General features: G+C 37.4%; 4 protein-coding genes, 1 long non-coding RNA gene, 1 other non-coding gene and 2 pseudogenes across 9 annotated transcripts; 6 read left to right on the top strand and 2 right to left on the bottom strand.

The window, feature by feature from the left end:
- The first annotated feature begins 13879 nt into the window (after positions 1 to 13879).
- LOC133723221 (uncharacterized) lies at positions 13880 to 16463 on the top strand. The gene is made up of 4 exons (XM_062150039.1): positions 13880 to 14489; positions 14716 to 15265; positions 15673 to 15772; positions 15858 to 16463. The coding sequence occupies exons 1-4, from the start codon at positions 13880 to 13882 to the stop codon at positions 16461 to 16463; spliced, it is 1866 nt and encodes a 621-aa protein (XP_062006023.1).
- On the top strand, positions 15656 to 20281 carry LOC133721963 (uncharacterized). Of its 2 annotated transcripts, XM_062148742.1 has the most exons (9): positions 15656 to 16806; positions 16893 to 17149; positions 17194 to 17400; positions 17478 to 17567; positions 17657 to 17743; positions 17856 to 18158; positions 18282 to 18419; positions 19943 to 20000; positions 20033 to 20281. In XM_062148742.1, the coding sequence occupies exons 1-8, from the start codon at positions 16677 to 16679 to the stop codon at positions 19997 to 19999; spliced, it is 1269 nt and encodes a 422-aa protein (XP_062004726.1). In that variant the 5' UTR covers positions 15656 to 16676; the 3' UTR covers position 20000; positions 20033 to 20281. The 2 variants fall into 2 exon arrangements, with proteins under 2 accessions (XP_062004726.1, XP_062004725.1); XM_062148741.1 differs by lacking the exon at positions 19943 to 20000 and having other exon boundaries at positions 15657 to 16806.
- A 5815-nt stretch (positions 20282 to 26096) lies between these two features.
- Positions 26097 to 27383, bottom strand: LOC133723220 (uncharacterized). The gene is made up of 4 exons (XM_062150038.1): positions 27268 to 27383; positions 27033 to 27183; positions 26848 to 26972; positions 26097 to 26643 (listed from the first exon to the last, which is right to left on the bottom strand). The coding sequence occupies exons 1-4, from the start codon at positions 27381 to 27383 to the stop codon at positions 26097 to 26099; spliced, it is 939 nt and encodes a 312-aa protein (XP_062006022.1).
- LOC133724057 (small nucleolar RNA R71) lies at positions 27229 to 27335 on the top strand. The gene has a single exon (XR_009853470.1). It is a non-coding gene; the product is annotated as a small nucleolar RNA R71 (small nucleolar RNA).
- An 8437-nt stretch (positions 27384 to 35820) lies between the features above and the next one.
- On the top strand, positions 35821 to 37982 carry LOC133719997 (uncharacterized). Its single transcript, XR_009851619.1, has 3 exons — positions 35821 to 36142; positions 36667 to 36727; positions 37771 to 37982. It is a non-coding gene; the product is annotated as an uncharacterized LOC133719997 (long non-coding RNA).
- Positions 37983 to 45592: 7610 nt separating this feature from the next.
- On the top strand, positions 45593 to 51617 carry LOC133721151 (DNA replication licensing factor MCM7-like; annotated as a pseudogene).
- On the bottom strand, positions 51244 to 52503 carry LOC133721153 (transcription initiation factor IIB-like; annotated as a pseudogene).
- Positions 52504 to 52650: 147 nt separating this feature from the next.
- On the top strand, positions 52651 to 55502 carry LOC133721154 (ADP-ribosylation factor-like protein 2). 3 transcript variants are annotated; one of them, XM_062147686.1, is made up of 7 exons: positions 52651 to 52830; positions 52956 to 52986; positions 53845 to 53952; positions 54051 to 54161; positions 54260 to 54422; positions 54652 to 54732; positions 55064 to 55502. In XM_062147686.1, the coding sequence occupies exons 3-7, from the start codon at positions 53888 to 53890 to the stop codon at positions 55199 to 55201; spliced, it is 558 nt and encodes a 185-aa protein (XP_062003670.1). In that variant the 5' UTR covers positions 52651 to 52830; positions 52956 to 52986; positions 53845 to 53887; the 3' UTR covers positions 55202 to 55502. The 3 variants fall into 3 exon arrangements, with proteins under 3 accessions (XP_062003670.1, XP_062003669.1, XP_062003668.1); XM_062147685.1 differs by having other exon boundaries at positions 52652 to 52830; positions 52936 to 52986; XM_062147684.1 differs by having other exon boundaries at positions 52652 to 52835; positions 52936 to 52986.
- The last annotated feature ends 9902 nt before the right edge of the window (positions 55503 to 65404 follow it).

Below are 65404 nucleotides of genomic sequence, written 5' to 3'. Positions count from 1 at the left end.
TTCATGTTCTTAAATTGTAGCACCATTCATACAAAAACCCTAAGTGTTTGCAACCACATAAGATTAAAATACAAAAGATATCTATAAAGCAAATTTAATTAACCAAACTCACATAAGCAACTTTCGAAGAACAATAATATGAATCTGAAAATTTCATTCAATCATAAAAAATTCCAGAAATTAATATTCATTCAAACATATATGTCAACTAGAGCAAAACCAACGAAATCAAAGCAAAGGTTACAAAGGAGAATCAAATTACAACGTGAGATGGAGATGGTGATGAACAATTGATGTGGTGGTCTCTTGAATCTCGAAAGCAAGCTTCAAGGATGGTGGTGGATGATGATGCTCACGGCAATTCTTCTTCTCCCTTGGCCTTGCTTGAACTCGTGGCTTGCTCTAGAGGATGGAAGAACTCACGGCTATTCTAGAGAACTTTTCTGATTTTTTCTAAAGTGTAAATTGTATGGAAGAGAGGACCCTAGACGTTGAGAAAGAGGGAGCATATATAGGGGACGGCAAGCCTTGGTCTCCAAGCCGTGTAAACCTCTAATAAATCCATGGAATTAATCTGAAAATTCCACATAGTTTCCTCCAATGCTAGCTTGCCACATAAGCCCTATGAGGTGGTCTAACCAAGCACAAAATTCCATTTAATTCCCTAATAATCTTGGCCGAAATACCTTGAGAGAATTTCTGATTTTATCTTTAAATTCGGCCAAAACTCCTTTAGGGAATATAGGAATGTATCTAGACTTCTTTTGAGCTTTTCTTGGTCTCCACCTTTTTCTCTTTCCTTAAAACTCTCCCTTGAATCTCTCTTGGCGTCATCTTCTTAGGGTTTCACGTTGCTTCCCTTGTTTCTCTCTTTACTTTGGACGGCAAACTCTCTAGGTAAGTCTCCAAGTATATTTTCTTTCCATAAAAATTACCCTAGAAAATCTCAACCGAAATCTTTTATTTTCTTCTTGATTTTCACGCCAACTTTCTCTCCTCCTCTTGGTATTTCACGGCAAACATCTCTAGGGTTGCTTCATTGCGTCACAAACCCTAATTCCATGGGCTTTCATGGGCCTTGATCCATTTTGCCGAAAATCCACTTCAACTTGTAGGGTTCTTGGGCCTTGTTGCTTCACTTTCAAGCCTTTATACATCCCAACGCCATAACACTTCATTTTTCCATTTCTTTTTCATGGTTGCGTTGGAAACTTTCTTGGTAAGCACTCCTCCCTTTCGCAGGGTTTCCTGGTTGAAGCAGGAAAACTTCTTTTCTTCATTTCTGCTCATTTCTGTGGTCCATTGTTTCTCATTTTTGCTCCCCTTGACTTTCGCAAGCTCCTCTTTCCATTTGTGAGTTCATTTCCACTTTTTAGCTCGGAGGTCCTGAAAATAGAAACTAGTAAGAAAAATAGAAACTTTCCTAAAATGAAAAATGGCAACTTTCCTAAACTGAAAATGGGAAACTTTCTAAAAATGAAAAATAGAAACTACTGAAAAATGGAAACTTACTAAAAATGATAAATAGAAACTACAAAAATAGAAACTTTCTACAAATAGGAACTTTCCCAATCAAAGAATGGAAACTTTCCTAAACAGAGTTTTATTAAGGAAATAACGCAAGAAATGCTGGGAAAGGCAAGTAAAACGTCGCATTAAAATGCTCCTATCAGGCAGTACATTGAACTCCCTCAGCAACAAAATTTGCACCAAAATCACAAATCCTCACCAAAATGTCAACTGAAGTTCTCTTAAACTCAGCTAAAGACCTAAACATCAACCTCATATCTAAATCAGAATCGAGAGCACAAGAAGGGTAATCTGGAAGGGAATACTTTAACTCAAACAAGCCTGACTTCAAACCCTTAAACCGCATGCAAATTTCATTGAAAAAATCGGTGAACCTTGTCGTACCATCAATGAAGACCATCACAGTTTCTGACGTGTAAGTGCACCTAGCAACCACCTCTGAATACATATTTCCTAGCACAAATGCACTACAAAAAGTAAGAATAACACATATAATTGCATATATTTACCAAACCTTCTGAACGTCAATAACATTAAGCACTTAACCAGCCCTCCACCTAATCTGCTGAGTGAAACTAACCGAAATGAAACATTTACGAGTAGTTGAACACAAACCTAACCAGATTCATCGAAGAACAAAGCTATTAACAACTAAATCAAAACGTGCAAAATAATAATAATAATCAAATACAATGTAAACAAATTGAAACTGATCAAATAGGGGTAAAGCTATGGTATGTTAACATTTCTCATACATCAACTATTTTTACCACTTTAAGGACTCATGTTACCACTTTGAGGACTAATATTACTATTTTGAGGACTCATATGGTAAACTAAGAAAATTTACCACTTTAAGGACTCATGTTACCATTTTGAGGACTAATATTACTATTTTGAGAACTCATGTGGTAACTAAGAAAATTTACCACTTTAAGAACTCATATTACCACTTTGAGGACTAATATTACTATTTTGAGGACTCATTTTACCACTTTTAAGGCAATTGTATGCATGTCATACGTTAACACACTGTAGAATTTTTCATCAAATAGAAGGAAACTCATCAAATTCACTATATAAAACTAATTGAAGCAAATGCAAAACACGAATCGAAAAAGAGGGAAGCATTACACTAAATCAACAAGATAGAAATTCACAATTAAGCTAGAACCTGAGCTTGTGTTTGGATTCAACTTCTCCATGATGAACGGAGGCTTCGATTACATTCAGACGCACAGAGCACTCAGATCTCCACCAGAATCAGAGCTCCGATGTACTCTGGCGTCTTCAATGACGCAGAGGTTGAACCAGCTTTGAAAATCACGATAGCTTTGTGGTCTGAAGCCTTCATATATGTTTAGAAGTTAGTTGAGGTTATTTTGGTAATTTTCTCATTAACAGAACAATTCAAAAAATGGAAGGAAAATGGCCGCATGGGCTTGGACTTTGCTATTGGTTCAGCTACAGTACCGCAAGGGAATTGGCAAAAAACAGGCCTGCTATTGGTAATAAATGGGCTGAGATTGTAGGTATTGGTAACTTACTATTAAATTAAACCAAAATATATAGGTATCGAGTGTATAACATCCGAACTTGATAGTTAAGACTTAAGACAACCTTATTTCCCCATAATTTTGTGCTCCTACTTTCCTCCATTAAACATTTCCATCAAAGATTTTATTTGCACAATTTTCCAGAAGGATCTCAGTAGTAGAATGAACAATTTATCAGGATTGACGATAATTTTGTGCTCCTGCTTTCCTCCATTGAACATTTCCATCAGAGATTTTGTTTGCATAATTTTGATTGACCTAGAGAGCACTGATTCAGTATCTTCAAGAATCATTTCCATCAAAGATTTTGTTTGCACAATTTTCCAAAAGGGTCTCAGTAGTAGAATGAACAATTTATTAGGATTGATGATAATTTTGTGCTCCTTCTTTCCTCCATTGAACATTGCCATCAAAGATTTTTTTTGTTTGCACAATTTTCCATCAAAGATTTTGTTTGCACAATTTTCCAGAAGGGTCTCAACAGTTGATACATGCAAAAGCAAAATCCAATTTAACCCTGAAAAGATGTAGTTGTTAGTATAGAATAAGCAGGGATCGTTCAAGCCGGGGATTGAGGGTACAAACATGTGAAACGAAATCAAAGAAGAAGAATATACAATTCACACGAAAATATTAAACATAACATACAAGTTCACACAAAGATTACAAAACAACAAAGAGTTAGACAGAGAACACATACATGTAACACGAAATTAGAGAGCAAAGAATAAGAGAACAACGAAAATATAACATATATATACACACATTGCCGAAATTAGAGAGAAAGACAAGTTAGAATGAGTTTTGGAAATCTTAATCCTACTTAAATACATTTTACAAGTCATAGTCACATTAGGAAATCCATATACAACAAAGATTAGTAATTCTACACTAATTAGGAGTCCATATACAAGTAGGAAACAAAATCCCTAAAAAACACCAAGAGAATCCCTATTTTTTAGCAATCCCTAAAAAACACAAAACAAACTCCTAAAAAACACCAAAACAATTCCTAGAAAACACCTAAGGTATATTTCGGCCAAGATTAATTCCTAAACTATTATTTTCGATTTATTTACATTATTTTCAGATTATACTAAGTATTATTTACGGTTTTCATGCTACCTAAAGACCTAATTCGATTTACACATGTACAAGAACAAGAAAACATTAAAGAAAAGGGGGTTTTGAAGATCAAAATATAAATTTTCAGAAAACAAATAAAGATTAAAAACAATGAAAATGTTTTATTTACAAAGGTGGGAAAAGAAGAACTTTTGGAAAACAATTTATCAAGAACAATTCAAGATCAATTCATTCATGCAATCTTTTATCTTATTAGTTACCATGGAACGTTATCAACCAAGAAACAAAGATCAAAGCAACCAATGTCCCTTATTTTACTTTCCTTTACACAGTTGATCAAGCAACGCACCTAATCCAACATATTTCGAAGACAAGTATCACACAATCAACGCAATTCGTAATCTCATGCATTCGAATCATTAAGAGCAAGTGAAAGTTTAGTCAATAAACATGCAAATCCAAGTACTCAACGCAAGTCAATTAAATGCACACATAATCTGATTTCGACCTTTGTACAAAGCCTTTACTACCACAATGAATTAGGGTTACAACGCATAAACCTAATTACTAGCTCCAATTACATGCAATCATCCTAAGTTTGCAACCAAAGAACAAGAACATGTAAAAGTTTTCTATAAAACAAAATCAGATTATCATTCCATTAATTCGGCACTTAAAAGGAATCAAGATCACATATACAAGTCAAACATTGAAAAGAACATCAAAATTGAATCCAAAAATCAGTTTACATACTCATGGTTTCGGTTTTACACAAAGAAAATCAAAAGCAGAAAATCTATCTAAAAGAACACTAAACCGTGAAGTAGACATATGGAAGGTGGTATGAACAACCCTTAGTCATGTCCCAAAGATCCAACGCAGTTCCAAGGTGGTGGCACAAGGTAGAATTCACGGCAAAGATGGAGGATGGCACGGCTAGGAACTTGAAGATGTGAAAACCTGAAAACTCAAGAGCACAGGTGAGAAATCGAAATTGCGGAGAAATAATGTGTCACCTTGAGGCGTCAAATACACTAGGTATATATAGGGAGACGTCCCAAAGATTCTCCCAATTCGTTCCTACTTGGTTCTCCTAAGTTTTGTTGATTTAGGACTTTGTTGACACAAAACAGTTTTCCTGCAGACTTGACCTCTGTGCACTAAATCAGCCATAACTTCTTCTAGAAAATAGATATCGACGAGCTGTAAAGATTTCTGGAAACTAGACATCCGTAGATTTCCAACCATATAAAGATCATAATTTTATGAGCTCTGAGCTGTTTTTGACACTCTGTTGAAGTTGATTGATCTGCACAGGCAGATTTCCGAATCTGTAATGGATTTGACTTTCAAAGCACAACTCATGTCCATTTAGGATTTCCTTGCCATCACATGCCTTGCACATGTCTTCCACGCCATTCTAGATGCTTCATGAATATTTCATGGCTCCTCCTAGCTTCCACAGGTCTCCTAGTGCAAGTAGAACTCCATATGCAATCAGGTTTCTTAGTCAAATACTAACTTCTTTTCCAAGATGCTTCTACACTCTTCTGGAACCTTCTTGAGTAATCTTTATCCAACAGGGACTCCTTGTCACACTAAGATTCCTTATCTGAGTAGAATTGAGTTTCCTTGTTCAAATAGGACTCCTAGTCCAAATCAGCTTCAGACTCCTACTCCAATTGGGATTCCTTTTCCTAGTCAAACTGGGAGAACTTTCATTTCTTCATTTCTTTCCATTTCTGTGCCACTTGTGCCTTCCTTAGTCACTTTAGGACTTTGAGACTCTATTTTACCTGTAAAACACTAACTCAGTTAAATTGATCAAGATAAAGGAAATAACTTAGCAAAATATAGGGTTTAGATACTTATAACGTCACATTTCATGCACCTATCAAATTCCCCCACACTTAGCTTTTGCTAGTCCCTTAGCAAAATCAACATAACAAAAACAAAAACCAAAAAACTAAAACAAACAAAACCAACGGAAAAGACTAAGTATGGAAAACGAAAACACAAAGAACAAAGAAAACGAAAAACAAAAACTCAAAGACAGACTCTAAAACGTTGACACCACAAAAAGACTTCTAAGCCCTTTAACATATTGTCTCAGAAATCTCATATTTTCAAGTCACCAAGATTAGCACTTAACCAAGAATCACATTTTCAAGAGCTAATTACAGAACATAATTCACATATAAACATGTAAGACTTGGGGGTAAACAATGGTGATGGGTGGAGCTCAACATATTTCAAACAAGTCACGATTCAAACCTCACATGGATATATCACTATTTCTTCTCTCAGATTCAAGGTTCATGCTTAAAAGCTTATTCACTCAAGTATATGTGAAAGATTAGCTAGTGTATCACATATGTAAGAAACGAAAGCACATATATATTTTTTTTTCAAAAGATCTCATGAAAGATATCAATCACATGCACAAATGGACCCAAGCCATAAGTTCAACAGTTATAACTCATCTCCACAGATCAAAGGCTGTCCTATCTTAAGGATCAAAGAGGTCTTATAATTAAGGTTGTAATGGGGCCAAGGCTTAAAGTTAAAAGAAACGAAGGGATAGGAAAATCACAAAGTATCCTAAAAACCTAGTAGAGCACTTGTTGATGTAGAGAGACCAAATTTTCGAATTCTCCAAGCATAGCAAACGTCATGTCCTCCATATGAACTTTTAAAAGGGCCAAATGTCATCATGTTGGGCCCAAGCTTCATTTTAACCTTCTCTTGAACAAGTGTGAATTGGACAAATACCAAATTTCTTCAACAATAGGCCTTCACTTCTAATTAAACTCCAAATCCACTAAGTATAGAGGACTAAAATCCATAGAACATAACTTTTTTTCTTCATTTTATTTTGCTGTACACTTATATATATATATATATATATATATATATATATATATATATATATATATATACATATATATATATATACATATATACATATATATATATATACATATATACATATATATATATACATATATATATATATATTTTACGATTTCAATATTTTTTCTTTCTTTTCTCACGGCAAAACATACATTTTTTTTTTCATGGACAAGTCTACCCCCACACTTGAACTACTTCATGTCTTCAAAAATCTTCATTGACGCCAAAATTCCAAGCAAAGTCTAAAAAATATGCTCCACTAAGTCTTTAGAACAAAGGGTAAGGATATAACTATACTAAGGTTAAGGGTTAATGAATTTTGAGGGTGATGAAAGAAAAGGTTTAATGTAGGCTCAAAATAGTTAAACTAGGGGGGTCCCACGACGAGTACAAATAGGGACACAAGCTATATTTGTCTTTGGTGGTAAAATCCTAAGTTGCCTTTATCCTTTCCAAAATCAGGGACATGTATTGATAAAAGTTTCAACAAGCACAAAAGTGAATTCTAGCATTCTCTAGTCCATTAAAGAGCTATGGCAAGTAATCAATCAAGATGAAAGAATAATGAGATCAACAAAATCATCGTCAAGAAAATAAGAGTATAATTCATTTTTTTCATTAATCACTCAACAAAGAAAGGGCACATGGCTCAAATTCTCACAAGGGTTTATTATGAATCATAACTTATCTTCCACATGTTCATATTCTGTACCAAGGTTACACATGCACCATATTTACTACACATTCATATGTTTTTCATAAATCATAATTAACCAAAGAATATCATCAAATATTATCCCAATCTTGTGATCCTCTTTTAGCCTTAATTTCAGAGATATAAGCTCATCCTAGACAGTTAAAAGGGCATCCTAAAACTCAAAACAAAAACAAAAATAAAACAAACACATAAGTGACGCAACAAACAAGCAAAAACGTTTTGGACTTAGGGATATTTTTCTTCTCCTTTTGGTAACTCATTTGGAACATGACCAGGTGAAGAGGGGACCGATTTTGGCGGAGCTACTTCCACATAGTGGTTTAGGCTCACTTGTAAAGCACTTCTCGGATCCAAACTAGACCTTAGACATCACATCCCATTGGATGCGCCTACGATGAAGAATATATTTACCCAAAATTCATTTTGACTCTTACATTAACAAACAAACAAATTGAAACACAAGACAAAAGCAAAACCTAAAACGAAAACCTAAAACAAAAGTTAACGAAATTTTTTTAATTTTTTTGATTTTTCGATTTTGTATTTGTTTTTCTTTTTATAACCACAAAACTAGTTTCTATAAACAAAGTGAAACGTTAAACCCTTCCCCCACACTTAAATCATGCATTGTCCTCAATGTATAACAAGTAGAAAGCATGCAAAGCACAAAACAAGCATAGAAGAATAGTTAACGCAAGAAATCCTAAAATAAAAACAAAGGGAACGAAAATAAAAGAGAAAGGGAAGAGTGCAAGAAAGCAAATCTGCGTTGATGGCTCCTCCACAGCTACAGTTGAAATGGGTTGCCTCCCATGCAGCGCTTAATGTTTAAAGTTTTTCAGCCTAGACTTGCACCTTCAGCTATACCTCTGGTTGTGGCGCCTCCTGGAGGGGTACATCCTCCACATTGTGCTCCACAAACGCCTCGTAGTAAGGCTTAAGTTGATGTCCATTCACCTTGAAATCACTCCCAGTTGCTGGACTCCTAATCTGTATAGCACCATGAGGAAAAATATTAGTAACAAGAAAAGGACCAACCCATCTAGAACGCAACTTACCAGGAAAAAGTCTTAATCTAGAATGAAATAAAAGAACTTTTTGACCAACTACAAAGGTCTTTTCACGAATCATCTTATCATGAAACGCCTTTGTCTTTTCCTTGTAAATCCGTGCACTATCATAGGCATCATTTCGAATTTCCTCAATCTCATTGAGTTGCAACTTCCTATGAAGTCCAGCTTCATCCAAGTCCATGTTGAACTGCTTCACCGCCCACCAAGCTTTGTGCTCCAACTCCACAGGCAAGTGACAAGGCTTACCATACACCAAACGAAATGGAGACATCCCAATTGGTGTCTTGTAGGCCGTCCTATATGCCCAAAGAGCATCCTTTATACGTTGGCTCCAATCCTTCCTTGAAGGTCCCACGGTTTTCTCAAGTATCCTCTTGATCTCCCTATTCGAAACTTCTGCTTGTCCACTCGTTTGAGGATGATAAGGCGTTGAAACCTTATGAGTGACATGATACTTCTTAAGCAAAGCTTCAATGGTCTTGTTGCAAAAGTGAGAACCTCCATCACTAATGATAGCTCTAGGCATCCCAAACCTATTAAAGATGTTAGATTTTATAAACTCTGCAACAACCTTAGAGTCATTAGTCCTGGTGGCTTTCGCTTCCACCCATTTAGAAACATAATCAACAGCCAAGAGTATATAGAGAAAACCATTAGATGAAGGAAAATGTCCCATAAAATCAATACCCCAAATATCAAAAATTTCGACAACTATAATAGAGTTCAAAGGCATTTGATCTTTAGGTCCTAAATTACCGGTTCTTTGGCATCTATCACATGTCATACAAAATTCATATGCATCTTTAAACAAAGTAGGCCAATAAAAACCAGATTCCAACACCTTCCTAGCAGTTCTATCAGAGCCAAAGTGACCACCACATTGTTTAGAATGACAAAACTCAAGTATAGCTCTATGTTCATTATTAGGCACACATCTCCTTATCAATTGATCAGAACCATATTTCACTACTAAAAAGAATTGCAATTGCTTCGGTTTTTTACTTCGGCAACAGTTGCCGTCGCAATAGAGACCCTATTGCTACGGAAAATGTTCCGTCGCGATTAAGCCTAGTTATTTGTGACGGAAAATATTTGCCGTAGTAACTTTGTAATCAATTGCGACGGATTTTTATCTTGCCGTCGTAAAATACATTTGTATGTTTACTTTACCAAAAAAAAAAAAAAAAAAAAAAAAAAAAAAGAGGAAAGAAGACTTGGCAACACATAAACGTCACCGTATTACTCTTGGTGCTAATCCAAATAATCTTCCCTCTTTTTTTTTGGGCAAAATTTCCTACTAACAAAACAGCCCTAATTCTTTTTCCCAAAGTCCCAAACACAACCGCTCTCGATCTCTCTCTCTCTTGCCCAGTACCTCACCACTCTCTCTCTCGCCCAAAGTCCCAAACTGGAAATTTCTCAGCTCTGGAACCTCACCATTCCCGCCGTTATGACCATTCTGATGGCCCAATCTTCTTCTCGCCGTCAGCTTACAGGTGACTCTTTGATTTTCAGCTTTCTGTGTAATTTGGCTCTTGGTTGTATTCATGTTCTGATTTTGGGTCTGTATGGGATAGAACAAAAACTTGAGGAGGTAGCTTGAGGAGGGAGGAGCCCCCAAAAAGATTCTAACTTTGAAAGCGGAGGACTCCCAAACAAGGGCGGATCCAAGTACACCCTTGGGAGGACTCAAGCCCACCCGAAGTCCCAGACAACAAAACTTGAGAACCCCCGAGTCCCCGACGAAGACTCTCACACTCCCTCTCAGTCTCTCACGTACTATACTGCTTTAAGAGATCAAACCTTAGATGTTAGATCCATAGTTTTGTCTTCTACTCTTCTTCTTCAATTTGGGGCAATCAATCAATTCAATGTAAGTATGATTTCAATTTTGTTCAATTTAATCCATTCAATTTGGTGCAAATTTTAGGGTTAAAGATTGATGTCGAATTCAATTTCATGGGTTTTGATTTAGCAGTGGATTGAGGATTGTTCTGTGTGCCATCGATGTGAGAGGAATGATGACGGTAGAGTTATTTGCGGTGGAACTTGCTTACGAAAATGGTATGGATTGTTTGACAAATCTGGGTTATTTGTTTGTGATTCCTTAGTTTAATGAATCTGGGTTGTTTAGTGAATCTGAGTTATGGAATGTTGGATTGGTTTGTTAGTTACTTAGTTTAGAACTTTAGTTGGACTAGTTGCCTGACTTGCCGCCGTAATTGGAATGATCTGGATGTACATGTAGGATTGGATACGTGTCTTGATGATTACTCTTTCTGTAGCAATTTTCTTTATTGCATTGAAACAGAGGAAACATGATGCTTAACCTCCAAGATTATTAGCGTGGAAAATAGCACTCAGAGTGATTGATATATCTCCTAATACAATCAAAATGATGTGTATGGTTTTGGAGTTGTTATGCTCGAATTCATGTTTGGAAAACCAATTCTCAGCAAGTATTAACTTGTTTCGATCATGCTATACTTATGGAGTTCCAGCCAATTTGAGAAGAATACATTATTCAAACAAAACTTTTTGTACCTGGCTTTATATACCGCTGCACTTTTTCCCCCTTTTCTTTTTCTTTGTTTTCTGCCACAATATAATCAAGATCCTAACAGATTTTTCAAGGAACTTGAGGCAAAGCATGGGAGAATCCATATAGATCTTGGCTGATTGTTAGCTTAGAGTATGAAGTTTGATTGTTTCTATATATGATCAATGCTTCATTGTTTAACATTTCAATTTGAATCCATATAGATCTTGCATTTGATACACGCAATTAAAAAAAAAAAGATGAAGAGAAAAAAGAAAAATAGTAAAATATAAAGGAAAAGAAAGTGTCAGGGATTACTCTTCATTTTTGTTTACTGAATTATACCTGAATACTCATATGGGTTGCTCCACAGGTTGATTTGTGCTGATCTTATTTCATTTGAGGCTTTCAAGTTTGAAGCGACTTAGCTTCTGAGGTGTATACCTCTTCATAGGTTTCTGTAATTTGTATCAGTTTGCTTTTTTTCTTCAAATCTTTTTTTTTTTTTTTGGTGTCAAATGGAGTATTCACTATTAGACACAAGTAAATGGAACGCAGGACAGGGCTTTCTCTGGAATACTTCCATTTCATGTATAACATAAAACTATTCATTTAGTTGTTTAGTTTTGGATGTCTCATGTGTAATCTTTTCACAAACCAACAAAACAACTGCCACATTTCGTTGTAATGCGACTTTTATCATTTGATTCAATTAGTTACATTTCATTTGATTCAATAGTCTTATGTTGTACCTGACATTCAGTTCTTGTGGTTCAATGTTGATAGGCACGCAGCAGCAGCGTTTCTAGTTTGAAATCGGTTTGTTTTTCCATTACTGGGAATCGCTTCCCATCTCTAACTTCAAGACCTGGACCCTTTCAAGTTTCCTATTCGGTAGGTTATATCATTGTAATACTACTGTGACTCCTTCTTTGTTATGTTTGCCTCAACAATCTCATAGATAAATTTTTACATTATTGGATTTTAATCAATAGGTCCAGTTTAATTGTATGGGCAGTAGCTTTTTGTTCATTGTGCTTCTCTAATCACAAGAAACACTCATATTTTAGTTTCTGCTGCAGAGAACACCATCCATTATTTGAAAAGGCTGCTCATCTTCAAGTCAGCAGTGACGGATTTGGAGTTAATTTTGGAAATCCAAAGCCAAGAGCTTGATATTACCGGGTTAGTACTTCTTCCCCATTTTTATATTTCTGTTGTTTTCATTTATTATGGAAGAAGTACTAAGTTTGTCTGTGGCAATGTTATGGCTGTGATTTTTTTTTATTTTTGATGTACATTAGTCTTTTAGAGTCTCCACTTGTTTATTTTAAATAAAATAACATTATATAATTTACGTAAAATATAACTTGCACAAGACATACATATTCTGATGTAGCTTAATGAAACCAAGACAAACTTCTAACAAATGGAAAACTCAATTAATACAAACATGTAGCTTTGATAAACCTTTAGTGTTTGACATACATAATCTTGACTCAATGTTTTGTTTGATTGATCTAGAAAACTTGCATCTCACAATGGGTAAGAGTTGGATAAACTTGGGCAACACATGGTCAAAGAGGGTTATTGATGGTTATGAAGACTTTTTGAAGTTTGCATACACCAATAAGAATGAAAGTGAACTAATAAGCTGTCCATGTAGAAAATGTTGCAATCGGCCCATTTATTTACCCAAAGAAACTGTGCGAAAACATCTGAAAGATAATGGGTTCTTGAGAAAATATACGAATTGGATTTACCATGGAGAACCTCCAGTTGCTACTAACCATGCCAACTCTGAAATTGAAACTGAAGTTGATTTAAATGTCCAAGATGATATGTTTGAAATGCTGCATGAAGCTATGGGCATTCCAAATATGGGTGAAACTGATGATCCTCCATCAGTTTATCCCCAAGTTGGGCCAAATCAAACTACTTCTCACTTTTTAAAGCTGTTGGAAGGTGCACAACTTCCACTATATCCGGGCTGTAAACGCTTTACTGCATTATCATTCATTGTTCGAATGATGCATAATAAAGTTTTACATGGGTGGTCAGATAAATCATTCACGAGGTTACTCAAGGACTTGGCTAGTGCTTTCCCGGAGGACGTGTTACTTCCCAAGTCCTACTATGAGGCTAGAAAAATAACAAAAGATTTAGGTTTCACGTACGAAACTTGGGATGCGTGTAGGAACAACTGCATGTTGTTCCGAAATGATGACATAAACCTTGATGAATGTAAAGTATGCAAGAAGTCTAGATGGGAAGACAACAAAGACTCTACAGCTGATGTTGGAACTAGCAAATTAAAAAAAAAAAAGCAGTCAAACAAGTTAGATACTTTCCTTTGAAGCCAAGGTTGAAAAGGCTGTTTATGTCATCAAAAACAGCAAAATTGATGAGATGGCATGCAGAAGAGAGAAAAAATGATGGTGTTTTTAGGCATCCTGCCGACTCTATGGCTTGGAAAGACTTTGATGCTAACAATTCTAACTTTTCTGATGAGATTCGAAATGTGAGGCTTGGGTTAGCATCTGATGGGTTCAACCCATTTAGGACAATGAATATAGTCCATAGCACTTGGCCAGTGATTGTGTTTCCCTATAACTTACCTCCTTCATTATGCATGAAGCAGCCATTTCTTTTTTTGTCACTGCTGATTGATGGTCCTAAAGGACCAGGTGACAAGATTGATGTTTATATGCAACCATTGATAGAAGAGTTGCTGGAATTATGGGAGAAAGGTGTAGAAACATGGGATGCATCAAGCAATGAAATGTTTACATTGCACGCTTCCTTATTGTGGACTACTAATGATTTCCCGGCTTATGCAAATCTGTCCGGGTGGAGTACGAAGGGTCAGTATGCTTGTCCATGTTGCAACTCAGAAACTGACTCTTGTTGGTTAAGTAATGGTAAGAAGCATTCTTATGGGGGTCATCGTCGGTGGCTGCCTAATGGCCATAGGTTTCGAAAGGATGGGAAGAATTTTAATGCTAAACTTGAATTTAGAGCAAAACCTAACACATTGTCTGGAGTTGATTTGTTGAGACAAATAGAGTCTGAAGGTATTGTCACCGAATACAAAAGGGAGGATCTCCTAACAAGGAAAAGAAAACCAGCAGCTGTAGAAGTAGATGCTCATGGAAAAAAAAAAACGAAAACCACATAATTGGAAGAAAAAAAGCATCTTCTTTGAGTTGCCTTATTGGAAGCACAATTTGATACGTCACAATCTTGATGTAATGCATATAGAGAAGAATGTTTGTGACAATGTTTTGTGGACCATATTAGGAGATGCAAAAAGTAAGGACAGCTTGAATTCTCGACGAGATCTTGAAGAAATGAATATTAAAAATCATTTGCACTTGAAGATTGATGAATCTGGTAAACCAAAGGCACCTGATGCAGAGTTTGAGATGAAAAACAATGGCAAAGACTTATTCCTAAATGTAATTCATGAGTATAGAGCACCAGATGGGCATGCCTCTAACATTTTGCATCGTGTGCATTTGCAAGATAGAACCTTGGGAGGTTTAAAGAGCCATGATTGTCACATTCTTATTCAAGAGTTGATCCCATTAGCTATAAGAAAATCGTTGCCCAAAAATGTGGTTGAAGTATTGATTGATTTGGGCAGATTTTTTAAACAATTGTGCTCAAAAACAAACTGTGCAGCAGACTTAGAAAAAGCACAAGAGGGAATTGTGTTAACAATTTGTAAGCTGGAAAAGATATTTCCACCCTCGTTCTTTGATATAATGGAGCATTTACCTATCCATTTGGCGGAGGAAGCACTTATTGGTGGTGCTGTTCAGTTTCGGTGGATGTACCCTATTGAAAGGTACCTCTTTACTTTGACAGAATATGTGCGTAACCGAGCTCATCTAGAAGCTTCAATTGCTGAAGGCTACTTGATGGCAGAGTGTATGCATTTCTGTTCTCTTTATCTAAATGATGTGGAAACCAAGTCAAATTGACCAAAGAGGAACAAAGATGGTGATGGGGAGAGACATGGGATTAAATTCAAGCTTACAGACATTGAATGGGTACAGCCTCATAGATGGATCTTGTTCCATACGGATGTTGTCACACCTTACTTAAGGTATGTGGTCCAACTCACTTGACAACAAAATATCCCTTTGCTTAGAAATATTGTTTACTTATGCTTACATCTGATTCTAACTTGCTAGTTTCTAACTTACTTATGCCTACATCTTATTCTAACTTGCTAGTTTCTAACTTAAACAGAAAATATATTGCTGTCCTTAGAAGCCACAACCGTCAAGCTGATGACCATCAAATTCAACGTATCCATTTTGACAACTTCCATACATGGCTTGGCGATCATGTATGTTAAAAGTTTTCTTAAATACTTATGAGTTCAGACTTGCATTCTTATTTTTATTTATTAAATAGTATTGTTCGTGAAACAGGTCAAAAACTTGGAAAACATAAGTGCTACAGCTGTGCCTTTAGAAATCAGTGTTTTAGCAAAAGGACCTAGTGATCAAGCAGTGAAGTTTAATTCATATAAAGTGAACGGATACAACTTTCGTGTTAAAAAGCTTGATGATAAAAAGGAAACACAGAATAGTGGTGTAACTTTGAAGGCAGATACCATGAGTGTTGCTAGTCGGAATGACAAGCATCCTTCTGTTGATCCTTTGGCTTACTATGGGCAATTGATTGATATTGTCAAAATCAATTACTCAGAAGAATTAAAATTTGACTTGTTTAAGTGTGATTGGATTGATACTGCATCAGGGACAAAACAAGACTGTTTTGAGTACACTTTGGTCAACTTTAAGCATTTGTTGTACAAACATGATCGAGTGGGTAATGAACCTTTCATTTTGGCATCCCAAGCACATCAAGTTTATTATGTTCCTGATCCATTGGAGAAAGATTGGTTAAGTGTTATCATATCCCCTGCAATAGAGTTATGTGATGCTGATAGTTACCCTGAAGCTGACCCCTATATGTTGCTGGAAGTTGATGAGAATTCAGCAGCTTTGGATGATACAGAAATGATCGAATGAGATCATTTCTTTTTTCTTTGCTTTTGTGTAAATGAATGGAAAACAATTTGCCACTTTTGATGTAATATAATATCCACTAATTAATATTAACATGGTCTATTTATACATCTTTTGTGCATTATCAGACTGATAGGTGCTAGTTTATGTTCTATAGCTAGTTTATATTACTTTTATGTTTATGGTTTGTTTCATGTCTAAGTACAGGTTATTACCATGAAGAGAACAAGACAAGCCGGTCGACCTCGTACCATGGCTCAACTGTTGGAAGTAACTTCATCACGTTCTGGAAGCACAGGTCGCAGCGCAAACGAATCAGCACAGCTGCCTCTTCCAGTACCAGCAGGTATACCCTAAGGTTCTTGTTAAATTAACCAAAAATTAATGTGCTTCCTCCTCATAACATTATAATTTATTAATGTAATATTTCAGTAGTAGAAGAGCAAGCCAATACGCCAACAAGTAAAGTCGCACGAGGACATAGTAAAGGCATTCCGGAATGGAATACAGGTGTTAAAGTACATGTTCAATTTAATGGAATCAATTTCCAGCCGGTGGGGGAAAGGGCAGGTCAGCTTAAGTCACAATTGGGTCAAATAGTACGAAATGGCCATAGGGTACCGCTAAATATTCTTGACTGGAAGAAAGTTGGTAATGATGTGAAGGAAGAAATTTGGGAAGAGGTTAAGGTAGGTGAAAATCAATACTAATACTAATGTTATGTTAATTGTAGAAAAACTTGGTGGAAGTCCCAGAAGGTTATAAATCAGTATGCTTGAAAAATTGTAATTTGCTTTGGAAGGACCATAAGAGCAAAACAAAATCATTTCACTATGTGCCCAACAAGGACGATCCTGAACTTGGTTCTAAAAATCCTCCTCATATTGTTGCAGAGCAATGGTCTGAGCTTGTTGCATATTGGAGTAGTGAGGATGCAAAGGTAAAGTACACAACTAAGTACATATGTATAGTGAGCTTCACAAGTTACTTTAACACCTTGAATTTGAAAACTTGTAGATGATAGCAGAAAAAAATTCAATTAATCGGGAGCTGCGTGGCCCATGTCACAAGACCGGTCGAAAACATTTTTCCCAAGTGCAATATGAGGTACTAATTTTAGATATTTGGATCATTGTTTCTTTAATCTCATACATTGCTTTCTATAATTGAAACATGACTATAATTTTATTCAACAGATGGAAAAAGCTGGAGAACCAGTTGATAAGTTTAGTGTTTGGAAGAAAACACGTGACTTAAATGATCACCTTGTGCAAGAGTTCATTGTAAACTACAGTTTTTGAGGCTATATGTATATATATATCAGATTCATTTGTGATTATTATTAGTTTTAGTTTGTCAGTTCAGTTCAGTTACTTATATTCAAATGTAATGCAGAAATCATATGAAAAGAAACTTAGAAAGGAGTCGGAGGAGGATCAAAACTTGACAAGTGTTAAAGACCGAATTTTCCACTCTTTGATGGGAGATGATGGTCATGGGTATTGTCGTACTTTTGGAGCTGGTGTACCTCGTAGTCTAGTATATCCAAAGGAGTCAAATATATCTCAAAGCACAAATGATCTCGTACAAAGAATCACTGAACAAGTGCGTCAAGAGTTTCAAGTGCAGCTTCAGCAACTGCATGCTCGAATTGATTTTCTGCAGAATAAGGACACTAGTACAGAGTCTCCTAGACAGGTTGAGTACAAACTTCATATGCAAACATATGGTTTATAAATTGGACTTTTGTTAATTGTATGTATTACTACTTAACACTAACTTAAGTTTATTATGTGTAAATATGGATTATATATTTCCTAGATTGCTGATGCAACTAGTGGGCATGAAATTTTGAGGGAGTCTATAGGAGATGAAGTAACTCCAAATGCAAATCATGAACAGCCCTCATTGGAGCAGAATTCTCCAGTAATATCCCCTTCACAAAATGGATCTCAAAGGGTAACTCTCCTATAATTTTAGGCAGCAACAATCTTCTTATATTAATTGTTCATATTGCTCTTACATGTTGTATTTGTAGTTGATGCTTGACATTTTCATAACCATGGAGTTATAATTGGCTTGCTTGCAAATAGTTGTGTTGCTTAAGGCTAGTTATCGAGGTCTATACTTATGATTTTTTATGTTCTTTTACATGGAATTTGTTTGTGACTTTGCGCTTTGTGTTGCAAATGTTTGATTATTGATGATGTATTTGTGACTTTGCACTTTGTGATTTGTTCTGGTTTTAATTGAAGGATATTGATGAACTTGTATTTGCCGTAAGGTTTTAACAATTGCATTTTGTAGTTTTTGACCCAGTTGCCTTCTTACTAAAATCTGTACATTTTGGCTGGGTATTTGAACTTGGTGTCTTCATTAAATTTTCAGTAGCCATCTAGAAGATCATGTCAAAATTGAAATCTCATGAAAAGGAGTTTTCTAGAGTAAGTTATGATTTTTCGAAGTTGAGGGTCTGCATCAGGAAATTCTTCAATTGATACTATGTTTCTGTTTGTACCCAGGGAAATTGGGACTTCGTGTTTCTATGTTTTGTTCATGTATTGATGCATATTGTGTAAGGTGTTTACTGACTAAGCCTTTCAAAAAGTTTATTGTATGAATTAGTCGAACCTTGTTCAATTGCCTAGGCCTTTTGGCTGGTAAATAACAGTTGAATTTGTAAATGGAAAACCGGTTAAACTTTCTGCTTTAGATATTTGTGTTGAAAGCTTATACTTTAGGCCTAATATCTATATAGTTTCATATAGTTTCATTTAAGATTCAGTGGTTAATTTCGAGGCTAAATGACAGAAGTCTGCATTTTGTAGTTTTTGACCCAGTTGCCTTCTTACTAAAAACTGTACATTTTGGCTGGGTATTTGAACTTGGTGTCTTCATGAAATTTTCAGTAGCCATCTAGAAGATCATGTCAAAATTGAAATCTCATGAAAAGGAGTTTTCTAGTGTAAGTTATGATTTTTCGAAGTTGAGGGTCTGCATCAGGAAATTCTTCAATTGATACTATGTTTCTGTTTGTTTCATTTGATTTTAATAATTTCCCTTATTCAGACTTGTTCACGAACTGAACATAAACATTCTTAACTTCCCAACAAAAGTATACCAATATTTCAGACTTTATTTTCAGATAGTTGTGTCATATCGGTTAGTTATCGAGGTCTATACGTATGATTTTTTATGTTCTTTTACATGGAATTTGGTTATCTGTGTGTTGCAAATGTTTGATTATGTATTTGTTTGTGACTTTGCGCTTTGTGATTTGTTCTAGTTTTAATTGAAGGATATTGATGAACTTGTATTTGCCGTAAGGTTTTGACAATTGCACTAATGGCTTTCAAACAAAGATAGAGCTCCAGCCATTAATTACACTAACAATTCCAAAATTTTTATTGGAAATTAGTATGTATTGTTACTATTGATTGAGGTCCATCAATGCCTTAATGTTTTTTGTTTTGTTTGTATAGACACCATCACGAAAGAATATGTGCATTTTGTTGTCTATCTTGCTTACTGGACATTAAGGTAACATTGGTTTTTCTATGTTTATATTACAGGTTCTCATGGCAAAAAGAGCAAAGCAAATGAAAGCAAGTGCAAAGCTCACAAAATGACAAAGTAAAATGGTGCACTTGTGATTGTTGTTTTATTTCAAGTGTGGTTATAATTTTCAATACTTGAAAATGAAAACACATTTATTTTCATTTTAGTGTTTGTATTTGAATATGGTATGATGACTCAATAGATATGTTTAACTATATTTTTCATGAATTAATGTTAATTTCTGAAGATATTTAATTGCTTAACTATTATTATTATTATTTATTTGTTTAATTTTTTGGAAATAGGAAAAAATAATAATAATAATAATAATAAAACAAAATTAGCGTTTGCGACGGCCATTTCAGCGTCGCAATTGGTATAAAATTATATAGTTTTATTTATTTATCAAAATATTTTAATAAAAATTTATAAATATATTTGCGACGGCAAACTAACCGTAGCATCAATTTTGGCGGCAAGGTTTGGCGGTTCAATTTTGGCGGCAAGGTTTGGCGGTTATTTTGAAAATATTACACATTGCGACGGCAACATAGCCGTAGCAAATACCTCCACCTGGGCTACCCTAATGGATATTTTGCGACGGAAGCCTGCGTAGCAAATAGCCGTCGCAAAACAATAACTGATGCGACGGCAAGAGAATACCGTCGCAATTATCTTTTGCGACCGCATTTTACAGTCGCAAATGGATTTTGTGACGCCACCTATTGCAACGCCAATATTTCCGTCGCAAAAGGCTCATTTTTCCGTCGCGAAAAGTTTTTTCTGTCGCAAAAGCAATTTTTTTTAGTAGTGTTTCCACAAGTAAGGATCATCCTAAACATATTGCCTAGCCAAATACTTAAGTCTATTACGTTGAGCATGCATCATATCTTTAGGAAACGTTTTAGCCACTAAATAATTCACAATATCAGCATACCAAGGTTCACTTACCTGGATTCCGAAGAGTTGTTCATCCGGAAACATCTCCACTAAGGGTATGGCGTCCTCCTCACTCACTAGCTAGCCTACTCAAGTGGTCGGCCACTACATTGTCCGAGCCCTTCTTGTCCTTAATCTCAACGTCAAATTCTTGTAGCAACAAGATCCAGCGTATTAGCCTAGGTTTTGCCTCCTTCTTTAACATCAGGTACTTCAAAGCTGCATGATCAGAATAAATAATAACTTTAGTACCCAACAAATAAGATCGAAATTTTTCTAAGGCAAAAACAACAGCTAAAAGTTCTTTTTCGATTGTAGAGTAATTGAGTTGAGCATCATTGAGGGTCCTTGACGCATAGTAGATGGCATAGGGATTTTTGTCCTTCCTTTGGCCTAGCACAACCCCAACGGCATAATCAGAAGCATCACACATGATCTCAAAGGGAAGAGACCAATCTGGGGGAAGCATAATTGGAGCAGACGTTAGAAGCTCCTTCAAGGTGTTGAATGCCTTCTTGCAATCCTCATCAAACTCAAATGCCACCTCTTTTTGAAGTAGACGACATAAGGGCCTAGAAATTTTGGAGAAGTCCTTGATAAAGCGCCTGTAGAAACCTGCATGTCCAAGAAAAGAACGGACCTCCCTCACACTTGTGGGGTATGGTAAGTATCTAACAAGATCTACTTTAGCTTTATCTACTTCAATTCCACGTTTAGAAACAATATGCCCTAAAACTATCCCTTGTTTAACCATAAAGTGACATTTTTCCCAATTTAAAACAAGGTTAGTTTCTTCACAACGTTTAAGTATCAATTCTAAGTTGCTTAAGCAATTTTCGAAGTCTTTACCAAAAACAGAAAAATCATCCATAAAAACTTCAATAATTTTTTCAATAAAATTAGAAAAGATACTTACCATGCACCTTTGAAACGTACATGGGGCGTTGCATAGTCCAAATGGCATTCTTCTGTAGGCAAACATTCCAAAAGGACAAGTGAAGGTCGTTTTCTCTTGATCCTCATGAGCTATGGCAATTTGATTGTAACCAGAATACCCATCCAAGAAGCAATAAAACTCATGGCCAGCTAACCTCTCAAGCATTTGATCAATGAATGGTAAAGGGAAGTGATCCTTCCTAGTAGTGGCGTTGAGCTTCCTATTATCTATGCAAACTCGATGTCTAGTTACAGTCCTCTGAGGCACCAACTCATTCTCCGCATTCTTCACAACAGTTATCCTAGACTTCTTTGGCACAACTTGAACTGGTGAAACCCATTTGGAGTCTGAGATAGTATATGACGCCACAATCAAGGAGTTTGATGACCTCCTTCTTCACAACCTCCATCATTGGTGGATTAAGACGTCTTTGAGCCTCCCTAGTTGGCTTGGCTCCCTCCTCAAGCAAAATCCGATGAACACAAGTGGTAGGGCTTATTCCCTTGATGTCTGCTACCGTCCAACCAATAGCAGTCTTGTGTTTCTTAAGCATGTCCACGAGTTGACCCACTTGAGTAGATGTCAATGATGAAGATATGATCACAGGTAATGTCTCTTTGTCTCCCAAGTAAACATACTTCAAATGATCTGGCAATGGCTTTAATTCTAGGGTAGGTGCCTGAATCTGTAATACCCCGGAAATTTGTTATTAATTCCTAAATATTTCCTGGAATTAATAAAGTGTTTGTTTGTACGAGTTCGTGGTTCGAGGGTGGAGTGGAATTATTTTTGGGCGAATAATTATTCGAAATGCACATTTTAGGGGGGTTAAGAAGTTGACTTTTTATACATACGGATTTTGTGGAAACTTCCTTCATAAAGTTGTAGAGCGTGTCGATACGAGTTCGTGGACATGCGGAACGCGGAAATCGGAGTTCGTATGAAGAAGCTATGAGCGATTGAAATTATGGGATTTTTCTATAAATATAGAAAAATCTGAGATATTTTCATAAATCTCAAAAATATCAGAAATTATATTTTCCTCCCCATTTCGCTCCGTTCTCTCTCCTCAATATGCGCGACCCGACGCTGACCCGACCCGAGTTTTCCGGCGCCGTCGCACGTCCTCCGGCCGCAGACCTGGACCAGATCGGCTCGTCTTGACCTTCTCATCCTCCTTGTGGTGTCGGATAGCTGCGCCGTTCCACCCAGTCGGAGATCGCACTGCTCAGTCACACGATCGGGGACCCGACCGGTTCTCCAATCTCCAGCGACTTCCCGGCCAACTTATTCCCGGTTTTGGAATACTCTCTTCCTCCTGAGCATCCCCATATAAGCCTTACATCACGATTTTGAGTGTGGAGCGAAAGATCAAGGTTTGAATTTTTAGACGTCCCTGATTCGATCTAGGATCTGATCAAACGCACGAGATAAATCCAACTTTCAAGCTTGATCTAGGGCGATCTAGACCTCTTCTCGCTTAGCTCCAGGTATGAAAGTTGATCACCTCTTTATTTTGAACAAGTTTAGAGTTGATGACTTTAGCATCGGAGGTGGTTGACCCGGCGTTGACCGCCGTGGTTGACCACAATCTGACCCACCGCTTGTGGCGGCGCGTGGTAGCGCGTCAGACATCCAAATTGTGTTCTGTTTTCAATTTACTTATCTACGCATGGATACGGTCGTTTTGATATATTATAAGGTTATTTTGGAGATCGCATGATTTAGTTATGAATATTAAAGTTTTAGGGTTTTTCGGTTCAATCGATGCTTGATCCGTGAAGATTCGGTCGTCCGATTGACTTGTAGTTTTGGTATGTTGATCGTATAATTATTCCGGAGACCTCGAGTGGTCTCGGATGAAGTTTTGTCTCAATCGGGATTACTTTCAGAATTTTAGGGCAAATGGAGTTCGAAATATAATCGTTTTCGATTCGTGGACTAAGTTAGGATCGTGTTTGATTAGGTGATTGACGGATCGATAGGTGGACGATTACGGATCGTTGTTTTTGGGCTGTTGAGAAGACGCAGCTGGATTAGAGGTGAGTAAATCTCACGTGGTTCATTTACGAACCGAGTTATTTAATTGTCGGAATTGATTGATAATTGTAAATCGTTTTCGAAAATAAAGATTTGTTTGAAATAATATGAACTCGATCGACTACGGTTCATAGGGCTATGGCTCACAGGTAAAAAAATGAATTTAAGTATAAAATGAATTTCTTGGTTTTAAATGTGTGAGCTATAGTTGGTATTAGTGGTCATTCCTGCGTGAATGACTACGTATATATATATTTACGTGGAATATATATATCTGGATGGTGTGGCATTGTGATATGTATATAATTGATGATTATATTGTTGAAATAGTGATTTGAAGTTGTGATGTGACATTTGTGAGTCGTATGAGATTTCCTTAAATGTCTTGTTCTGAGGGCCAAGTGGTCTGAAGTCCGAAGGTTACAATGGTAACCTGGGTTTTGTTCTGAGGGCCGAAAGGTCTGAAGTCCGAAGGTTACAGTGGTAAACCTGGGTTTTGTTCTAAGGGCCGAAGGGTCCGAAGTCCGAAGGTTACAATGGTAACCTGGGTGCATTGATATCGTAAGGCTGAACCTCGGCCGAGGCGACAGGTTACGATTCAGTTGGTGCAAAGATGTCGTAAGGCTGAACCTCGAAGGAGGTGACATGTTACGATTCAGTTGAGCTCGAGTCTGTCGTAGTTCAGGGAAGGTTTTTGGAGTTTTTCGTTTGTGTTTACGTGAGAGTGGGATTTCTATGAATTCTATTGTTTTCTTTAATTGTAATCTCCTGAACTAAAATTCGACGCAGGGATTACTATAATTTGAATTGGGTGACTTTAGTGATCTCCTGAACTAAACTTTTGATGCAGGGATTACTAATTGTTACCTAGTGTGATTGTATGTTTGATTGTGTTTTGCGGAGTTAAATGTTATTGCTTTAATTATCTCATGAGCTGAGAAATTATAAGCATGCGTGACGTGAGTCACTTTAATTGAGTTTACTCATACGGGCTTTAAAAAGCTTACCGGGTTTGTTTTGTTCAACCCGGTGCACTATTCTATGGTGTAGGGTTTATTGTGCAGGTTACAATATCGATTAATCGTCGTCGAAGCTGAGGGGTACGTTCGGTAGCGTGGACGTCGAATGGTACTCTTAGTTTTAAGTCTTCCGCTGTGTAGTGAGTTGTGGTGGGTGTGTTTACTTATTGAATTGTCATTCAGTTTAATTTGTAAACTATCTATAATGTAATATGTGACTCTAAAGAACGAGTCGGTATTGACATTGTGAGCTCTGTTTGTTTAGTTGCTTAATTTAATTGAAAATTTTACTATGTGTTTTTCTTGTTATTGTTATGTTTTCGCGTTTCGGATTCGAATATCTTTATTCGAAATTCGGGGCGTGACCACTGAAGGTAGAGGTTTATTAGTAGAGATGGGTAGTGAAAAAGAAGGACTTGACTTACCTACATAGGACGTTGCCTCAAGAGAAGCAACGTTTTCTATGTGGACGGATTCATAAGAATCCGTGAGCTCTTCCTTAGGCATGGTGGCGCCATTCTCAAGAATACCAACACCATTTGCAATGGTTGAAGCCATGGCATCCTCCTCCATAATCTCCATGAATTTCTGCGCAAGATCATCAAGTATATCAATAGAAAAACATGATTGAAAATCAACTAAGGGATACCTCATAGCCTCAAAGATGTTGAAGCCAACAACTTCTCTATCAAATTCCATTGTCAATGTGCCTGAGTACACATCAATTTTAGTCATAGCCGTCCTCATGAAGGGATGACCTAGCAAAAGTGGCGTTGAATTGGGAGAGGGCTCCTCCATCTCAAGAACATAGAAATCAGCTGGGAAGATTAGCTCACCAACCTACACAAGTACATCCTCAACTAACCCCTTAGGGTATGCATTAGATCGATCTGCCAATTGAATAATAACATTATCATGCTTAAGCTCACCTAGACCTAGAGTTTCATAAATAGAATAAGGCATGACATTTATAGAAGCCCCTAAGTCTAGCATGGCATTTTCGAATCTAGTAGTTCCAATAACACAAGGGATAGAAAAACTCCCTGGATCCTTACACTTTTCAGGCATTCTGCGTTGAAGCACAGTTGAGACATTCTCACTTACCTTCACCACTTCCTTCTCATGGTTTTGTCTCCTTGTGGTTCAAAGCTCCTTCAAGAATTTGGCATATTTAGGAATTTGCTTTATGGCCTCAAGGAGAGGGATGTTGATTTGCACTTTCTTAAAAGTTTCCAAGATAGCTTTCTCAGCTTCATCCTTCTTAGATTTAGCAAATCTGCTTGGGAAAGGCAAAGGAGAGGGAGAGTGATTAGCAATAACCGAATTTGACAAGTTAGGAACATTACCTTGAGTTTCCGGTTTTGCAAAAGAAGGTGGAGACGTCACTTGAGCCTTAGACGTAGCAGGGCCATCCTCCTCCTCTAAAAGTGACGTTGAGCCCTTCTTGGGAGGCTTTGGAGGATCTACAAGGGTCTTACCACTCCTTGTAGTTACGGCTTTGGCTTGCTCAAAGTGAGGATTAGGGATAGTTCCACTTGGAAGCTTCCCTTGCTCATGAAACTTACCCATGAAGTCCACAACTTGGCTCATTTGCTTCTTCATCTCTGCTACATCCGTGGATATGGCATTGATTTGATTCCCATGATGAGTTTGACTTGCAATCAAAGCTTGAGTAGATTTAGTTAGAGTTCTGATCAATTCATCATTAGAAGAAGAAGAAGCATTTGAATTAAAATTTGAATTGAAAGGAGTAGGGTTAGGAGGTTGAGGCTTTTGATAAAAGTCGTGAGGTGCACTTTGAACGTTCTCATTGTCCTTCCAACGAAAATTAGGGTGGTCCCTCCATCCAGGGTTGTAGGTGTTTGAGTATGGATCATTCCTAGGACGTTGGTACCCTTGTTGAAAGCCCATGGTGTTGACACCTTCAAGTCCTCCACTTTCCATGAGTTGAGGGCATTGGTCAGACACATGCCCTTGCATAGAACATACTCCACACACCATGACTTGTCCATGAGTTCCCTGAGACACAAGAGAAGTAAGTTTGTTAATTTTATCTTCCAATTGAGCTAAAGTACTTACCTCATGGACCTTTTCACGTGTGGCTTTGGGCCTAGAGCTCCCATATTGTTGTTGATTCAAGGCCCTATTCTCGATTAAGACCATTCCAGCTGCAGGTTCCTTGTCAACAAACGATCCACCAGAAGCTGCATCTAGCATGTCTCTTTCCAAGCTTGTGAGACCATCATAAAAACAAGTGAGCAAGGTCTCATCCTTCATGCCATGTTGAGGGCATTGAGTGACAAGAGACTTGAACCTTTCATAGTACTCTGCACAGGACTCATCTTGCCCTTGTTGGATACCACTTATCTTCTTCCTAAGCATGATGATGCGAGATGTAGGAAAATACTTCTCAAGAAACGCCTTCATCATGTGTAATAACCCGAAAATTAGTGTCAACTATAGAACACTATATTATTGGTTATATTCGAAAAATATTACTTTGTTATTGAGCTCAAGACTCTCATCTATATTATTTTTGTGATGCATGTCATTTTAGTACTAATTATTGCTATTTTTACCTTAAGAAAGCACTAAAGTTCTTTACTTATTAATTGGGTAAATGTGCATCTATATGTGTATGGATGTGTGTGTATACATATATATATATATATATATATATATATATATATATATATATATATATATATATATATATATAATTAGCAAGCTGATTTATGCTTTCTTTCTTTTATTATCTTTTTAATTTTATTTTTCCTTTTAATCATTTAACCTAACTAGTGGATTAGCCACTTACCTTAATGGATTAGTCACTTACTTATTTTAGTGCCTAATTCTAGCCTATATAAACACATGATCTCTATCATATTTCCTACAAGCTTAAAAATCAAGTGCAAAACTGATTTGAAGCCTCCTTAGTTGTAGAGAAAACTCAAGATTCCCACACAAATCCTTCATCCTTTTTCTCTTTAGAAGCTCCCTTTGTTTTTCTCAAAGAAGTCCAAGCTTGAATTCAAGACCAAAATCTTTACCTCACCCCTGAGTTTCTTAAGTAAGTACATGATTACATTCCTATATTCTTTTGCCTTTAAGATTTATCAAAGTGCGTAACCAATGATAAAATGGAAAAGAATCTGTTTTGCTGCAGTCATACATTTTCGTGTTTGATAAAAGTTAATCTTGTCAAAATAAATTATATTTTCAGTTTCTTCATGAAAAATCCTTCAGTTTAGGCTTTTGAATCAATAAAAAAGGTTAACAAATGAAGAAGTTATGGCTAATCAAAGTTTTCAACTTTTAAACTCGCTGGAAATCTCATACAGCCATCACAACTTCAAAAATTCATATCTCCCTCATTTGTTATCCATTTTCTACAAACTTTATATCAATTTGAATCTTAGGACCTCTACTTGTGATCTGGAAAGTTTGATAATTAATGGTAAAATACACAGTACGTAAAGGCTTAGACATCAAAGGTTAATATTAAGAAAATCAGTTTCTGCGCTGTTTTGGTCTTTTACCATTTCTGGACTATATCACTCTGATCTGGACTACATGACTTATTTCATTGAATTCCTTATGAAAAATCCTATGACTTGGTGTCCTCACTTGACTATTTCAGACATAAATTGAACAAGTTATAACAATGGAAAGTTGACGGTTCTTCATTTTGAACGATGAATAGACACTTCGGACTAAGATTTCTAATACTATGAAAAGAGAACTACTAACTCTTTGACTACTAACTAATATTCTTTTACTGCTTCTAATTTACAGTACCTTTATTTTATTGCACATTTACTTTTAAGTTTATATATATATATATATATATATATATATATATATATATATATATATACACACACACACACGTAACTATGTATATGTTAATTTGTCCACACAATTTCAGTTATATTTACTTATGTAAGCTTGTTTATATGCTCGTGCTTTATTATTACATATTTTAGTTGATTTCAATTATGTATAAGCTTATTTTGATTATGTTGTTTGCTAGTGAATTTACTTATTTGTGTTATACAATTATGTTACATATGTTTTCATATGAGATTATTTCCTAAATATATGTCTCTATATGTGTGTGTACATATACATATATTACGATCTATAATTCATAAAGATTGTATTTTGTGAATTTGATTATGTCTGAGAAGTACAATTGTGAAGCCGGGTGATTAGTACTACCCTGTGCTTAAGTGAATTACTGGTAAAGTGTTTTATGTGGAAGTTAGCTGTGGGCCCTAGTCCCTTCAGATAGTGCACTATTATACTCATAGGAATGACGTGCCAACCTTGAGTATACATACTTTGGTAGTGTCCTCAGTATGCTGCGGCTTACCCGTGCTTTGGTATAGTGGACCCTAGCACGTGGATTTATGAATTGTTATCAGTTAATCCGAAAATTCACTATGAAGAGAAGTGTACTTATATTATTTTGATCAAATATCTATTTGCGATATATTATTAATATGTTATGGTGCTAAGTGAAAAGAGAATCGAGCATGCATTGCTTTAAGGTTATTTCACATATTAATACTGCAATATTTGTTGGTTCGGTAAGGAGATGTGACTATGTGATTTATTTCTAGTCTCATAAACATTCTCGTGGATGAATATATTTGGCTATATATGTATTGTGTGTGTATATATACATATTGATGAATTGGTATGAACATATAAATGGTTCTTGGTACATTTTGAATTGGTTGTCCATATTTGATTTCTTATTAGACACATTAATATAAGAATGTAAGTTGTGTACTTACTGGGCTTGTGTTGCTCATGATGCTACACCTTCTTGTTTTCAGGTATTGAGTAGATGTTTGGGGAAAACGGGGTGGATCCACTAAATAAATGAATGTTTTGTTTTCTACTACTTTCTCAAAAGAAATAATGTAATATATTTTGCTCAACTTCGGTATTGTAAAAACAATAATTTCAATTCCTAATAAGAGTATTTTTCAGACTTATATATAAATTCTTTTATTTTATTCTTTGAGGAAGTTTTATTTGTAAAAACTCACATCACGAATTCGGGTACCATATTTCAATATAATATTGGTCTCGGGTTTGGGGTGTGACATCATGTCTCCCCAAGATGCAATTCGTCCACTAGGCAACTCATAAAGCCATTGCTTTGCCTTGTCAGCCAACGAAAATGGGAAGGCTTTCAATTTCAAAATTTGCTCATCTGCTCCTTGAGGCTTCATGCTAGTGCAGATGAACTGAAATTCCATCAAGTGTTGGTTGAGGTCTTCCATACAGAGTCCATGGAAGGTAGGAAGACGATGAAGTAACCCAGACTTCAACTCAAAATCAGTTGTTCCCCCCTCAGCTGCAGCAGGGTATGTTATACATGTAGGGACGCCACCAGGTGGGATGACGGATGTAGAGAGTTGTCTGATGGTGAGTGATAGGAGCATAAAGTGCGACGATATTATTGAGTATATGCCCCATTTTAGCCTTGTTTCTCCCTTAAGTTTCGTGTTTTGAGTCATCGAGTCATTTTAAGAGTCTTGTAGAGTGTTTGGCGTGAAATAAGAGGAAAAAGATAAATTTATGAAAAAAATCCTAGCTGGATCAGGATTCCTCGTTTTTGTGGTCTTTACATTTTAATTCCCTTTATTTTCTCTAGAAAATTCTGATATTCTCCTGCTTGTTGTAGGAAACCTTGCCTGGTGGAACTCTTGGAAACAGCAATGATGGAGTCATAAAATAAAGCATTTAAGACATTTGACCAAGCAATGAAGAAGGGAAATAAAGGAGAAAGACGTTTTCAGTTCGAGAATAAAGGAGAAAGACGTTTTTCAATTGGGGAATAAAGGAGAAAGATGTTTCAACTGGAAAATAAATAAAGGAGAAAGACGTTTCAGCTGTTAAAAGACCTCATTATGAGAGAAGTTAAGGCCATAAAGGAGACGTTTTCAGTTTGAAAATTAAAGGAATTATGATGCAATCCCATCCGTCCAATGATGAAGGGTATGATCGACAAAAGCCAACCAATGCTCTCCTATAAATAGGCAACATCCAGAACAGAATTTCCATCACTTCCCGGCCTATCACTTCCTGGCAAAAAGCTATTCCAAGACTCTGCCCAATTCACTTCTCAAACCTCCAACACCTACAAGACCGTGACCACCATCCATCCATCAATCTACGAAGTTCTTAGGCGCTGAGTCAAGGACGCTCCACCACCATAGCAGAGACGAGTTCATCACCTTGTTGCCAAGCCGCTGAGGAAAGCTTCAAAGTGTAACTATGACTCTACTTATAATTTTTGTTTCGGTTTTGTGTGTTTGGATTTGCGAGTTGTGTAATTGGAGACATGAGATTTTCAGAATATTTTTATTAGGGCTAAATACTAGTTAGTACCCTGTGGTTTAAGTCCAAAATCAATTCAGTCCCTGGACTTCTAATTTCATCAAAAACACCCCTGCACTTTCAATTTTGATCTAATAGGTCCAATTCGTTAATATTCTTTCAAATAGTTGGATTATTTGTAGAAAAACTATTTATTTTTAATAGTAGGACTCACTCCTAAATTGACAAGGCAGACCACCTCGGCACCACATCATAAAACATAGGCCATATATGATCCACATTAACAAGTTAAATAACTCAAATGTCGGAAAACTAACAAATTGGATCTATTAGATCAAAATTGAAAGTGCAGGGGTGTTTTTGATGAAATTAGAAGTTCAGGGACTGAATTGATTTTGGACCTAAACCACAGGGTAGTAATTTGTATTTAACCCTTTTTATTAATATTTTTGAGATTTTCAGTTTATTATTGAGTTAATTTCGAGAATTCTTTTATGATGCATGTTACAATCTTGTGCCCTTTTATGTGTTTAGGTAATTTTCAGAGTTAGGTTCATAAGTTTGCATGCTAGAATAATGGTGAGAGTTCTTGTGTGTTTGCTTAATTTGCCAAGAGTAATTATTATTTGTTAAGGCGCTGAGTTAAACAAGTAGTAATTAGTTCTAACGGGTGGTAAAAATCATGCTTTAATGATTAAACGATTCTGGAAATTACGTGTTAAATTCTATGTGTAATGGTTAATTTGCACGTGTGAGTTGATTCGAGGGTTAGATAATACTACTACTTAAGAGAACTACGTTGAGTGTTTTCGAAAATTAGTAGTATTATGATGCGGCTAAAATAGCCTCACAATTTAACCCTGCAAAATGTAGTTGTCAGTATAGGATAAGCAGGGATCGTTCAGTCCGGGGATTGTAGGGTACACCTACACAAAAAGGTCAATTAACAAATAAAAGAATAAAATGGGGGTTTTGAGATTTGGTTCCTAATTTACTTAAAATAAAAACAAAACAAATAAAACTATATACAATGATCGACTTCCCTAACCTAGACCAATATACCACTCAGAAATTACTAAGTGTAAAAACAGAAAATCCATTTCAACATGCTACAAAAATGTGCCCATCTTAAACGCTTAGATAAGAGCCCAAATGAAAAGCCTCAGCAGATCAATCCAATTATCTGATTCGTTCTAATGTAGGCTTGGATCGGAAAAGTCCTTACCAAGCCTAATACTACTAATTTTCGAAAACACTCAGCGTAATTCTCTTAACTAGTAGTATTATCTAACCCTCGAATCAACTCACACGTGCAAATTAACCATTACACATAGAATTTAACACGTAATTTCCAGAATCGTTTAATCATTAAAGCATGATTTTTACCACTTTTAGAACTAATTGCTACTTGTTTAACTCAGCGCCTTAACAAATAACAATTACCCTTGGCAAATTAAGCAAACACACAAGAATACTCAGCGTGATTCTAGCATGCAAACTTTTTAACCTAACTCTGAAAATTACCTAAACACATAAAAGGGCACAAGATTGTAACATGCATCATAAAAGAATTCTCGAAATTAACTCAATAATAAACTGAAAATCTCAAAAATATTAATAAAAATATTCTGAAAATCTCATGTCTCCAATTAAACAATTCACAAATCCAAACCCACAAAACCGAAACAAAAATTGTAAGTAGAGTCATAGTTACACTTTGAAGCTTTCCTCAGCGGCTTGGCAACAAGGTGATGAACTCGTCTCTACTATGGTGGTGGAGCGTCCTTGACTCAGCGCCTAAGAACTTCGTAGATTGATGGATGGATGGTGGTCACGGTCTTGTAGGTGTTGGAGGTTTGAGAAGTGAATTGGGCAAAGTCTTGGAATAGCTTTTGGCCAGGAAGTGATAGGCCGGGAAGTGATGGAAATTTTGTTCTGGACGTTGCCTATTTATAGGGGAGCATTGGTTGGCTTTTGTCGATCATACCCTTCATCATTGGACGGATGGGATTGCATCATAATTCCTTTAATTTTCCAACTGAAAACGTCTCCTTTATGGCCTTAACTTCTCTCATAATGGGGTCTTTTAACAGCTGAAACGTCTTTCTCCTTTATTTATTTTCCAGTTGAAACATCTTTCTCCTTTATTCCCCAACTGAAAACGTCTTTCTCCTTTATTTCCCTTCTTCATTGCTTGGTCAAACGTCTTAAATTTCCTACAAAAAGGTGGAGAATATCAGATTTTTTTTTTTGAGAAAATAAAGGGAATTAAAATGTAAAGACCGCAAAAACGTCGACTGTAAGAAATCCTGATCCTGTTAGGATTTTTCATGAATTTATCTTTTTCCGCTTATTTCACGCTAAACACTCTACAATACTCTTAAAATGACTCGATGACTCAAAACACGAAACTTAAGGGAGAAACAAGGCTAAAATGGGGCATATACTCAATAATATCGTCGCACTTTATGCTCCTATCATATTAGGCTTGGTAAGGACTTTTCCGATCCAAGCCTACATTAGAACGAATCAGATAAATGGATTGATCCGCTGAGGCTTTTCATTTGGGCTCTTATCTATGCATTCAAGATGGGCACAGTTTTGTAGCATGTTGAAATGAATTTCTGAGTGGTATTGGTCTAGGTTAGGGAAGTCGATCATTGTATATAGGTTTATTTGTTTCGTTTTTTTATTTTACGTAGATTAGGAACCAAATCTCAAAACCCCCATTTTATTCTTTTATTTGTTAATTGACCTTTTTGTGTAGGTGTACCCTACAATCCCCGGACTGAACGATCCCTGCTTATCCTATACTGACAACTACATTTTGCAGGGTTAAATTGTGAGGCTATTTTAGCCGCATTAGTGAGAGCCATTAGAGGTGGTGGTGGTGGTATGATAAGTAGTGCACGAGGTGATGGAGGTGGCGTTTGGTGTGGTGATGGTGGTGGTGATTGATCAATTGAAGTGTCGGATGCTTCTACTTCACCCTCCACTCTGTTTCCTTCACTATCTATCTGAAGCTCACGAAATTGAAGAGGTGTAGGGATGGGAACGTCAAAAATATCAGAGTTCTGCTTAAGCCTTTCAATTCGTGCTTGGATGAGGTGGAGAGGTGTCTTAGTGTACTTGGGTGGTTCAGATGATCCGGACATTCATTGATCTGAAATAAAATAAAAGAGTATGGTTAGTAAGGAATAAACAAGAAGTGGACCAAGGTATAAACACTAAAAACGTCACATATATACAAGCATACAATGGCCAACGAAAATTATAGTGGTTAGGTACAATCTTTTACAATTTTCAAAGTAATCAACTTAAATAAGATGTCATTCAGTCAAGGTTTGGACGTGCGGCCCAAAGATTCTAATGTTAATGCAAGTCTCCCCTCTTTTATCCTTTGGTAACTCTTTTGGCACAGAGCCAGGTAGTAGAGGAACGATTTTGGCGGAGCTACTCCCACATAGTGGTTTAGGCCCTCTTGTAAGCACTTCTCGTATCCAATCAACCTAGACACCCTGTGATACTAAGGTGCGCCGTAGAGATAAAGGAAGTTGCTTGACAAGCATTAATAAAAGAACTTTCACATATTCCGTTATGACTTACAACATTCTTACTCAAGCCAAATATTCTCGAAAATTCTCTAAGTATATGACTTCAACAAGACATCATAAACTATTCTTTGGACGTGCGGCCCAAGTCCTTGCCTCCACACAAATTTCCTTTCAAATCCTTTGGGCAACCTTACTAAAATGGCCAGATAGGGGAGGACGAGCACAAGAGGTAGAAACCATTTTGGCATGAGCTACTCCCACATAGTGGTTTAGTCTCATTTGATTGCGCTTCTGGATTCAAAACCCGTCATGAACGTTGTCCCCTTTCTAGACACCATCTCACATAGGCTATACTTACTTAGATAAGAAAAGTCCTAAGTGCAAAACATTTTTCAAGTGTTAATAAAAGCCGCCCTCAACCTTAAGAGACCTGAATCAGGTACTAATAAGGGGTTAAGGCTAATATCAACAAAAGAGACTTCACCTATTCCATCATAGTTCATAATCCCTTACCAAAATCATACCTTAGTGGCGTTTATCACATGAAGATTTTTCAATCCTCGACAACGGCGCCAAAAATTGATACGTGCAAAAGCAATCGCCAATTTAACCCTGAAAAGATGTAGTTGTTAGTATAGAATATGTTACGTCCCGAACCCAAATTCACCCGTTTACTAGTCATTTGGACGGTAAACGACATTTACTTTCACTTTTACTTTCGGTTTAGTACTTTTAGTGGCCCTAAAAATCGACTTTTTGTTCGGGTCAAAATTTGAGAAAATGTTCTTCATGAAAGTTGTAGGGGACGTTAAACCGAGCGCGTGCATATGTGGTACGTAAAAATTGGAGTTCGTATGCGAAAGTTATAAGCGAAAAGGGTAAAGTTACTGTTCATGGTAGATAGTATAAATTTGAATTTTTACTGTGGCAGCCGGTAACTTTTCATTTCTCTCTTTCTCTCCTCCTCCCCGCGTCTCTCTCCCTTTTCTCTGCAACTCCGGCCACCTCACGATTCCGGCCACCTGGGGACGAACGAGTGGCACCGTTGGACTCCTCTACTCCTACCCAACCTCCCCACGGCGGTAACTCACGGCGGCTTGGCTGAAAAACGAAGCATCGGGTCCTTGAAGTTTCACTGTAGCAAATTGGTCAACGCCGGTTTCTCCCGATTCCGGCCACCTCCGGCGACGAACCATAATCATTTGGAAGCGGCTTGCGATGTAGATGATACTCCCCAAATCTTTTGCAGCGATTTGAAGCATGGAGGAAGAATTGAAGGTTTGAAATTCTTGCACTATTCACGGTTTTGGGTTCAATGTTTACCTTAATTGTTGAACTAGTTCTAGACGTTTTCTGGCTTAGTGGTAGTTGAATAAAACGTTGGGTCCGTTGAGTAGGTGCTGCTGCCAAAGTTTGGTGGCCATCGGAGCTGGTGGTGGCGGCGGCGGCGCCGCCACTGTTGGCGGCGGTAGCGGCGGCTAGGGTAGCTTTTTAATTTCATTTTCTGGCTAGTTAAATTCTATAATTATCATAGAGCTTGTATGTGAAGTTTGGTGAATTTTGGAGGAGTTTGGAATTGTTTGTGAATTTCCGAAGTTTGAAGTTTTGTGATGGAAATTGTGGGAAATCCGGCCGTTGGATTTCCCTCGTTTTCATTGTGGAATATGTAGATTGAGGAATTGGTGTTGTGGAAGAGATTTGGGTGGAATTTGAGAAGTATTGGAGATAGAGATTTTCGGGTTTCGTTTAGGTTCGTATTTATTTTATCGGACTGCCGTTTACGGAAATATAATTGTGTACAGGGCAATGTTGCGAGCTACGGCTAGATGAAGGGACTCGTTTGCGTGGTCGCCAACTAGTACTGTGAGTGGACGTTTGTTTTTGAATATTGATGCATGCATTTCTTTTTCGAATTAATGTTTTATTAATTATCATATTATTTTAGTTTCGGATATGATTTCGGTTTTGGAATATTGCTTGGATTTTCCATCATGATTTTTGGAACGTGAGTTTTATTCGCTCGGATTTGAACTTGTGATTTAAGTGATTTTCGACGAATTATTTTCCGAGGTGATTTCCGGAATTTATTAATATATTTTATTCGTCGATATTGGGATTTCTGGAATATTTTTCGAAATGAGATTTCGATGGAATTATATTTCTTGTTTATTTATCGATTTACGGTTTTGGCATTGGGAATGCCTCATTGATGATTCTGGATTCAGTTTGGTTTCGGAACTGCGATTTATAATTGATCTAATTATTTTCTTAGCGTGTGGGACACGCTGTCGATTTATACGACGTTTTACAAGAATTTCCGGGTACGGTTGGGAATCGTACCCGCATTTTTCTTTATTCGTGGGACATGGGGAAGCCTTAAGGATTTATTGGATTTTATTGGTTTTTACCCGCCATACCTGGGTCGTCATATTTATTGCTAGCTAGCCTATTAGTACTCCTCCCTGCTTACTATGTGTTTGTGGGTGAGTAAGAGCAGAGCATGGGATGCTCCAGAGTGTGGGACACTCCGACCCGAGCCTGGGAGGCTCCCTTCTTTCGTATGGTGAAACTTCTTCCCCATATTTTATCGTTGCTTGACTAGCGGGGCTAGTCCGATTTTCACTGTAGCCAGCGGGGCTGGTCTTATCTTCTTGAGAAACGAGATTTCGGTTTTACGATACATTATTTTCGAATGTTTTGACTAGCGAGGCTAGTCGGTTTATCGTTTTGAAATCCTTGGATTTAAAGCTAAATGTGTTTTACCATTTGTGCATGCATCGAGGTTTTTAATGAAATAAATGTGGGAAAGTATGAAATCCTTTTTCTTTTAAATTGTTTATTTTTGTCCACTCACGCTAACGTTTTTCGTCTACTTTCCCCTGGGCCCTTCGGTTTCTAATGCCCAGTTTGCAGGCGCTATTAGTTGAGGTCGGGCATACATGGTTCGAGGCATAGTTGATGAATAGCTTCCGCACTTCTTTGTTTGGCTCTGATCTATCGTAGCTTACTGTTTTGGGTAGTCCACTTTAGGGGTGACTCGACCAGTTCTCGGTAGGGTTATCTCTAAGGTGGGCCCCGCAGGGCCACCTCGGATTTCAGGATGAAATTCGGGGCGGGTCCTGTCAGAATAAGCATGGATCGTTCAAGCCGGGGATTGAGGGTACAAACATGTGAAACGAAATCAAAGAAGAAGAATATACAATTCACACGAAAATATTAAACATAACATACAAGTTCACACAAAGATTACAAAACAACAAAGAGTTAGAGAGAGAACACATACATGTAACACGAAATTAGAGAGCAAAGAATAAGAGAACAACGAAAATATAACATATATATACACACATTGCCGAAATTAGAGAGAAAGACAAGTTAGAATGGGTTTTGGAAATCTTAATCCTACTTAAATACATTTTACAAGTCATAGTCACATTAGGAAATCCATATACAACAAGGATTCGTAATTCTACACTAATTAGGAGTCCTTATACAAGTAGGAAACAAAATCCCTAAAAAACACCAAGAGAATCGCTATTTTTTAGCAATCCCTAAAAAACACAAAACAAACTCCTAAAAAACACCAAAACAATTCCTAGAAAACACCTAAGGTATATTTCGGCCAAGATTAATTCCTAAGCTATTATTTTCGATTTATTTACATTATTTTCAGATTATACTAAGTATTATTTATTGTTTTCATGCTACCTAAAGACCTAATTCGATTTACACAAGTACAAGAACAATAAAACATTAAAGAAAAGGGGGTTTTGAAGATCAAAATATAAATTTTCAGAAAAAAAATAAAGATTAAAAACAAAGAAAATGTTTTATTTACAAAGGTGTGAAAAGAAGAACTTTTGGAAAACAATTTATCAAGAACAATTCAAGATCAATTCAGTCATGCAATCTTTTATCTTATTAGTTACCATGGAACGTTATCAACCAATAAACAAAGATCAAAGCAACCAATGTCCCTTATTTTACTTTCCTTTACACAGTTGATCATGCAACGCACCTAATCCAACATATTTCGAAGACAAGTATCACACAATCAACGCAATTCGTAATCTCATGCATTCGAATCATTAAGAGCAAGTGAAAGTTTAGTCAATAAACATGCAAATCCAAGTACTCAACGCAAGTCAATTCAATGCACACATAATATGATTTTGACCTTTGTACAAAGCCTTTACTACCACAATGAATTAGGGTTACAATGCATAAACCTAATTATTAGCTTCAATTACATGCAATCATCCTAAGTTTGCAACCAAAGAACAAGAACATGCAAAAGTTTTCTATAAAACAAAATCAGATTATCATTCCATTAATTCGGCACTTAACACGAATCAAGATCACATAAACAAGTCAAACATTGAAAAGAACATCAAAATTGAATCCAAAAATCAGTTTACATACTCATGGTTTCGGTTTTACACAAAGAAAATCAAAAGCAGAAAATCTATCTAAAAGAACACTAAACCGTGAAGTAGACATATGGAAGGTGGTATGAACAACCCTTAGTCACGTCCCAAATATCCAATGCAGTTCCAAGGTGGTGGCACAAGGTAGAATTCACGGCAAAGATGGAGGATGGCACGGCTAGGAACTTGAAGATGTGAAAACCTGAAAACTCAAGAGCACAAGTGAGAAATCGAAATTGTGGAGAAAGAATGTGTCACCTTGAGACGTCAAATACACTAGGTATATATAGGGAGACGTCCCAAATCTTCTCCCAATTCGTTCCTACTTGGTTCTCCTAAGTTTTGTTGATTTAGGACTTTGTTGACACAAAACAGTTTTCCGGCAGACTTGACCTCTGTGCACTAAATCGGCCATAACTTCTTCTAGAAAATATATATTAACGAGCTGTAAAGAGTTCTGGAAACTAGACATCCGTAGATTTCCAACCATATAAAGATCATAATTTTGTGAGCTCTGACCTGTTTTTGAAACTCTGTTGAAGTTGACTGATCTGCACAGGCAGATTTCCGACACTACTACACAAAAGGCTTCACACGACGGTTTAAAACTGTCGTCTCACGTTGTCAATTTCCGTGGTCTATCGAGGCGTCGTCTGATGAAACGCTATCAGACGACGTTTTTCAACCGTCGTATACCGATCATTGGGACGACGGTGTGCAGCTAAATCTGTCGTCTGATAGGATCGACAGATCTGTCGACAACCTGTCGACAGCAATTTTCGGTGGTGTGACTTTTATTCATACCACGGTTTTTATGACCTAGCATTGTCTCTTTATTGTTCAGAAGTCAGTTTTTATTTTCAAGACGTTGTGCAAATTGTACACACACGACAGTTATTCTACACATATAACTCGAACCGTTGTACTGTGGCATTTGAGACAATGGTTTTTCCTAATAGTTGTTGTCTGTGTGTGTATCCAACAATGATATCAATATGAACCGTCGTATGAATTGTAGAAATTTTAATGGGCTAAATACTAGTTAGTACCCTGTGGTTTAGGTCCAAAATCAATTCAGTCCCTGGACTTCTAATTTCATCAAAAACACCCCTGCACTTTCAATTTTGATCTAATAGGTCCAATTCGTTAATATTCTTTCAAATAGTTGGATTATTTGTTGAAAAACTATTTATTTTTAATAGTAGGACTCACTCCTAAATTGACAATGCAGACCACCTTGACACCACATCATAAAATATAGGCCATATATGATCCACATTAACAAGTTAAATAACTCAATTGTCGGAAAACTAACAAATTGGACCTATTAGATCAAAATTGAAAGTGCAGGGGTGTTTTTGATGAAATTAGAAGTTTAGGGACTGAATTGATTTTGGACCTAAACCACAGGGTAGTAATTTGTATTTAGCCCAATTTTAATTGTTTGATTTCAGCCTATACTCCTCATCAGACGACATATCTTCCATTCTTCCTACTGTTGTTTGATTTTGTAATTGCAAGATTCAGATTTTGGTACTAAAAATGACCAAATGAACAATAATATATTCATAATAGATAGCTGTTATAATCCCATAGCACATCCAAATGGATCCGATAATGCTAATATTGCTAGATCATCATACTAAATGAATCCGATAATGCTAATTGTATCCACAAAATAAAGATACACATCTATGGAACTCTCATAGCAAAATACTCCCACGACATGACTGCTCCATTGGGTAGGGCTAAAAACCAAGTCTGACCCAGCAAATGGCAGAACACTAGATGCATCACCGTTCCTTTGCATTAAGTTTGGCCGATAAGCAGGTAACGTGCGGGTATGGTGCGGATACAGTGCCGGTACTGTAGCCAGAGGCAATTGATATTATTTCCCATAAGAGCATATGAAAATCTTGGCTTCGCAGTTGTCGAGGAGAGAGAGTAAGAAGAGAGAGAGCTCTGTCGAAGAAGAGAGAGAGCTCTGTCGAAGAAGAGAGAGTGTCGGGGTCTGTCGAAGAAAGGGCAGGGCGTTTGTGAGGGTCTCTCATTGTCGGGGTTTGAACTGGGTAGTTGTGGAGTGAATGCCGCTTTCTTCTAGGGCTTTGTTTTTTTCTTTTCTTTTTTTCTTAAGTATACTTTGGTCTAAATGGGCTCATTTGGCATGGACACATGTATAAGCAATTAGTCGATGCATATGTACAGGCCATCAGACAATGGTTTTACATATAAGTGTGGTCTGAATGCCACTTCAAAATTTTGCCTCCTCACGTTGCCTGGTGAGAGGGAAATAAATTTGGGGGGAGAGAATGGAGGGAAATGTTGGAGGGAATGTCGGTGAACATGTTTTGACTTGCAAATCTATAGATTCACACCACATTTTTAAAGTAACCGTCATATAAACACTACATGCTGAGGAAATTTAAGTGGTGCCAATTGGTGCGAAACTTGCCGCCTCTCTAACAATTTAACCTCACACCACGCTTCCATTTATAAACGTCTTCTGAAGCAATACATAATTCCAGTATGAAAAACACCCGTTGGTTGAATTCATATTAGAAGACGGAAATTTTACAACCGTCGTCTCAATAATGAGAAATGATTCACACCACGGAAAACAGTGTGGCGTCGTATGAGAGATGTCGTCTGATTCATTTTCTGTAGTAGTGCGAATCTGTAATGGATTTGACTTTCAAAGCACAACTCATGTCCATTTAGGATTTCCTTGCCATCACATGCCTTGTACATGTCTTCCACGCCATTCTAGATGCTTCATGAATATTCCATGGCTCCTCCTAGCTTCCACATATCTCCTAGTGCAAGTAGAACTCCATATGCAATCAGGTTTCCTAGTCAAATACTAACTTCTTTTCCAAGATGCTTCTACACTCTTCCGGAACCTTCTTGAGTAATCTTTATCCAACAGGGACTCCTTGTCACACTAAGATTCCTTATCTGAGTAGAATTGGGTTTCCTTGTTCAAATAGGACTCCTAGTCCAAATCAGTTTCAGACTTCTACTCCAACTGGGATTCATTTTCCTAGTCAAACTGGGAGAACTTCCATTTCTTCATTTCTTTCCATTTCTGCGCCACTTGTGCCTTCCTTAGTCACTTTAGGACTTTGAGACTCCATTTTACCTGTAAAACACTAACTCAGTTAAATTGATCAAGATAAAGGAAATAACTTAGCAAAATATAGGGTTTAGATACTTATAACGTCACATTTCATGCTCCTATCAGTAGTAGAGTGAACAATTTATCAGGATTGACGATAATTTTGTGCTCCTGCTTTCCTCTATTGAACATTTCCATCAGAGATTTTGTTTGCATAATTTTGATTGACCTAGAGAGCACTAATTCAGTATCTTCAAGAATCATTTCCATCAAAGATTTTGTTTGCACAATTTTCCAAAAGGGTCTCAGTAGTAGAATGAACAATTTATTAGGATTGATGATAATTTTGTGCTCCTTTCCTCCATTGAACATTGCCATCAAAGATTTTGTTTGTTTGCACAATTTTCCATCAAAGATTTTGTTTGCACAATTTTCCAGAAGAGCCTCAGTAGTAGAATGAACAATTTATCAGGATTGACGATAATTTTGTGCTCCTGCTTTCCTCCATTGAACATTTTCATCAAAGATTTATTTGCATAATTTTGATTGACCTAAAGAGCACTAATTCAGTATCTTCAAGGATCTTGGACCTTTCTATATGTATAAAGACTTGGCATAAAGTGATAAAGTAATTTGGGGTTCACATCCAAAATCAATTGACAATGGATGGAGTGGTCGAAACCCTTATAAACTCATAAACAAGGTTATATTTTTCCAATGTGGGAGTTATATTTATACACATTCTCAACATAAACAAAATCATCTATATCTCAAATGTGGAATCCTAATACCACTACCTGCTTGCTGAACTGAACGACAAGAATGATTGAAAACCACCGCCAAACGGATCACTCATACAGGAACAGAGGCGGACCCATACAAACACCAAAAGAGAAGTCATTACGTGCATACATTCAAAGAGAAATTAGGTATAGAATGCGAGTATGAGTGTACCTTGTTTTTGGTAAGAGATGAAGGCGTGCTCGAGAATCGGAGGGACAGAGAAAAGACTTGAAGAGAAAGACCAATAAAAGGTAGGTTCCGGGGGTTTTTATAGGGGTGTGTTGCACTTTCTGTCTGAATAGGATTAGATTTTTGGTGGGGACACTTTTGGGCAAAAGTTCCCTAATCAGCAAATCTTGTGAGGATTAGATTAATCTAGTAATTAGTAGTCAAATCTTAAGTCTTGAGTGTGTCCAACTAACACTAATCATCGCATAAATCTTATATGTGACTCATTATAAAAGAATATCACATCAGCAAAACGCCGAGCTCTGCTTAAGAGCCTCAATGAGGAAATCGGATTCTTAGTACGTTTACTTCAGTATCTTTGTCTATTTTTATTTCAATAAACTTAAGTCCATCTTTTGTTTTTTGTTTTTTCATTTCTCCTTTGTTGTTGGGCTGGGAGGTGATGGGTCAAGTCTAGCGCACAGAGTATGGGTTTTCCTTTTTGTTTTCTTAGATTTTTCTTATGCAAAAAATAGTGGGGTGTATTTTTCTAGTACGGCCGACACGGTCTTGTATGCCCACTATTGTTCTGTATATGTGGGGCTCTTGAGGTTGGAGTTTGTTACTACTTAGGGGTTTGTTTCCAGTTCGTGGCTGACTTCTCGTAACGGTTCTTACTGCCTGTACTTTGAGTTATATTTGATAAAAATGTTTTCGTTTCTACTCAAAAAGAAAGGGGAAAAAAAATATCATATCAAATCTTTGTCTATTTTTTTTATAGCTTTGTCCATTTACCCCATTTATAGGGATTTTTTTTCCCACTTATCCCATTAAGTTTTTTTAATTCCCCTTACCCAAAACACTCTAAGGAAGTCTTCTTTAATACCCCATTAAGTTTTTTTTTTTTAATTTATTTTTAAGACTATTTTACCCTCACCCCTTTGTTACTTAGGTCCCGTTTGGTTGACTGGAACCATAAAAAGGGAAAATGAATTGAACTCCTTTCCTAGGATAATTTTTGCCAATTTTGGTGCTTTGAGTCAATGACCCTTTTTCCAATATGGGAGTTATATTTATACACATTCTCAACATAAACAAAATCATCTCTATCTCAAATGTGGAATCCAAATACCACTACCTGCTTGCTGAACTAAACGACAAGAATGATTGAAATTTCAAAAATCCAAGCCGGCTTTCTTCATAATAGTATTTCAGAACGTTCTCTAGATGCTTATTGTAATAAGGAATTTAGGCTTAATGTCCACCTTTGTTTTCAACAATTTCATTAATTAAGACTTGATGGTAGCTGCACCAACCCTTTATTCAAAAAAAAGAAATTTTTTTTTTTTTTTTTGGTCTGAAAAAAAGAAAGACTTAATAATAAGGGTGGTTCTATTCAGACCTCTCTATTTGCTATATGAACCTCCTTTCATATTTTTACACATCAAACTTCCAATTTTGCCCATATTTTTTCTTTTTTCAATTTTGCCTCCTCTTCCCCGTCTCAACTGTTATCTTTGCGACCTTGTGACTCTCTCTATCGACCAAAACACTCTTAACATAATTGTTGTGAAGCAAGATGGATGACTTCGTCTCCGAACTCCTAAGTTGATCAAACTCTCTCTCTCTCCTCTTTTTGTTTTCTTCCATCGATGTTGATGGAGGATGGGAATTGAAGGAGCTTTCGTTAAGCTCTCACCTTGAATTTTGATTAATAAACCTTAACAAAAATTCATACAGAAAATCAAGACCAATTAAAGTAGCAATAGTAGTTGAGAACTGAGAATGATTCACAACCAAAGGTATATTGAATTGTGAATAATGCTTTACCCAGATTTCAAAATAAAAACAATTCTAATAATTGTAAAAAACAAAATGAAGCATGAAGAAATTATGGGATTTTTGTTCATTATGCTTTGGTTCTTAATTGTAATCCATCCCGTGGTTAGCAGATTGAAGGAATAAACTTTGATGTCATAAGCCAGAAATCACTCTCCTACGTGGCTACGTCCAGGAGCAGTGACAGCAACGATCTTGAAGACCTCAGTTTCCTTTTTTTTTTTTTTTTTTTTTCAGGGGTAGATTTGGATTTTAAAATTTTAAAAAAATTAGGGAGGTCTAAATATTAAATTTGGAGGTCTAACTAGAATTACCCTAATAATAATAATAATATATAAAAAAAAGAATAATTTTTATATACCTGGTTAGGCCCGGCCAAAACCGTCATCCCCATCTGTTGATTTACCGCCAAATATGAATCTCCCTTTTCTAACCGCAAACCCCAAAACGAATAAACAAGTCTCAGTCTCTCTCTGTGCCGCCGCGTCTCCTCCGTCACCATGAAGGACCTCAACTTCGACGCCGACAAAGGTAATTCTGCTTCCCTCATCTCTCTCTCTCTCTCTCTCTCGATTCATTCTCCGATTTCATTTTTGTTATTTCGATTTTGTTGGTGACAGCGCTAGCGAAGGAATTCCTCTCCAACTTTGCCGATGCGGTTGGGGAACCCAAATACATGAACATCCTTGTGAGCCCTCTCTCATCTTCTTCCTCGCATTTTCTCATTACCACCTCTACAATACTAAACCCTAAATTCCCCCCTTCCCAGGATTCTAACTTTTCTTCGCTTTTAATTTTCATGTCCTCAACATTATTCGTAGATGGAAGTCGAATCTTACTTTGGATTTTTTTTTGTTTTCAGCAAGAAGTTGCAAATCGCAAAATTCGGGCAATCCAGATTGATCTTGAGGACTTGTTTAATGTAAGTTCCACCTAGCCGTGACATTTTTGATTATGTAACTTGTGTTGTTTCTGTTGCGAGCCAATTGTGGATTTGGTTTATGCAGTACCAGGATTTCGATGAAGAATTCCTCAGACGGGTTACTGAAAACACCCGGCGGTATGTGGGTATTTTTGCTGATGCTATTGATGAGCTCATGCCGCAGCCCACTGAGGCCTTTACAGATGATGATCATGACATCTTGATGACACAAAGGTCTGATGATGGACCCGAGAATATGGATGGTTCTGATCCACATCAGAAGATGAAGCGCTACTTGTGAGTGTAGAAAAACCTTAACTGCCATTGGGCTTGTCCAAATTTGGTCCCAACTGTGAATGGTGTGGTCAATAACTGATCTTTGCGTTTAAATGTTAGTTTAAGTACCAAAAGTTATGGGTTGGAATCAGTCATTTCATATGTATGGTTGCCAAATACACTTCCTACTGTGGTTCCAATTTATGCCTTAGTAGCCCATTTATGACTTGTAGTAGATGTATTTGACATTTGTGGGATCGGAGCGGTACCTGTCTTTGTGTAGCTCAAGGTTTACATAATTCCTAATCTTCTTCTTCATACGTATTGTAGCAAAGTTTACATTAGAGCATCTTCAAAGGGACAGCCATTTACCATCAGGGAGGTTAAGGCTTCATATATTGGTCATCTTGTGAGGATATCAGGTATTGTGACGCGGTGTTCAGATGTTAAGCCATTGATGCAGGTTGCTGTGTACACGTGTGAAGAATGCGGTTTTGAGATTTACCAGGTAACTAAGGACACGTCTATCTCAGATATCCTGAGTTTCCTCAGTAAATCAGAAGATTTTTCATGGCAACTTTTTGTACAGATGTAAATTGTGTCTTTTCCTATATCCCTCATACATGATCTAATGTTAGACCATTTAATTGCCAAGTAATCATAATTAAGCTAGCATCCATATTTCACAGAACTAGCTTCATACGTTTGAAACATCCTTTTTCTTTCACTCAATGGAGTGTTATCTGTTCAATGCTATTGGGTGTATACTCGGGTCTTATTTCTTTAAAGCCACTTTTGTTGACTCATTAATTCTTTTTTTGCTTGACAGGAAGTAACTGCTCAAATCTTTATGCCTCTGTTTGAATGCCCATCTAGGCGTTGTAATATTAACAAAACAAGGGGGAACCTTATTCTTCAGCTCAGGGCATCAAAGTTTTTGAAGTTTCAGGAGGTTCATATGTTATTCTGATTCAATCATAAATTATGTGATAACTAGGAGGGAATCTGTATAGTTTATGCAATTCACTCATATTATTGCTTATTCAATTTTTTAACAATAGCATATGTCATTTCATTGCAGGCCAAGATACAAGAGTTGGCTGAACATGTTCCAAAAGGCCATATTCCTCGGACAATGACTGTTCACTTCAGGGGTGAACTTACAAGAAAGGTTGGTTGTTCTGTCAATATCATAGGGTGAACTTTTTTTTTTTTTTTTTCCCCTCACTCTGAAGCCCAAAGAAAAACACTTCGAGCTTTTAACTGAATCCCTCTTCATGGGAGTGAAAGTACTGAGTTCCCAATTTACTTATTTGCATGATAAAAAAGAGTGATGACAACCTTCTTCTACTTAACTGATTATGCTCTATGTTCTTTGAACTTTTATTTTTTAGGTAGCTCCAGGTGATGTTGTTGAATTATCTGGCATATTTCTCCCCATTCCAGACACTGGTTTTAGAGCAATGCAAGCTGGCTTAGTTGCAGATACGTACTTAGAAGCCATGTCTGTTACACATTACAAGAAAAAATATGAAGAGTAAGCCACTTTCCATTTCTCAATTCTTGTTTGATTATCTGTTGTATATTCTTTATATCAGTTCTTAATTTACAAAAGACATGACATGTGTACTTTTGTAATTTACCAAATTAGTTTTAGCACATCCATCTTCAACTCCATAATGTTGTCCCTTCTTTTAATTTTTGGTATGAAGTTCATCTGGTGCTTTAAATGCAGTTTTTGGTAAAACAGGAGCTGTTTTCTTACCCGAGATAAACCTTTTTCACTTGTTAGATGTTGTGTACTAAGTTCTTTTGTACTGCAGGTATGAACTTAGAGCAGATGAGGAAGAACAAATTAGAAGTTTAGCTGATGATGGGGACATTTACAATAAGTTGGCACGATCATTGGCACCTGAAATTTATGGTCATGAAGATATAAAGAAGGCTCTACTTCTGCTCCTAGTGGGTGCCCCTCACAGGAAACTGAAGGATGGAATGAAGGTTACATAACTGATTATAGAATGATTTTATTTTGAATGATTGGTCTACAAAGTGTCTTAATATATCTCCTTTAACATTACAGATTAGAGGAGATCTACATATCTGTTTGATGGGTGATCCTGGAGTTGCAAAAACTAAAAAGTCAGCTTCTCAAACACATAATTAATGTAGCACCCAGGGGAGTTTATACAACTGGTAAAGGAAGTAGTGGAGTTGGTCTGACTGCTGCTGCTCAGAAAGATCCGGTCACAAATGAAATGGTCTTGGAAGGAGGAGCATTGGTAAGATTATATATTCTTTTTTCAGTGTACATAGTGATCTTGTTCAATGTTAGTCCGCACATGCTATTCAAGTGAAACAGAGGATAAAAAATAATTACTTATGACATACTTGCATGACTCAGACTGTCTCAAAAGAAAATCCCCTACTGTTTAACTTTAGATTTGTATCAGAGAACAAGACAAAGTTAAAATAGTTATTGGAATATGTCAAATCTGTGGCTTTGATGCAGAATTAATAGGTAGAAAAGTGTGGGAGAGAGGTGAAGAGAGAAATAGAAATATAGGGAGGCATATTTTATTCAAGTCTAGTGCCAAAGTGTTGCATCTAATCAGTTTATAGAATCCAATCCCAAATCAATTGGAATTCAAATCCCTAATTGACTCCTCATCATTTCCTACTTGATTTCCTATCTAATTGGTGTTCACGGAGTTCTGAGTCTTAGATAATAGAAGAGTTAACTTGTTTCAGGTGCTAGCTGATATGGGCATTTGTGCTATCGATGAGTTCGACAAGATGGATGAATTAGATTGTACAGCAATACATGAAGTTATGGAGTAGCAAACCGTCAGCATTGCTAAGGCTGGGATAATTACATCTTTGAATGCAAGAACTGCTGTTCTTGCTGTAGCTAATCCAGCATGGTACAAACCTTCTACTTAACCTAGTTTTTATGTAGGGTAGTCGTCCTGTGTTTCTCATTTGTATCATCTTGCGCTTATGATGTGGGAGCTTTTCTGCTGCAGACAGCTAACCTTTTTAATGTTATAGTCTTCCCTCTATGCAAAGTCTCACTATGGTCATCATAAAATTTCTTGAAGGGGTAGATATGACCTTCGCAGAACTCCAGCTGAAAACATTAATCTTCCTCCAGCCCTTTTGTCAAGATTTGATCTTCTCTGGTTGATCCTGGATCGAGCAGATATGGATAGTGATCTTGAGATGGCTAGGCGTATTGTTTATGTCCACCAGAATAAAGAATCTCCGGCTCTTGGCTTCACTCCACTTGAACCATCTGTTCTTCGGTAAATTTAATTACTTTTGACATAGAAAGCACAAGACAAGGAACAATTTTATATATTCACTCTTGGTTTATAATCTTTCTTAGTACATCACTTCTGTAAAGCTACATAAATCTCTATCTGCAAGTTTGTTGTTCAGTGGGACTTTCTGATACGATACTTATCTCCTTATCTATTGTTTTCCAGCGCATATATTTCTGCTGCAAGAAGATTGTCTCCTTCTGTCCCACCGGAACTTGAGGAGTACATTGCAAGTGCCTACTCTGCAATTCGGCAAGAAGAAGCTAAATCTAATGCTCCCCACTCCTATACAACTGTCAGAACTCTGCTCAGCATTCTTCGCATATCAGCTGTAAGTCTAGCTATTCATTTGGTTTATGGTTTATTTAAGTTTGGCTTCATTGAATGAGAACTGTCTACAACATGTGCGTTTTTGGATTTAGCTTGCAAGAAATAATGTCGTGCTGAATAATCAGATTTTGAGGATAAAATTATAAAAGGGAAATATATTTAGAATTGCTGGCTAATGTCACCCAAAGTGTGAGCAAAAGGTCTTTGTATGGATTATTTGCTTTTATACATCTTTTATGCATTAAATGGGTCGCACAGAAAGTGTCATCCAATTAGAGAGAATATCTGTTAAGGTAAAGTTTTGTCAAATACCCTCACACTATTTTTTGGGTAAATAGACCAAACCGACGGTACTTTGTTTTTCAATGGGTTGCTCAAATACTGCCATCCAGAAAGGGTATTGATTGATAGGAAAAAAATGGGATGGAACTAATTTTTTTAATTGCAGGCACTAGCAAGACTCCGATTCTGTGAAACAGTTGCTCAGAGTGACGTGGATGAGTCGCTCAGGCTAATGCAGATGTCCAAGTTCTCTTTATACTCAGATGATCGTCAGAGATCTGGACTTGATGCTATCTCTGATATCTATTCAAGTCTGCGAGATGAAGCTGCCAGGACAAATAAGCTAGATGTCAGCTATGCACATGCACTGAATTGGATTTCTAGAAAGGTTAGTTTTTGAACCTCAAATTTGCAAGGCATCTGTGACATACGAAAAGTTGATTGAATGTAAAGCTATATCATGTTTGTAAGCATCAAAGTGATAAGAAAATAAGTTTTATTAATATAAAGTTAAAGACAATCAATATGTCATATTGTCATAACATAGGTGATTCTAAAGAATCTTCCCTGTTATATTGTCTTAATCCAATGGGTATGTTGGCTTTTGAACAGGGTTACACTGAAGCCCAACTGAAAGAATGTTTGGAGGAATATGCAGCCCTGAATGTGTGGCAGATCAATCCCCAAACTTTTGACATCAGATTTATCGACGCCTGACATGTCTTGTTAGAGCATCTCCAACAGCTTCCCAATAATTTCTCTATTATTGGGAAGCAAAAATTAAAATCTCCAAAAAAATTTCAGCTCCAACTCCAACAGATTCTCTATTTTACAGATTTCATAATTATTCCCTAAAATTTTACAGATTGCTGCAAACATAGGGAATTTTGTTTTCTCCCTCATCACTATCTCTATTTTAGGGATTATTATGTTGGAGCAAAACAGCCAAATTTTTCCCTAAAATGAAGAAAAATCAAGATATGGGGAAGCTGTTGGAGTTGCTCTTACTTCCATTCAGTGCTGCAGACCTTTAACAAAGGAGTACTCTTGGACCTCGTCCTATTTGAAAGATAGTGAGCGGGGAGTAATGGAAAAGGATTAGGCGTTGGATTTAATTTTATCTTTGTTGTATTTTGTACTTTTCAGAGCTAGCTTGAGTTGCAGACTTAGTCATGGCATGCCATAGTTGTCACCGTCTTTATGTGTCTTGAAACTGTTAGTTCAGTTAGATTGTTAACTAGCCAAAAATAAATGGTTGCAACATGATAGAAGTTTAATTTGTGTGTTACCTCGCTAATTGCATGTCTATTAAAGCAGAAGTTTGTTGGGTGTTAAACTATGGATCATCTTGACAAATTCAGATGATACCAATTGGGTATTATTTCAGATACATGAGGACTAAGGTCTTTGTATGAATTTTTGATGGTTGCTGGTGCTACTCCTGTAACGTCTGCGATATCTTTGAGAGGCCTCTTGTTACTATCATCTGAAAGCTGAGTGATGATGTAAATCACTGCTGCGGCTATTGATAAAGGGCTCCTCCTTATATCAAATTCTTGCGACTTGTGCACAGCTTCTTGAGCTGCTTTGATTGCTTGATTGTTCAAGCCAAGAGAGGAACAGAATCGCCTCATATAGTCCCCAGCATTTGCTACTTGAAATGGCTTCTCCATTAACCCCAATTGCTTGATTATGTATTCCCTTGCTCTACCAAATCTCTTTCTTTGAGGCTCCATTCGCGACGGAGAAGATTTCCTTGAGAGTTCTGGGCTTGTCTTCTTGTTTACAAGCAATGTATAGGCAAGCAGCCAATAATGCATCTTGGTTTCTTCCCTTGCTACACTTATGATCTTCCAGAGTCTTGTACACCTCATTTGCCCGGTTCTTGATGGTGCAAACAAGGCCTAACCTATCACACATGGTCTCGATGGTTTTGAAGGCCATTATCAAGCCCCGGTCCGGATCCCTATTCGGAGCACGGCGGACCTCTCCGTTGGGCTTGGCCATGACGGTGGACAGTCTGCCACCGGACAATAGTGGGTTGGCTGCAGCACCACATTTTTTTCGGTTCGGTCCCTGGCGACATATTCTCGGTTCGGTTCCGGTCCTTGTTTTTTAAACCTTCTTGGAACCGAAATACAAATGTCAGTGTATAAGTGGACAATAGTGTTGAGCTTATTTCTGTAAAATAAACTCTTTCTCATGTGATCAGGCACGCACTTAGCCTTCCAAATGCGATCAGAGCCTTCCATCTTATCTCATAATCTCCCATCCATTCGATCAAAACCCTAAAACGTTATCTCTTCGATTCATCCCTCAAACTCTCACTCTCTTTCCGCCCAAAAAAAACTCTCACTCTCTCAGTCTCCATCCTAGAAACAGAAACGGAGAAGCCCTAAAGCAATCCTAAGATCAAAACCCAGACGAGCGAGACGACCTCCCTCAAAGTCTCACGCTCTCAGTCTCCTTCGATTTGTGTTGGCCATGGGCCATGGCTCAATGTAATGTAAGCTTTCATTTTTCTCGCTCTGCAATTTCCTCTTCGTTTATAATAGACCCGTGAAATCTGACTACTTTTTCCTCTTCGTTTGAATCCTGTCCTGCAGTGAGCGACTTCAGCCTGCGATTTCTTCCCGTGAGCACTTCGATTGAAACTGGTAAGCTCCAAGCCTCCAAAGTCCATGAATATTGTTGATCGATCAATCTGCATGTCTTTAGTATTCCATTTATGCATTCAGAACTGCTTGGATTATTGTTAAATAATAAACTGTTGTTCATTCATCATCCGAGTTGGTTCTCACTCCCGGCCCTTTTTTACTGTGTCTAAATTCAGAGTGTTTTACTTACCTTTACTATTGCATCCTTGCTTGCGCTGGCCTGAGGTAATAATCGAATTTGGAATACTTCTGCTTGAAGCCTTGAATTGAATTCATTTGAAAAATCTGGACTTTGGAATTAAAGGAGGAATCTTTTTATTTTTCTGTTGTGGGTTTCTTCAAATCTCTTGAACTTGTATTGGACTCAGTTTATTCTCTCTCTCTGTGTGGTGCTAGTGTAGCTTCATCTTTGCTTTCATTTATTAGGACCAGTATGCATAAGGCTGCTGTTTCGGGATATTCTAGTTTCCTGCAATCATTTCTGCAAAAATAATAGTGATATGCTTCTCTTCATACATATACGACTTTGGAGTAAATAATCTTGTCCTGCTGTGACCCTTTTTTTTTTTTTTATGGGCAATTGGTTGCAAGTTCTGTTTTTGATTGACTACCAGTACACTTGAGTTTTCTCTTTTAGTACCAGTTTCTTGTTTCTATACTAAATTATATTTCTTTCTTCTCCCCCAATGTTGTATTTGTTGTTGACTGAGGTAACCGTCGTCGGACCGGTTAACCCGTATAGCTATTGTGTCCCTATATTTGTATACTCATGCAATTATTGGATCAAATTATATTTTGTTGAACACAAACTTATTTATAAGCTGTTTTTATTGTCTCACCTAATCGATCAATCTGCAGGCAAAGTCGGAATTGACATATCTAGAAGCTCGATTGATCTGAAATGGGTCTTCTCAGCATTATTCGAAAAATTAAAAGGAAGGAGAAAGAAATACGTATACTCATGGTGTAAGTCTTACCTTACCTTGTTTATAGAGCAATACAAGAATTCAAATTCAAATTCAAATGGCTGATCTATTTGATTTTTGTTGTTGATGATGATGCAGCGGGCTTGACAATTCGGGAAAAACTACAATTGTGCTGAGGATTAATGGGGAGGACACCAGCGTCGTCAGTCCCACCCTCGGCTTCAACATCAAGACTCTCACTTACCATAAGTAACCTTTCGTTCTTCTTATTTCTATATGTTGTTCAAATGCAGTATTCCGTTACCATGGTATGGTCGATTGAAATGCTTTTTGTTTGATTTGGACAGGTATACACTTAACATATGGGATGTGGGGGGTCAAAAAACAATACGATCTTATTGGAGAAACTATTTTGAACAAACTGATGGTCTCGTATGGGTAGTTGACAGTTCTGATCTTAGAAGATTAGATGACTGCAAAATGGAGCTTGATAATCTTTTGAAGGAAGAGGTAAATGCAATCTGGATTTTCGCTCGGTACTTAACTGAACACCATAATGTTTCTCAGCTGCTTTACCTAGTCTCATATTTCGATCCTTTCTTATTCTTATCCTTCTACTAATGTTTCTTATGAGTTCATCAATGTCTCATGTTTGTGCATGTTGTGAGGGGGTTTCTATGAAATTGTTTATTCATCGTGAATTGTTCTAAGATGCTGACTTGTTTTGCTCATATGACAGAGGCTATCAGGATCGTCCTTACTGATACTAGCAAATAAGCAGGACATAAAAGGTGCCCTTACTCCACAAGAAATTGCCAAGGTAAGGCTCTAGGCCAGCTTGTATTGATTGGTGAATGTAGTTGTTTGCTAGAATGTTTCTTGGCTTTTGTATGCCTTGATTATCAGTCACCCAGAAACAGCTTCATTCTTTTCTGCCTCTGTTCTTTAGATTGTTGTATTCACTGTTAATGAAAATAACATGCAATAGGGCTACTCATCATTTCTATGGGAGTTTATATGCAGCACTATTGTTTGAAACCTTTCGAAATTATTTTCCACCTGGTTGAAACCAATTTATATGCAGATATCAATGTGAATGTTTCTTCTTTCAATTATGAGTATCTAATATAGTTTATATTTTACTTGTCTAGGTTTTGAACTTGGAGGCTATGGATAAAACTCGACACTGGAATATTGTTGGGTGCAGTGCATACACGGGTGAGGGGCTGCTTCAGGGATTTGATTGGTTGGTCCAAGACATTGCCTCTCGGATCTATGTGCTTGACTAATGCCTGTTTTCAGTAATTCTACGTTTGTTAGTGTGTTGAGTGTAGGCCTGGGATCGGTTTGGCTCGGCTCGGCTCGGGAACAGGCCGATACCGATACCGATACCGAACCGAGTTTATAGTCTGCTCGGTTCGGTTCGGGATGTCGGAATCTCATCTGCAAAACCGATTAGTCCTGAAACCGATCGGTTTGGTACCAATCGACATGAACTGCTTTGAATAGCAAAATTTCCAGAAACCTGAAAAAATGCAGCTTTGTAAATTTGTAAACCTTTCTAATTAGTTCTCCAATGAACTGCATGCACATTTCTGTCCAAAATGCAAAATCAAAGCAGAACTTGGAACTACGAAAGTACAAATAACTTAGAAGTGCATAACTGCAAATGGCTAAATAGTTCCCAGTTCCCACTGTTCTAAGCCTATCAGCTTGATATTACATGGAAATGTCCACAAACCAGTGAAACCACAGTAGCATACTAGCAATTGAAATAAGTTCATGAAAATATGAAACAATCAAGTTGAAAAATGAAAACTGAAAGAGTCCATCCTTGCGGCATAAACCAGAAAGTCATAAACTGATCACATCAAGGCATTAGGCATCAACTGTTTTCTGAATAATCAGACACCATTTCTTCAGAGTCATCTTCACTGAGTTGAGCAACTTCATCATCAGTTCCAATACCATTCTTTCCCTTAGCTTTTGGAGGAGGACAAGAGGTTGAAGAGGTTGAGGTTGAGGTTACATGATCTACATACCAAAGTACAAAACACAAGAAACTGTAGTCAGAATGTAAAAAATAAATGCAAAAACTGAAATGTAAAAAACGAAAATTGAAAAATGAAAAAACAAACACAGAAAGTTAGAAATCTGCACCTTTCTCACACTTTTCATATAACTCATAATCTTTGATGCATGGTGCATCTTCTATGCAGCTAATATCATTCCCCTCAACCAACTTTGTAGACAAATCAATGCTTCGACAGATTTAGGAGTCAATGAACTACTAAAGTTGTCGATTACTCTCCCTCCGGTGCTAAAAGCGGACTCCGATGCAACTGTCGAAACTTGAACAGCCAACACATCTTTGGCTATTGCTTGAAGTATAGGGTACTTGGCTCCATTGATCTTCCACCATAACAGAATCAGGAACTCGAACCCTTCCTTCTCATTTGTGAATTCAAGAGGGTCCAGCAAGTATTTGTCTACTTCATGTGAAACCACAACCTCATCAAGCTCAGAAACTACTTTCCTCCAATCATTGATGTAAGATTGTCTTCCTCTGCTGCCGGTGCTTGTTACAGTGCTTTGTGAAGATGAGCTTTCAACCTCTGTTTGACCTCTCTTCTTTGCAGGGGCCTCCTTTGGTGCATACTCTTCATACAAGGACATCAACACATCACGTAACTCTTTCGTTTTTTATTATGCACATCTTCCAATTCAAACCCTTCATTTGTCAAAAGATGAGTTACATGCCTTAGTTTGAATCTAGGATCAAGGATCAGCCCCATAAACACCAAAGGATTCAAATCCCGAAAGCCTCCATAATACTTGATGAATTTGGACCTCATATTTGCTGCCATATCACTCAAAACCTTCTTGGTGTCCGAACCTGTTGCAATTTCAGGTTCTATGAAGAGCTTGCTAATCTCCGATTCGATTGACAACACATCATGAAAAGTGGTATGGATTGTGGGCCTATTACTTGCACTAACTCTTAGAGTTACTTCATAGAACCCCCTAAGAAATTGCACAAACACTTCCGCCTTATCCCATTCATCCTTGGATGGAGGCCCCACTCTAGGCCTCTTGCTTTTACTTGGAATCAAATTTCCTTCCTCATCATACTCTTCCTCAGGCTCTTTGAAATAGGCTGAAAAGCTGCTGTCCAGTTGCTCCTCCATCCTTGCAAAGGCTGCTTTGAACTTCAAGGCAGCTTCCAACATTAAGAATGTTGAATTCCATCTCGTGGGAACATCCATAACAACCAATCCTCTGCAAGGGATCTGTTCCTGTTCTACACATGCCTTAAAACTATCCAACCTTGCTGGTGAAGACCTAACAAACTTCACCACATTTCTAATGGCCAGCACTGCTCTATTTAGTCTCTTCAGCCCACTACCAACAATCAAATTACAAATATGGGCAGTACACCTAACATGCATGTACTGACCCTCTAAGATTGATTGTGGTTTTTCTCTTTTGTTAAGTTTGGACCTAACAAACTCAATAGCACATTTATTGGCTACTGCATTATCTACTGTGATGGTTGAAACCTTGCTAATCCCCCATTGAAGCAAACAATACTCAATCAAAAGACCTATGGAATTCCCACTATGACTAGAAATAGTGCAGAAATTGATTATCCTCTTATGCATTTCCCACTTATCATCGATAAAGTGTGCTGTTAGAGCAAGTTCACCCGTTGGGTCACCAGGTCACCCACTATTCAATGTTTTTTAGTGTTAATTTCACCCTCTCGGTCACGAGCACAGTGTATTTCGTGTCCTGGGTCACCATGGTGACCTGCACAGTGTATTTCGTGCCCTGGGTCACAGGCACAGTGTATTTCGTGACCCAGAGAATGAAAATATACACTAAAAAGCAGTGAATAGTAGGTGACCCAACGGGTGAACTTGCTCTTAATTAGCACCATGTAGTTGAAATTTTGAACACTTGTCCAAGTGTCAGTGGTTAGGCAGACCCTATAGTGTGCTAAATCAGTTTTCAACTTCTTCTTCGTCTTATCATACATGTAAGAAAATGTTTCACCAAAGTTTTCCTACAAGGGACCTTAAACATCGGCACTGCAACATGACAAAAATGCCTAAACCCTTGCTTTTCAACGAAGCTAAAAGGAAGCTCATCAACTACTACCATTTCAACACATGCTTTCATAACTTCATCAGGATTAAATGCTACCATTTTCATAGAATTACCCTTACTTTTATCACAAGTAAGCACTTTCTGATTTTTATCTATGGCTCTCCTTCCGGGATAATACTTACATGATTTGTTTATGTGCCTAATCATCCCTTGAGTCCCATTTTTGTAAGAATCACAAGCATAGTCTCCTACAGGTCCCTTAGGACAATATATACACCTAGCCCTCCTGAATTCTTCTACAATATCTTCTTGACCCTTTACTTTAGTGACTTTTACATCTTTATATTCCTTAAAGTGCTCCCACACCGAACTACGTTTTCTATAAGCTCGAGGATTGTTACTGTAATACCTCAGAAATTCGTTATTAATTCCTAATAGTTTTCGGAAATTAATAAAGTGTTCGTTAGTATGATTTCGTGGTTCGAGGGTCGAGTGAAATTATTTTCGGGCGAATAATTATTCGAAATGTACGTTTTAGGGGGGTTACGAAGTTGACTTTTTATACGTTAGGATTCTGTGGAAACTTCCTTCACGAAAGTTGTAGAAATCGTCGATACGAGTCTGTGCATATGCGGAACACAAAGATCGGAATTTTTATGAATTAGTTATCGCATTTAGAAGAAGTTTCCAAAACGGGTATATAAAGAAAAAAAACCCTAAATTTTTCTGAAAGTTTCCATTTTCATCCGGCCTCTTTCTTTTTGGAAACTGTTCATCCTCTCTCTCTCTCTCGCGCGACCGAACCCAGCAAAACAGAGCAAGGCTTCACCGGCCGAGTTCTCCCTCCACCGGCCACCAAACGACGCCGGACCACGTCCCACACCACCGCCTCGACCTTGCGCAGCTTCCTAGGCTGCCTTGCGCTGCGACACGGCCGGCAGCAGCGGCGGGAAGCTCCGTCCGGTTTAACCCCGATTTGGTTCCAAGCTTGATAACTCGAGCTACCGGCCACCAATCCTCACCAAACTTCATCCTCAAGCTCGCCTCGACCTCCCGAAGCTCCCAGAAGCGGCCTTACACAGAAGCGCGGCCCGTCACGGCGGTTGGAAGTCAGCCCCGATTTAGATCGAAAAACCACCTTCCAACCCGGATATCTCGAGTTACAGTCGACCATTTCTTGTGATTCTTGGCTTGGTGAACTCGCCTTGAGTTGCTGAAGAAGTCTCAAGAAGGGATCGAGTCGAGTTGTGGAAGTTTCTACGTAGATCGGAGCACCTGCCGGTTTCTGGAAATTTTCCGGCCACCGTAGCTTCAAAGGTAGATTTCGATCCCTTCCTGATGTTTTTTGATGTCATGCCTTTAGAGTTTTTTTATAAGCATGATGAGATGAAGAGGAGCAGTCCGGCCCCGACACCATTGGTGGTGGTCGGCGGCGGCTCTGCCACTAACTCCGGCGGCCCTTTCCGGCCACCTCCGGGGGTCAAAAATATAGTTTCTATACATTTTTAGATTCTATATCTCAATACGATCATTTCGATGTATTATACGCATTTTTTGGATATCGTATGATTTAGTTAGGAATTTTATAATTTCGATCGATTTCGATCGTTTGATTTGTGATCTGTGAAGATCGGACCGTCCGATTGGCTTGTAATTTTGTTACATTGATCGTATGACTGTCCCAATGACTTTGTGTGGTCATGGGCGATGATCCGACCGTTGGATCATTATTAAGTGTGGTTTATTGAATCGGTTACTAAATTAGGATCGTGTTGATTATGTGATTGACGGATCGATTGAGGACGATTTAGGATCGTTGTTTTTAGGCTGTTGAGAAGACGCAGCTGGATTAGAGGTGAGTAAATCTCACATGGTTCATTTACGAACCGAACTAATTAATTGTGTGATAATTGTAAATCGTTTTCGAATTTAATGCTTTGTTTGAAATAATATGAACTCGATCGACTACGGTTCATAGGGCTACGGCTCACAGGTAAAAAAATGAATTTAAGTATAAAATGAATTTCTTGGTTTTAAATGTGTGAACTATAGTTGGTATTAGTGGTCATTCCTGCGTGAATGATTACGTATATATATATTTACATGGAATATATATATTGGATGGCGTGACATTGTGATATGAGTAAATTGTGATTTATTCAGGATATCATTTAGAACTGTTGCTTATTGTGTTGAATGAGTAGTCGAGTTTGGTAAAGTTTTGAGTCATGTGGGACTTTAAATGTTTTCAGATCTACGGATCTGGGTCACAAGTAGTGACAGAGGCAATTATTATCGTAAGGTTGAACCTCGACGGAGGTGATAGGTTATGATTTAGTTAGAGTTCTAGTCTGTCTGCCATTGTATATTCAGGGGAGTAACACGAGGGTTACATGAAGCATTTGAATATACGTTTTTAATTGTATTTCAGGGTAGTAACACGAAGGTTACATGAAGCCTTTGAAATACACGTTTTTAATTGAGTGTCGTGTGGGTTCTTTCCTTTATAGTTCATTGTGTTGTTATTGATATGGAATTGGTTTTGGATTGTTTACGTACTCTTGAGTTGTGATTTGTTAAGCATGCGGGTTTGGGCTAATTTAAATGGAGATTACTCATACGAGCTTCACAAGCTTACCGGGATGTTGTTTGCAATCCTGGTGCACTATTCCATGGTGTAGCGGTTGTTCCTGTAGGTCAGGATCACCAGGGCTGAGATCGAGGCGAGGAGTACAGGCAGCGCTAGGTTCATAACCCATTTTTGGTTAGCGTACTGCTATTTTTGGTATGCTCCTAGTGAGCGTTTACATTTGTTTATCCATTCGATGGATTTTTGTAAACACTTGTTGTTGTTACTCAGATTTATTTGAAAAAGTTTCTTGTAATTTTAAGAGTTGGTTTAATTATCGCGTTTCGGATTTGAATATCTTTATTCGAAATTCGGGGCGTGACAGTTACTAACCTTGTCAGATGAGGAAGAAGATGGAGCTCCTGCTTGAGTGACATCTTCTTAAGCTCTCTCAGGGATTGAGGGAGAGGTACCAGTTGAAGAAACAACTAGACTAGAATCTGCTTCTTTCTGTCCTTGAGATCTCTTCTTACTGCTTTTAAACTGAAACAAGTAAATTACACAATAGTCAGATTACTCAATTACATATAAACATGCAAGTGCAATGCAGCTTATGAAGTTATGAACACGAAAATGAAAAATGCAATATAGTACGAACAATTATACATAGTGTTAACAAATCTAATTACAAACAACTCCATAGCAGACAACCATGGTGCTTGTTTCAGTTATTTCCAACTTTTCAACATATCCACAAATCAGAAGCCTCCATCCTAAATCACTTCAAATTTAAAACTCATTTGATCCCACAAGTCCACAACCACAACCACACACTACCCACTGCTCTAGCCTAAAATTTCACTACTGAAACCTCACATATCCAACCACTAATCAACCCCCAAATTCAATCATGCTGCTACAAAGTACAAAGCATGAATGAAAACAGAAAAATCTGAGAAAGTGAGAGACTTACCCGCAGTTTTCCCATCGATTCAGAGTGGAGGCTTGAAGAATCGAGTTGAGTCAAATCGAGGCTCTTAAGTCTTAACTTCTTCACTCTTGAACTCTGATTTGGTCTCTGTGAGAGGACTGAGAGGAGTGACCGAGTGAGAGCCTTCGATTCTTCAATGAAGGGGAGAGAGCCAGAGAGGAGTGAGAGCCTTCGATTCTTCGATGGAGGGCAGAGACAAGTGAGAGCCTTCGAATTCGAATCTCCTCTCTGGGCCTTCGAATCTTCGATGGAGGGTAGACGGGACTCAAAGGAGAGGCTCAGTTTAGGGATTTAGGGTTTGTGACTTTGTGTGAGTTGAGAACGGCAGAACGCGAAATGAATTGGGAGTTTAGGGCTGAGTGGTTGACATTTATGACAAGTCGTGCTTCCTATTTAAAAGATTAGAAAATCGGGTATGGTCGGACAATACGGTATCTATTTGACCCATACCGATGCCGACCCGTTTACATACTATTCGGTACGGTTCTGGTTCTGGTTCGGGAATATGTGGAACTGGATTTGCAAACCGACCCGCTCGGTATCAGCTAGGATTGGACGGTTTCGGTCTCGGTTTGTCGGTTTGGAATTCCCAGGCCTAGTTGAGTGACTTGAGTCATTTTCTCAGTGAACACTAGACAATCATCTAAGTATTTATGCATAAACTGGAGTTTCCAGTTTGTGTTAAAGTAATTGGGTGTTTATGTGTGTGTCTGTCTTTACACATAATGAGTCATCGTTTCAGGAATGGCTCAAATGTGAGACTCGTATCATTTTGAAGTTCAAAATCTGAAAACTAATCAACATGTATTGTTTTCTCAGAGTTTTACCTCATTCGCATGGCATTAGATGGGCTAAGGCAACATTGTGTTAAATCAAATTGTGTATGCTATTTTTGGCAACTAGGGAACTTGTCCTAAATGAACACTATGCAGTCTTGAAAATAGAAAAGTTTCGGTTTAAACCTTCTACTGTAATGATGCTTGAAATCATGGTAACAACTTCCAGCATAGCAACTCCACAAAACTTCAGGCTCGTTTATTCTGTGCTTATGGATTGGGTCTTATGTTATTTTAGTAGTTTTATTGGATTTATTTGCTAAGAATATTGATTTTATGGCTTAGAAGGCTATTATAGTGTGCTGGAAGGTTTTATAATTTGCTCTATCTATTTCAATTCAGTCGGAAACTCCTCAAAATTTATGCTACTGAATTTTCTTACCCCTCAAAATACAGAAGGAAACCTGGGACTGATGTATTATGATGTGTAGAACAAAATTTAGATTCAAGTGGTTGCTGCTTTGCCATTTGTTTCAACCAAATTGGAAACATTTCTGGATTCTCTTAAGTGGCAATGGAACTCTCAACATAAACTTCCTGCTGCCTTAATTTTGATCTCATATAAATGTTTGTGGTTTTCTATATTTTAATGCTTTCAGTGTGGTTCTAATATGTATTTGAAGTAGGCACCAATCTTTGTATGGTTTGCTAATGATTCCACATTAATAGACACACAGACACACCACTACTGGCATGGATGAATGTGCAGGTAAATTGAATAAGTTTTTATTCGTATGTACAGGTCAATGAATTCATATTTATTATTGCTGGTAATTTGCAAAGGGTTGAAGAAATAAATGATATCCATTCTTTATTAAGCTTTCGAACATCTTTGATAAGGATAGAGCTTATGGAAAAGCAGCCGAAGGTCTGTACTGATATGACGGTTGAGCAGAGAGAGAATCAAGTTACTGGAGTATAAAACTTTAGAATCATGCAAGCCCCATGTCAATAGGCAAAAACAACGATCTGAGAGTAGTCGCAAAAAGAGGAAAAGAAGGAATGAAGATAAGATGGTTCTTGCATTGGAAAACTATATATAGAATTCGAAAAAGAAAAAAAAAAAGCAACCGATAACTGATGTTATAGTGAAAGGTAATGAAAATGGCTCTCGTATTGCTAAAGAACCTAAGAAAATGAAACTTTCTGTTCTGGACCACTGAGGCCTTGGGGCATCTTTCGCTAAGGTAAACCGAGACAAAACGGTGTTTCCCAAGATCCTTTCATCTCAAATTCGGATTTTAGGTGCTTAGCGGTTTTCTCTAACTCATCTAGAGTTCCAATAGGGTTCATGTCATCGACATATACTGCAACAATAGCAACCCTAGAACTTGTCATCTTAATGAAAACGCATGGGCATAATTCATTATTGACACATCCCCTTCCGATCAAGTAATCACTTTAGACGATTATACCGTCCGTCCGAATTATTTTAATTCATAAAGTGAGCGTCACAATTTTATTGAAAACGCGCTCTGTGGTCGAGAGCTACTTGATTCGGGTAATCGAAGTTCATCATGGACCTTCATATATATATATATATATATATGAGCACATCCATAAGCTGCATGTTCAGTTTTTTAGAAACTACCAAACTGATAAGGTAGTGGAACATAATAACATCCATTACGGGATAATATGTCTCCTCGTAGTCGACTCTAGGGTGTTTAAGAGAAGCCTTGCTCCACTAGGCTAGTCTACAATCTCGTTTTTCTCATCTTAGTTTCTAACAAAGACTCATTTATGTCAACAGGTTTTATATTCGGAGGTGTGCGCATCACCAGCCCGACAACCTTCATCTTCGTTCGTGAATGACAGGACCTGCCCTAGATTTTACCCTGAAATCTGAGGTGGCCCTACGGGGCCCACTTTAGGATTAATCCTACCTAAAATTCGGCAGAATTACTCCTAAAAATTGACTACCCAAAACCTGTGAAATACTACTTGGCAAATAACATTTTGTTAACTTCACCTCCAACCCAACCCCTTCTTGTTTTTTTTTTTTTCATTTCCCCTTCTTGTTGTTTGTTCATCGTTTGGCTGGGTTTGCAAACAAAACCCAAGCCATTATCAATTATTCATCAGTTTTTATTTTTCTCCTTCTCACTTCAACAACCTACCGCAACTCTTCTTCTTCATCTATCTTCCAACTATTCCTCTTCATCTTTTCCATCTTCACTTTCACTGTTCTCTAAAAGATTTCATATCGAGATCATGAACAAGTTTTCTGGTTTGAGTTTTTGGGAAACTGATCGAGATCAGAAAGATTGCCATGGCTGGTGAGTTCTTGTTTATTTATTTTCCAACAATTCTTCTTCATCTTTTCCATCTTCTCTTCCCTTTCTTCCTCATCTATCTCAATTATTTGCATTTTAATGTTTCTTTGAGATCGACATACAGCATCGATGTCGAGAAGAGAGGGAATTTCATATCGACATCAACATAGAGGGATTTTAGATCGACATCAAGAGAGAGAATTTCAAATCGACCTTGATGCTCTCAAATGGCTCATCTTGGATGACGGGGTTTGATGCCCAGCTCGGCGGAGACCCACTAAAGAATGGCGGTGATGAAGTCGATTGCTTAATGGATCTCTCACCACCATTGTCCCCCATATTGAGAGTCAGTTGTACATTTGATATTAAGTGTAGATGTTCTTGATTCTCTTTGGTCTAGATGCAAAGAAGACTGGAGAAGGAATGAGGGAGAAGATAGAATAAAAAAAGAAAAGTCAGTTCATTTTGGGGCTGTCAAATGTGACAAAGACAAATCCATGTATGATTTGACATATCTGATTGAGTGCTTCCTCCTTTTAATTTCTGACCATTGGGCATTCCACCTGTCAAATGACCGAGATGGTCTTAGAAGACAATTATACGCATGAAAATGCTTGTAATCTTTGCTCATAATTGAAATCAAATATTAAGTTAAATGGCTAAATTTCTTAAACAATTATTTATAAGTAAATCAATCAATTAAGACTGAC

This window comes from Rosa rugosa, chromosome 7, assembly GCF_958449725.1.
Source record: "Rosa rugosa chromosome 7, drRosRugo1.1, whole genome shotgun sequence".
Classification (NCBI taxonomy): domain Eukaryota; kingdom Viridiplantae; phylum Streptophyta; class Magnoliopsida; order Rosales; family Rosaceae; genus Rosa; species Rosa rugosa.
The sequence above is the reverse complement of the archived record's forward strand: the minus strand, read 5'-3'. Positions and strand labels throughout refer to the sequence as shown.

What these genes read in the sequence shown, in the direction of transcription:
- LOC133723220 (XM_062150038.1), bottom strand. Translation starts at nt 27,383, where the DNA reads ATGATGAAGGCGTTTCTTGAGAAGTATTTTCCTACATCTCGCATCATC. An exon ending in CACGTGAAAAGGTCCATGAG is followed by an intron (nt 26,973 to 27,032) that starts GTAAGTACTTTA and finishes CTTGTGTCTCAG; the next exon opens with GGAACTCATGGACAAGTCAT. An exon ending in ACCATGGGCTTTCAACAAGG is followed by an intron (nt 26,644 to 26,847) that starts GTACCAACGTCC and finishes TGAATTGATCAG; the next exon opens with AACTCTAACTAAATCTACTC.
- LOC133723221 (XM_062150039.1), top strand. Translation starts at nt 13,880, where the DNA reads ATGGCTTGGAAAGACTTTGATGCTAACAATTCTAACTTTTCTGATGAG. An exon ending in GAGACAAATAGAGTCTGAAG is followed by an intron (nt 14,490 to 14,715) that starts GTATTGTCACCG and finishes GGACCATATTAG; the next exon opens with GAGATGCAAAAAGTAAGGAC. An exon ending in ATACATGGCTTGGCGATCAT is followed by an intron (nt 15,773 to 15,857) that starts GTATGTTAAAAG and finishes TTCGTGAAACAG; the next exon opens with GTCAAAAACTTGGAAAACAT.
- LOC133721963 (XM_062148742.1), top strand. Translation starts at nt 16,677, where the DNA reads ATGAAGAGAACAAGACAAGCCGGTCGACCTCGTACCATGGCTCAACTG. An exon ending in GTACAGAGTCTCCTAGACAG is followed by an intron (nt 18,159 to 18,281) that starts GTTGAGTACAAA and finishes TATATTTCCTAG; the next exon opens with ATTGCTGATGCAACTAGTGG. An exon ending in CACAAAATGGATCTCAAAGG is followed by an intron (nt 18,420 to 19,942) that starts GTAACTCTCCTA and finishes TTGTTTGTATAG; the next exon opens with ACACCATCACGAAAGAATAT.
- LOC133721154 (XM_062147686.1), top strand. Translation starts at nt 53,888, where the DNA reads ATGGGTCTTCTCAGCATTATTCGAAAAATTAAAAGGAAGGAGAAAGAA. An exon ending in GAAATACGTATACTCATGGT is followed by an intron (nt 53,953 to 54,050) that starts GTAAGTCTTACC and finishes ATGATGATGCAG; the next exon opens with CGGGCTTGACAATTCGGGAA. An exon ending in CTCCACAAGAAATTGCCAAG is followed by an intron (nt 54,733 to 55,063) that starts GTAAGGCTCTAG and finishes TTACTTGTCTAG; the next exon opens with GTTTTGAACTTGGAGGCTAT.